The sequence below is a fragment of the Xenopus laevis genome, chromosome 5S, assembly GCF_017654675.1.
Source record: "Xenopus laevis strain J_2021 chromosome 5S, Xenopus_laevis_v10.1, whole genome shotgun sequence".
In the NCBI taxonomy this organism is placed as follows: domain Eukaryota; kingdom Metazoa; phylum Chordata; class Amphibia; order Anura; family Pipidae; genus Xenopus; species Xenopus laevis.
The window spans coordinates 30,351,194-30,417,453 of NC_054380.1; the positions used below are offsets into that span (position 1 = coordinate 30,351,194).

Below are 66,260 nucleotides of genomic sequence, written 5' to 3' on the forward strand. Positions count from 1 at the left end.
ATAAAAAAACTTGAAAATTCGAATTTTCACTTTGGTCCCTTGATAAATCTGCCCCCATGTGTGCTAAGGTTCCTACTGACTTATAGCCACAGGGTTGCAACCACACTGCTACCACATGCCCTTGTACCTGGTTACACAAATAATTAAATATTTTAATAAAGTTCCCAGCATTGTTATGGGAAAGGGCCGATACACAATCCCACATGCAGCAGATTTGGGTGGATATAGATGGTGAGATTAATAAACTATTGGAAAGTGGAGACATAAGTGTTTAAGATTAATGAGGAGGGAACAAAGGGGCCTTTAGCTATACCCCTGTTCCACTAACTATGATGCTAATGGATCTGCAACAGTTGCTTTGTGTTGTCACAAACAAAAATTTGCACAGTGTGAAACCCTGGCATTTTTCCCTTCTAAGAAGACTTCCACTTTTATTGCCCTATTAGGCAGGTCATGCTCCCAATGGCCCAGGTCCCCCTGCAAAATGTTTTATGGGCCCCCACATCTGACCTGTGTTCCCCTCTTCTGAGCCTCCTTCTAGAGGAAGCAGATCCAGGCCCTCCCATGACCACAGGGTCTGCTTCCTCTATAATTAGACCACACCTCCATGGTCTCCTAGGTCAAACTCTTTCTTAAAGGAAAAGCAGGAAGTAGTGTTCTGTTTTTTTATTTTGCACAGCCTATTTATTTACCCGTTTTTTTACACTGAACTGTTCCTTTAAATCTTTGTAGGAAGTCAAAACAATCAGGGCCAATATTAACAAGGAAAAAAATAGTATGGAAAATAAAAAAATTGTGGCATGGTGGCCCTTTCAAGAGGTGTGCTTCACAAAAAGATTTATGGATCTATGCAATGGAAGTCCCACATGCCGTTTAACTAGATGTAGATTTAACTAGAAAGAGGAAAATAAACCCTTGTCTTATGATTGTATTAAAAAAGCAATGATGTTAACTAGTAGAGGAATTACCAAGAAACCTTTTTGATGAATTTATAAATACAACTGAAATGTGATGTGCATGCCAACAAAAAATATATTACATTTCTCCATGTTATAAGCTCCAGGCACCATCACTCATCCGTTCCATTCTGTCACTGGTTTATTTCTAGCGTTTATTCATTTGAAATGGGCTTATCATCAGGGCAGAGGTTTGTGTGCAGCGCTAAAATGAGTAATGTGATTGTTCAAAGGAATGTTTGAATTTGAATACTTTTAGTACATTTGTAATTGGAACTGAATATTTGTTTGGTTCATATACAGAAAAGCTATAAGGATGATTCTCTTCAGTGCCATTGATTCATGCCAGAGCGTCTTTTAGTGATTTCATTTTAATGGTTTTAGTGTGCAGGGACCCATAGGTTTTTCCCTATGACTTTACCTAGGGGCAGATTTATCAAGGGACGAATTTCGAAGTACTAAAAACGTCGAAATTCGACCATCGAATTGAAAAACATCGAATTCGAATATCGAATTCAACGTTTTTTCACTGAATTTGGCAATCCTACGATCGAATAAAAATCGTTCGATCAAACTATTCAAACGGTTTTAGTGTACGATCGAAAGATTTTTATATATATAATATTCGAACGATTTTGACTTCGAATCGAAGTCGAAGTAAATTCGAAGTTGTAGTATCCTATTCGATGGTCGAAGTATCCAAAAATTTACTTTGAAATTCGAACTTTTTGTACTTCGAAAATTCACTCGAACCTTAGTAAATCTGCCCCTTACACTTCCTTATTTCCCTAGTTGCTGGGCAGATACCCATGTATCTAGTTACCTAATTAATGGCTGCCCCCATGGATTCACAGCAGCTTGTTTATATAAACTATAGTAGTCTTTCTGAAACAAACACAACCATTTTACCAGTTTTTTAACAGTAAATTATAAAGTCATTCACTTAAAACACTTTCATTATGAGATGTTACTGTTCCTTTAAAGGAGAATTCAACCCAAAAGTTAAAAAAAACCCTACCCCCCTACCCTACATAGACCCCCCTCCCGCCTCCCCCCAGCCTAGCTGCTATCCCGGGCAAATGCCCCTAACTTTTCACTTACCCCTCCGTGCAGATTCTGTCCAGCGGAGTTCACGGCAGCCTTAATTTCGGAATGAGACAGACGCATGTGCAGTTGGAGAAATTTTCTGTTTCACGACAACTGCGCATGCACTGAAACTCACGGAAATTGCTGAAGCGGCAGTCTCATTCCGAAGATTACCAAAACGCCAGAAGATGGCGCCTGTGAACTCCACTGGACAGAATCTGCATGGAGGGGTATGTGAAAAGTTAGGGGCATTTCCCTGGGTTAGCAGCTAGGCTGGGGGGGGGGAGGAGGGAGGGGGTCTATGTAGGGTAAGGGGTAGGGTTTTTTAACAATAGGGTTGAATTCTCCTTTAACCCAGCAGAGAAGTGACCATGCCGCCTCCCATTGACTTCAGTGGGAACCACTTGACTCTGCGAACACAGGTGGGTCTCAGCCAAGAATCTCTGCCATAAAGAACAACAGGCATGCTTATGTTTGCCAGAAAAGATACAGAATTCACCAGCCAATGGATTCCTCTATGCAAGCAACAAACAAATGACTACTCTGTACAGAACATTGTTTTCAGGTAAAAGTAAGACTTTTTATTCTGAAGGCATTCTCATTAAAAATTACATTAAAACTGACTTTGCTGTTCAAAGTTCTGCTTAAAAGTATTGTATGCATTGTCTTAGAATATGTCTGATATATTTGTATCTGGTATAATGAGGAATTCTTCAATAAACATTCAAACCACTCAATATAATGAATATAAACACTTAGGGGCAGATTTGTCAAGGGTCGAATTTCGAGGGTTAAAAAACCCTCGAAGTAAAATCCTTCGAACTCGAATATCGAATTCGAAGGATTTTATCGCAAAAGTTTCGATCGAACGATTCGAATGATTTATATTCGATCAAAAAAAACTTGCTCTGGAAGGTCCCCATAGGCTAACATTGCACTTTGGTAGGTTTAAAGTGGCGAAGTATGAAGTCGAAGTACTTAATTATTCAATTCGATGGAATTCGACCAATTCGATCGTCGAAGTACCCAAAAAAATACTTTGAAATTTGAATATTTTTGCATTCAAATTATTCACTCAAGCTTAGTAAATCTGCCCCCTAGTGCCTCAACACAGGTCATAGAATTCCTAAATGCCTTTTGATAGCTTAAAGGGATCCTGTCATCGGAAAACATGTTTTTTTTCAAAATGAATCAGTTAATAGTGTGTGACAACTAGACCTGTAGGGGTACCTGGGTCAGTGTCTTGGGGCCGCTTTCCACAGTCTTTTAGGGTAAAAACAGTCACAGCAGTCGCTCCTCTTAAAGGCAAGTGCCTGCAGTTTATTCTGTTACACAGTCTTTAGTAACAAGCAAAACAAAACAAGGAAAAATAAACCCTTGCACCAGAGCGCTGGCTAAACACAGTTGGCAGCCTAACTACAGTTGGGTGGGTGGCTTGCCCAACACCAACTTAAAACAAAAGAATCAAAATATAACACAAAAGTTTGGTGATCAGTACCTTCCTTGTGCAGTGCAGCTTCTGCTCTCACTCTCTCACTCTCAGGTGGGAGGGGTACCCCCTCCCAAGGTCAGTCAGGTACTTTAGCTGCAGCAATCACCTTGCAGCTTTGGTCTGTATTAATTAATCCATGTTCCAGGGTGTTGTATTATATAACACCCTGGGAGAAACATAACGCCCATCTATAACAAACCCAGCTGCTTTGTTACAAGTGCTACTCCAGCAGAATTCTGCACTGAAATCCATTTCTCAAAAGAGCAAACAGATTTTTTTATATTCAATTTTAAAATCTGACATGGGGCTAGACAATTTGTCAATTTCCCAGCTGCCCCTGGTCATGTTACTTGTGCCTGCACTTTAGGAGAGAAATGCTTTCTGGCAGGCTGCTGTTTTTCCTTCTCAATGTAACTGAATGTGTCTCAGTGGGACATGGGTTTTTACTATTGAGTGTTGTTCTTAGATCTACCAGGCAGCTGTTATCTTGTGTTAGGGAGCTGTTATCTGGTTACCTTCCCATTGTTCTATATTTGGCTGCTGGGAGGGGAAGGGAGGGGGTGATATCACTCCAACTTGCAGTACAGCAGTAAAGAGTGATTGAAGTTTATCAGAGCACAAGTCACATGACTTGGGGCAGCTGGGAAATGTGTCTAGCCCCATGTCAGATTTCAAAATTGAATATAAAAAAACTGTTTGCTCTTTTGAGAAATGGATTTCAGTGCAGAATTCTGCTGGAGTAGCACTATTAACTGATTCATTTTGAAAAAAAATTTTTTCCCATGACAGTATCCCTTTAATGACATTCCATGGAAAGCGGTACTTTTAGAAATGAGGAAAGATTTGAATGAATTCTTATAATGTAGCAAATATATTCAAAGATTATAAACCATAAATGAGTCTTCCAGTCTCTTATAGCCCTACCATTCACTGCCCTGTTTAAGCCCCAGCGCCGGCCACCAGTGGGTCTCTTCAATTCCCTTCCAATATTAGGTTGTTTCTTTTCAAATGTAAGTCATTTCAAACATGCCACATGTACAGGTATGAGATCCGTTATCCAGATATCCATTATCCAGAAAGCTCAGAAGTACAGAAAGGCCTTAAAAATTATTTCCTTTTTGTCTGTAATAATAAAACAGTACATTGTTGTTGATCCCAACTAAGATATAATGAATCCTTACCGGAAGCAAAACCAGCCTATTGGGTTTATTTAATGTTTATATGATTTTCTAGTAGTCTTAAAAATTACAGAAAGATCCATTATACAGAATTCCCCAGGTCCCGAGCATGCTGGATAACAGGTCCCATACCTGTACCATGTACTTGATCTAAACCAAGATATAGTTAACCCTTACTTGAAGCAGAACCAGACTATTGGGTTTATTTAATGCTTACATTATTTTCTAGTAGACTTAAGGTATGAAGATCCATTTTACAGAAAGATCTGTTTTTCAGAAAACCCCAGCTCCCAAACATTCTGGATAACAGGTCCCATACCTGTATCACGCTATACAACATTGTTTCATTTTTATGTAAGAAAAAAATCCTTGTTTTCTTATAGTAAGTGCTTTTACTTAAATGACATGATGACTCCATACTACTGGTATGAAACCCTGTTTTTTTGCAAGGTACAAACAAAAAACATAACTGACATAACTGTTCAGTGAGTTTGCAATTAATCCTCAGCATTCATGTTATGTTAGACATCCATTCACTCCAGTCTTTATACATTACATTTTTGGCTAACTATATGAGAAATATTTTTAATTTTGTACATCTATCTATTTACCCAGTTTTTATTGTTATACTGAACTGTTCCTTTAACAAAGTGTTTTTAATGGGGTCATTGACCCCATTTCAAAGCTGAAAAGGGAAACAAGGCAAATAATTCAAAAACTATAAAAAAAAGAATGAAATGATGGCCAACTGAAAAGTTTCTTAGAATGAGCCATTCTATAACATACTAAAAGTTAACTTCCTTTAAGTGAATTATTTTGGTGTATTTAATACCCACCATTTACATTAGAAAATTGTGCCCAAATGCTATGCTTACAAAAGATCACCTGTGTTAATATCACACATTGGGGCAAATTCACTAAAGGGGCGAATTTCCGCCACTTTTCACGCCACTTTGCCAGGGTAAATTCGTTACCACTACGCTAATTCACTAAAATGCGAAGTTTCGTCTCTGTAGCAGAACGCTGGTGAAGTTTCGCTAGCTTTAATTCATCAGAGCAAGCATTTCATAGCAATCTTTAGCTAGCGTTAATTTCTGGCTAGCGAAACTTCATTAATATACTTAGGGGCAGATTTATCGAGGTGAATTTTCAAATTCTAAAAATTTGAATTTCAAGATATTTTTTGTGTACTTCGTCTAGGGAATAGTTCAAATTCGATTCGAAATTGAAATGAATTCGAAAATTTGAATATCGAAATTTATCATTAAATTATTTATTATTATTATTATTATTTGGAGTCGATTGGTGGACTTTGAAAAATCTAAGGTTTTTTTGGGAAAAAACGTAGATTCGAATTGGATCAAATGCGCTATTACTTCTATTAATACGATTCGAATTCAGCCAAATACGGACCTATTCGATCGAAAACAGACCTATTCGGCCAACAAAAAAAAAAACTTTGATTTGATTTCGGTTTTTGAATTCGAATTTCAACGTTTTTCAAATTTAAAATTTGACCCTTGATAAATATGCCCCCAACACTTAGGTCAATTTGAAAAGGGTGGGTACATATAGGTCGTATAGACGTCTTTATTAGAGATGGTGCAAATGCTTGAAGTGGCCACTTATTATTACAAATGTCCAAGGAAGCAAAATAAAGACAAATGAGATCCTCTAATGCCCTAGACATGAGCCCACCCTAAAACAAATGTGGCATGACCTTCAAATGGTTAAAAGATGTTAACACAAACATTTTTAATAGTTAAAACTTTTGAAGGCAACCCAGCTTTAAAATATGAAATAACGCCAGCGTTTTTTTACAACTTTTAAGAGATTTCGGCATACAGGATATGTAACGTTCTGTAAAATTCGCACTTTAGTGAATATGTGGATTAACGAACATTTGTCTGAGCGAAAATTCGTCTGGCACGAAACTACGATAGCGACGGTCTCTTTCGTTAGTGAATTGTCCTCAACACCTGTTGGTAAATTGGCGATGTCCCTGCAGATGGGACTTCTGGCGCATTTTTGCTAGCGACGGCCACTTCGCCCTTTAGTAAATCTGCCCCATCGAGTCACCCGTGGTAGAGCAGATTTATTGTGGGTGACTAATCTCAGAGCATCACCTTAAAGACAACAGAGACAGAATCATTCACTTAAAAACAATTGATTACAATACATTGAGTCCTTCCTCCATCTGACTCCTGTTATCCAGCCTCCTGCGCCTGTCAGATGATGGCATGATACACTTGTATTATATAAATGGCATTAAACCGTTTCAGATGTTGAACCAAAGGAATTTTAAGCTTCAAATAAATATACAAAAAAAATATGGCAACAAGAGTTTTTTAATATAATCTTACTGAAAATTAATTTTTATATCTGTTAAGCGCATATTCTGAATTCCTGAATTCCTTCCTATCACAGCATGCATTTTCAGAATGACAGCCTGAATAGCTGGATATAAAATATGCAGAAGGAATATTTGTATGCAGTAAAGTTGCCATCAGGAAATGTATTATTTAGCACAATGCACAATACCTGGACAACACAATTTATCAAACTATTGTTATGCTAAAAAAATAATCAACATTTATGTAGGCTGCTTCCTGCTTTCTATGAGTTTGGCACTGGCTTTTAGGATTATATAACAGTCTGCATGAAACCTTCTGAGCATTGTTACTTGGATTTTTCTAGTTAGAGCTGACCATAGCAACCACAGGGAAAGCACAGTGATAATTAGTTATACATGTAATATTAAACGTATTTAGATATGGTGGGGTTCTTAGGGCCCATTTACCAAGTACAGGGTAGGATGCAAAGAGCAAAAAACTAGCGCAAACTGACTTTGTATCATGTCTTAGTGCAGGTCTTTGTTCTCCAGAATAGAACAGCCTACACACTACACTATGTGGTGCTGTAAGTGCAGGGCTCCATTACACCCATTGGTGCTCCCGAAATTGTGTTTCTGAATGATACATGCAAACTAGGGGTCGTTTAGTGGTGCTGGTGGTGCAATGGGGTCCACACAGGGCCTGCCATTATTAAAGAGATTTATTTGCACATCTCTAGAGTAAAGGGGGGCAGGTGCATGTCCTGCACCCAGGCCTGGCCAAGTATAGTTATGTTACTGGGGCAGTGTCGGACTGGGACACCAGGGGCCCACCCAAAAACCTTTGACTAGGGGCCCACCAATTAATCTTAGACCAGGGGCCCACTCTTAGGGGCACATTTACCTAGGGTCGAAGTAAAATCCTTCGACTTCGAATATCGAAGTCGAAGGATTTTGTGCTATTCCTACGATCGAACGATCAATTTTAATCCATCGATCTAAGGATATTCCTTCGATCAGGAAACTGTTAGGAAGCCTATGGGGACCTTCCCCATAGGCTAACATTGGCCTCGGTAGGTTTTAGGTGGCGAACTAGGGGGTCGAAGAAATTTTTAAAGAGACAGTACTTTGACTATCGAATGGTCGAATAGTCGACCGATTTTTAGATCGAATAGTTCGATTCGAAGTCAAAGGTCGTAGTCAAAGGTCGAAGTAGCCCATTCGATGGTCGAAGTAGCCATATTCGACCATTCGAAATTCAAACTTTTTTTCCTCTATTTCTTCACTCAAACTAAGTAAATGGGCCCCTTATTATTATTACTCTTCCTGTCCTGACTCAACCTCTATTCTCCTAATCTCTTTTCTTTACATACTATAATGTTATTTCATCTATTTAGCCTCTTTGTTCTCATAGAAATAGGGAATGACCATGAAATAGTGTAAATGTTTAGCAGCATGAGGGCCCACTGACACCTGGGCCCCCTGGGAGTTTTCTTGGTATCTCTGTGGGCCAGTCCGACACTGTACTGGGGTGTCCTTGCCGACAACAGCAGCGATGTATTTATGAAGAGTGGTACCTGGGTATCCCCTTGGACCCCCACTAGTTTGTGCATCATTCAGAAATATTAGCTAGAAAAAGCACCAATAGGTGCAAAGCACCTTTACATATAGCCTGCCTGTGGCAGGATTTTTAAAACGATAAAATTGGCAGAGCAAAGCCTGCTCCATTCTATAGAACAAAGACCTGCATGCAGGGCACATGAGCTATTGCACCAGGCGCAGCAAGTAAATGCATGGGTCCTGGGGGTGCATCTTTGGCAATGGCTAAATTAAGCCTTTGTATTTCAATATTTATTATATTTTCACGGGATAGCGCTCAATATGTTTGCACAGATTATTAAAGATTCCTCAGAGTAACATATTAAACCCAGTAACAGCTAATGTTAAGGGGATAAGGTGCTATTGAATCCATGCTTTTAAAACCATGTAATAATTAATCCACATATCAGTCTGTAAGCAGAGAACACTACACTTTTTTTAGTCGGGACGAGACAAAGAACTGGGGTGTTCATCAGGCATTTAAGCCAACTGAATTGAAAAAAGTGTTGGAAGGTGAGCAACCCCTTTAATCAGGGGTACCATATGCATTTATACTTATACCTTTTTAAAGGAGAACTAAACCCTAAAAATGAATAAAATATATTCATATATATATATATATATGAATAATTCGTATATATTCTGAACTTAATGCACCAGCCTAAAGTTTCAGTTTCTCAATCGCAGCAATGATCCAGGACTTCAAACTTGTCACAGGGGGTCACCATCTTGGAAAGTGTCTGCGACACGCACATGCTCAGTGGGCTCTGAGCAGCTGTTTAGAAGCTAAGCTTAGGGGTCAAATGATCAAGCAGAAAGAGATTGACCTTTAATATAAGCTGATGCTACAAGGCTGATAATTAAATTCTGATGCTAGTTGCACTGGTTTCTGTGCCGCCATGCAGTAATTATCTGTATTAATTATTAATCAGCCTTTTATTGTGGTATTTTTATTATAATGTGTTAAGAAAAAATAATTCAATTTATTATACAGGGAGAGTTGGTTCCACTATAAATTTTTTGATATATACTAAGGAGCACATTTACTAAGCTCGAGTGAAGGATTCGAACAAAAAAAACATTGAATATTTTTTGGGTACTTCGACCATCGAATAGACTACTTCGCGCTTCGACTACGACTTCGAACTAAAAATCATTCTGCCATTCGATAGTCGAAGTACTGTCTCTTTAAAAAAAACTTTGACTACATACTTCGTCACTTTAAACCTACGAGCTACAATGTTAGCCTACGGGGACCTTCCCCATAAGCTTTCTAAGCTTTTTCTGATCGAAGAAAAATCGTTCGATCAATCGATTAAAATCCTTCGAATCATTCGATTCGAAGGATTTAATTGTTCGATTGAACGATTTATACTTCGATCGATCGAGCAAAGTATTTGCGGTAAATCCTTCGACTCCAAAGTCGAATGATTTTACTTCGAGGGTCGAATTCAAGGGTTAATTATCCCTCGATATTCGACCCTTAGTAAATGTGCCTCCATATGTATTACTTTTGGCCCGAACTTCCGACTTTAGGATCTTAAGCATTATGGCAACATTCTCAAGATTACTTTTAAGCTAAGCAAGACCTATTTGGGGAATAGGCAGGAAATACCTAAACATTAGTATGTGTTCAATACAGACAGGCAAGTTGTCCTGATGTATTTCTGTTTTTACAGACTTGGTATTCTCACTGTATATATATATATATATATATATATATATATATATATATATACACTTTATAATCTAAGCATAACATCGGTAGTGTAATATGATGACAAAAATATCATTGCATTAGGAGGTTTTAAAGCTCAAACGGATAATACCAATAGTGCAAGGTGCTCCAAAGATGTGGATAAAAATACTATAACTTGTTATTAATGTTCTGGTTACTAGTTGAAAGCATATGCTGCAACCTATTTTTATCTACTACAAAATAACTGTGGTAAACAGTTTCCTAGTGAGGCTTTTAACCATAGATTGCACTGACTAATCATGCATTTCTCTGCAGTTTTCAGTGTTTCACTTAATACTTTATATTTCCATTATTTCATTTCCTTTCTTGTGAATTCGCCCATACAAGGCAATCCTTATTCTTTTCCTTCTGAAGTCTTTGGTGGTAAGAAGAAGAGAGTCTTCTTTAAGTTCCTTTTGCTTTAAAAGTCATAGGGTGAAACAAAAACTGTGATCTTTGACACGTGCTTGGCCTGGAACATACGGTCCAAGTATTCTGACATATCTACATCCACTTCAATTACCTGCGGACCTTTTAGGCTCTGAACAAGAATCAGTTCTCCAGTTTGTCTGTCTGATCTTTGCATGACAAAATTCCCTCTGCTGTTGCCACCAACAATGCCAAATCGTAAGCTGTCGGGACCTGGTCGTCCAGGAGCAGATGCGGTAGCCATCCGAAATAGGGTAACTGGAGTTTGAATATTTGAAGGCAGAGAAAGATAGTGGAAGGAGATGGTCTTTGGAGCATGGTGACATGACCTGCTGTCCATTGGACATGGATTACGTTCACATTGGCTGCACAAAATAATGTAAAAAAAAAAAAAAAAAATTGAAAATAAATATGTACAAAAGAACATATACAGATGAAGCACACTTTGGGGCACATTTACTAAGTTTCTAAGTGAATTTTCGAATTAAATAACTTCGAATTTCAAAGTAATTTTTGGGTACTTCGACCATCGAATTGCTATGTAAGCTTATGGGGACCTCCTACAACCTATAGTTTGTTTTTTTAAAAATCGTTCGATCGATCGATGAAATCGTTCAAATCGTTCACTCAAAAAAAAACTTAGACTGTCAAATTTCTACAATTCGATGGTCGAATTCCGAAGTTTTACCACTTCGAAATTCGACCCTTAGTAATTGTGCCCCTTAGTATTAAGATTACACAAGTCACATAGCACACATTAGAGTCCTGCATTGGGTCAGGTATCCCTGGAATACCCAGAGGTCGGTTCAGGTCAGAAAATGATTCTGTGAGAGTGCGGGTACTACACAGGTAACCCACCTGGATACCTGGCTAAGGTGCTAGATTTGGCCCTCCCACCCTCTCTAGCGTTCAAGGGAAATTTATAGTCTCTTTCCTGCCAAATATATATATTGTATTATAAAATTTAGGGGCCTTATTTATCAAAATCCATGTAATTTAATTTAAAAAGTCAGACCAAACTAGAATCCACAAGCTTATTTATTATAAAAAAAAAAAAAAACATGATCTAATCGGATCTGGGACAGACCTGAAAAAAATCGAGTTTTTTCCCGAATCACTCTGAAGTCCGAAATAGTCTGATTTTCGGGCTTATTCCAGAGCAGACCACAGAACATTCCAAATAGGTTAGGGTCCTCTTCCACTGACTTATATACAACCTTGAAAGGTGTAAACTATTTTTTTCACTAAAAATTTCTATTTTTTTTTTTTTTTAAATATTTATATTTTAAAATAATGGAATTTTTTTGAGTTTTTGCCATTCAGACTTTATATAATAATAAAATAACCCCCTAGGAGTTTATAAGAAAGGATTGTGCCCAGGGTGCAATGTTAAGGGGACCTGGGGTTTTATGGATAACAGATCTTTTCGTAATTTGGATCTTCATACCTTAAATCTACTAGAATATCATTTCAACATTAAATAAACCCAACAAGAATTAATTATATCTTAGTTGGGATCCAGTACAAGGTACTGTTTTATTATTAAAGAGAAAAAGGAAATCATTTTTAAAAATTTGACTTATTTGAATGAAATGGAGTCTATGGAAGACGGCAATGATGTAATTCAGAGCTTTCTGGATAACGGGTTTCCGGATAATGGATCCCATACCTGTACTTAAAATCACTATGCGATTTTCACTGGATTGTGTATTCCCTCGGCAGCCTCTTTGGTTTAAAAGCAGCAGTGGCCAAGTGTTATAAGTCCTTTTAGCAGGATTAAGGAGCCTAATGCATTTATGATCAGTTTGACTGCTGTTTTATGAAAGCTCTCTATATAATTCTTTAGCTAAGACAAGCAATAGAACAGCTAGTAAAGAAGGATATACAAAGGAGTGATGGTACATAGTTAAATCGGGTTGAAAAAAGACAAAGTCCATCAAGTTCAACCCCTCCAAATGAAAACCCAGCATCCATACACCCCTTCATACACACACATAAATTATATACTGTATGTGAAATATGGAGGGGTGTGTGTATGAATACTGGGTTTTCATTTGGGTTACTTGCAGGTAAAACTTAGTCCCTTTGTAAAATGTATAATGAAGCAATAGAATTCTTAATGAATCAGATAAAATTGAGTATAGGACTGGCCAGATATGGGATGACTTTGACGTAGTTGGCCAGCTTAAATATATTGCACTATATGGACAAACAATCCCTGTGTTGTTTAAAGGGTAAGGCATTTTTCATTAGCAGTATGCACAAAATGTCTCTGTCTTAAATATATAGATAATGGGTTAAGTGCAGAGGACTCTTGTATTTGTCTGTATGTATTTTGCGGTCACAGCCTCATTGCACCCCCACCTAATGGTTTTAAAAATGAGTGGTGAGCACAACTTTCCCTTGTTCCATATGAAGTCATCTTTACTCACATAGGGGATGTTTTCACATAGGTGATGTTTCCATTGGATTTTGGGCATTCTGGTGAGACGCACTGAAAGCCCCCTCCAGTATTGATGCACATTGAAGCCCTTGAGCAGTTGTGCTGTCCCGAACTGCATTCATCTATATCTGATGATAAAAAGAATACAAATACAGTACCTGTATCATCTTAAAGGAATTGTTCAGTATAAAAATAAAAACTGGGTAAATAGATAGACTGTGCAAAATAAAAAAACATTTTCAATATAGTTACCCAAAAATTTAATGTATAAAGGCTGGAGTGACTGGATGTCTAACATAATAGCCAAAACTCTATCATATTATTTTATGTTATATTAGACATCTGGTCACTCCAGCCTTTATACATTACATTTTTGACCAACTAACTATATTAGATTTTTTTTTTATTTTGCACAGCCTACCGATTTACCCAGTTTTTACTCTGAACTGTTCCTTTAAGATATTATATATATTATGGCTGCCAATCAGTTTGCAAAGAAGCTAGTACAGCCAGTCATTTTGTCCAAAACCAGACATTCGAATGTTCATAAATCTGTCCTTAAAAGTAAAATTCAGCAGAACAATATCCATATTGATTTATTTTAGGGGCTTTCTGCCATTACACACGGCAAGTGAGATAAAATGGAGATGTATCCAAGAAGTTGTTTCCATGCCTTACCTGGAGCACCATATCTGCATTCTTTTTCCCATCATACTTCCGAAAGCAACAAATCAGCAAAACGCTTTCACATTAATTTGTTGTTTCATCATCATCATCATCATCATCATCATCATCATCATCATTATTATTTAAAAATGTGGCTTTTTAAAAGTAAACTCAAATTAGAATTAGCTTGAAGTTTGAAAATATACCTGCCATATATTTCTTTAGAAGCTGACCAGGTTTTACTATTCTTAAAGTCACATTTTTTTGCAATTTTCTGAAATATGCTCAAATGCAAATTTTAATGCTTTTGCCCTCTACCCCGTACCATAGATAAAGAAGTCTCCTCATTCTCAGATGTGAAAACATGCTTTTTAAGGATGCTGCAGCTGAATTAGGGTAATATAATATTCTCACCTTCACAACTTTTTCCATCTCCAAGTGTTTTAAATCCAGTAGGGCAAACACAACGAAAAGATCCAGGAGTGTTGATGCAGGTATGCATACATATGCGACGTGCACCCTCCACCCTAAAAACTTCACACTCATTAACATCTGTGGAGAAAGAACAAATGTTGATCCTTACAGGAATTATTACAGGAACATAATTAATGTTTTCTTTATTTCAGCTCTGCCTTTCTCTGCAGCAGTTTCTTTGCTGCTGTTCAACTCCTTCACGTACTTTAGTCGCCTATACACACAGCAACATTGTTTTAATTCATGAGTCTACAAATTATTTCCCAGAGTTCAGGTTATTTCAGGCAAACTAATCTGTTTAACTCCCGAGGATCAAAAGCTGTACATTGTAGTTGTATACGTGAGGCTAATGGCACAAAACACTTTTTGTCACCTATGCAAAATCACTTTTTCAGCAAATGCTCAAAAACAACTTTGCATTGGAGATTATTGGAATTGCCACATGCTTGCAAATAGAATCAAATTATCAGATATTGCAGAAGGTAGCATTTACATGCATTTCTACTGGCACAAAGCCATAACCCTTAGTTTTATACATTTTCCATAGTATGTGTAATACAGTCACTTGGAAACATGTACTTAGGCTAGTGCCACGGGGAGCTGATTTTTTTGGCCGAAAAATCAGCTGATCCATTGGTCTCTGCCAGCTCCTATATCTGCACTCAGTGTCGAACTTGGGGAGGAAGGGCCCACCGGAAAACCCAAGCTAAGAGCCCACCGCCCCATCCTGACCACTTCAGCACACCCATGAATCCCCATGACCTATTCTGGTGCCCCCCCATGATTACTGCTGCCACAATCGCTGGTTATGATCGCTGATGCAATGTATGTTTATGGAGTGTTGGAGGAAACTAGAGCACCTGCAGGAAGCCAACACATCCATGGGTAGAATCAGCAATATGCCTGCAGATAATGCCCAATCAATTCCAGAACCCCAACACTACAAGGCAGAAGTGCTACATAAACTAACATGGTGGTTTAAGGAATGATATGCCACATTATGGAAGGAACAATAATTTGCATAACTACCACATAGGAAATCTGCTTCTGTCTGTTGTCTGAAAAAGGAAGTTCTGTTCTCCATTTTTTATAATTGGAGAAACAGAATTGTCAATACACCATACCTGAATTTACATTATGCAGAAAGTACCATGCATTCCAGATAAACAATCCCATTACAGGCCTGGATTGTGATTCAAAATATGCCCTAGAATTTCAAGTACACAGAGGCCGAAACAGGCCTCCACAGGCCCAATAAATAGTGACTGCCTATGGCATTTTACAGCAGCTCCTCTGATATTTGCCAGAATCTACATATTGCCAGTCCAGGTCACTCTGTATTCCATAGCTTATTTACAATATATGTTGCTTACAATAAAGAATATTGCTATATTAAAAAATAGTCTCCTACCTTGACAAATGCCATTGTCGGGTGTACCGCTCATTTGGAATCCAGCATCACAGCTACAGTGCTGGGTACGATCAATTCTGGCACATCTGGGCTTACGGTTAAAGGCTAAATCACTGGAAACAGTCCATTCTGGAAGTGCTTTGGAAGCAATTGGGAACCATTAAAGGACAAGGAAAGTTAAACTAAAGAAGTAGGTAGAAATGTTATACATATTATATGTTTTGGGCTTCTGTACCAGACAAGTCAATCATAGCCCTTTAGCAGTAAAGACCTGAGTCTCCAAAGATGCCCCAGTAGCTTCCCATCTTCTTTAGTTCTCCTTTAAATAACCACAAGACAGTTTCTGTTGTGGCATCTATCAAGAAAAAAAAGCAGTGCATTTTTTCTTTGTGTTCTATTACCTGTCTGTGTTTGGTGCTGGCAATTGGATCCAGACCACTCTTGTGGACAATTACATATGTATTGATTGGCTCCCTCCTCACAGGTTCCTCCATTTAGACATGGGTTACTGCTGCATACATTGGTATCTAAGAAACAAACCATTTTAGAAACATTCATTTGAAAGTAAAACAGAGATTCTAAAAGAATATATGGGGCTCTATGTATTATTGGGATACGTGTGAGTACACAAGCATGGCTGAAGAGCTATTTGCAGATTATTTTGTTTTGCATTATAGTAAATATCAAAACAACTGTGGATGTTGCTGGAATGTGCAGATTGATATGCTGTAGGCATAAATTTCATATGCTTATTAGAACAGTATGGAATGGGTTAATATTGGATGTGGGTTGTCGTAAAAAGAGAATGCTGCCAATGAGGGTATAATACAGATGATTAGAGATGGTCGAATCTGTGGCGTTTCGTTTCAGCAAAAAATTTGCAAATTTACTGAAAAATTCGCAAAATGGTGAAAAATTTGCAAAACACATTGAAGGCAATGGGCGTCAAAATAATTTTGACTCGCAACTATTTTGTCGAAATGCATTTAAGTCAATGTGGGTCCAAACAATTTTGACGTGCAGGAATTTTTATACGTGCGACTTTTGTGACGTGTGACATTTTTTTTTTTTTCATGGATATTTTGCCTCGTATCCATACCTGCCGAATTTATTCGCCCATCACTATAGATGATATAACATAAGCATAAAAGTAACGCAGGAGATGAACTAACGCGATAATGATGGAATCTAACACATTTCTATCAAAACGTATTCCTTATAATGAATGCCAATCGTGTATTGCCCTACTGAATGTATCTTAGGGTTAGTACACTAAAATGATCAAAACCTTTAGGGAACCACGTAAAAAAGGGGGTACTCCCTTAAAATAACATATGTAGCTTGATATGGCAATTGATGTCAAGGTACAGCACCACACTGCTTTTCAATCATTGTCCTAAAAACCCATCATGGTCTAAGCATGCTTGTATGTTGTCTTTGGTCCTCTTACCCCAAACAGCACTGTGAGACATCTGCTAAGCAATATTGTTTGGCAAAATCCTTTCCCTTTCTTAAATGAATGACACGTGAATTTGATTCTATATTTGCCTCTTTGACATGTTCCAACTAGCTTAAAGGAGAAGAAAAGCTACAGAGGCATGGTATTGCCAATAGATTAGCTGCAATAGTGCAAGGTAGAATGCTATATTTATTCTGTAGAATGCTTTACCATATCTGAGTAAAAAGCTCTAGAAGCTCTCTCTGTTTGTTTAAGATAGCAGCTGCAGTATTAGCGTGGTGTGACATCACTTCCTACCTGAGTCTCTCCCTGCTCACTCATAGCTCTGGGCTCAGATTACAGCAGGGAAGGAGGGGGGGGGAGAAGCAAACTGAGCATGCTCACGCCTGGTGCAAGGAGGTTTAAGCTGAAGGCAGGAAGTCTGATACAGAAGCCCATGTGTACACAATAGAAGGAAAGAAATGCAGTGTTTCTTTTGACAGGGGACTCAGCGCAGCATTACTTTGAGGGTTTATTGGTATATTTAGGTGGACCTTTCTGATAAGTCTTACTTAGTTTAAACCTTTCCTTCTCCGTTAAAGGGCATGTAAAGGCAAAAAAATAAAATCTCATTTTTAGTTTCTTTAATGAAAAAGAAACCTATCTCCAATACACTTTCATTAAAAAATGTGTACCGTTTTTATAAGAAACCTGACTATATGCAGTTAAATTCTCCCTTCATTTACTGCTGTGAATAGGAATTGTCAGAAGGTCCCTAACTGCTGAGCAGGGAAACAATCATACTTATGAACAGCAGGGGGAGCCCCCACCTTACTTCCCAGCCATGCAGAACGCAAGCAGCTTTGTTTGACTATCCCTAATCAGCCCAGACCATACTGAGCATGTGCACTTAGTCTTAGTCTTGCAAAGATGTTGATGATAAAGTTACAAGATGTTGACCCCCTGTAGCCAACTTTGAAAGCATAAATCATTTGTTTGATTAAGCTTGTGGTGCAGTAAGTTCATGTTTATATTTAGTATACAAAATACAGCATTTCTAGCCTTATTCTTTTTTAGACTTTACATGCCCTTTAAAAGAGGCTACATGTTCTTTTCAATATTTAAATATCCTAGCTGTGTTCTAGTGTCTGTTTGGAAAGGCAAAGGCATGTGGGCTTTAGTGGAAAGTCTTTCTTTCTACTTTCAGTTTTGGAAGGAAGCTTTCTAGGTATTGGGCCCAGAAGATAACATACTATAAGACAAGTATGAAACATGTAGTTTTGGATTTGTAGCTGCTTCACGCCTGATTTTACTCACAGCAGGTTGAGGCATTTTTCTCTGTTACAAGATACAAGACACTAACCAACATACACAGCATGTAAAATCCCCAGTTTGCTATTGGCAGGTCAGGTTTGGGAGGAAAAAATTCTATTTTGCATTTCAGATTTGGTACAGATGGAGCGTGGATTATTACAATATAACACGTGCAGCAATGCTGTCCCCATGGCATCATTTTCTTTCTGCGCAGGCCCCGAATCTATTATGAACAAGTTAGACAAAGAGATGGATTGCTTCATAAAACATATTTCTGAAACATCTGTAAACGTTCTCTCACTGGCACAGTAGCTGCGTGCATCCTTTTTATATGAGTGCATTCAGGTTTCTGTGCTTAAAGGAAAACAAAAGTCCTGTCCCCCTAAATAATGTGCTTTTTGCATAGACCTGGGGTACACTTTTACTCATACCCCAGCTCTCTGCAAAACCGAGAACAAAGGCAAACATTCCAAAGGGGGTAGAAAGGCATCATCAAATTATGAAGGAGATTTAATACTCCAGAAAAATGCTTTTGAAGATATATATCCATATGAAATGTATATTATTACATGCCATTTATTTGGTGAGACTGCTTGCTTGCGTTGTGATTTTGCATCAGGACAGACTTATGGGGTATATTTATCAAAGAATGAAGTTAGAGATAACAAGGTATGTGATCTGTTTTCCAGAATCCCATTATCCAGAATGCTCTGAATTACAGAAAGTCATTCTCCCATAGACTTCATTTTAGGGATGAACCGAATCCAGGATTCGGTTCGAGATTCGGCCAGGATTCAGCCTTTTTCAGCAGTATTCGGATTCAGCTGAATCCTTTTGCCTGGCTGAACCGAATCCGAATCCTAATTTGGGGGTTCGGCCGAATCCAAAATAGTGAAATTGGTGCATCCCTACTTCATTTTAATCCAAATTTAAAAAAAAATGATTTCCTTTTTCTCTGTATTAATAAAATAGTACCTTATACTTGATCCAAACTAAGATAATAATCCTTATTGGAAGTGGAACCAGCCTATTGGATTTAGTTAATGTTTACATGGTTTTCTAGTAGACTTAAGGTATGAAGATCCAAATTACGAAAAGATCCCTTATCCCGTTAGGGTGCTGGCAAAGTACCTGTTCTGTCTTCATTTCCACAGGTTTGGACCTTCTCTAAGGCTCTTTCACTGAATTTTCCCACTCACAGATGAGCTGCTGTCTTGTAACAGGGGGATTTGATGAGTGAGTTGTACAAGGATGAGGAACCCAAAGTATTGTGCAGAGTGGGGAAGAATTAGAGCAATCATGGGAGTGGGTACCCTCATATGTAGGCCAGGCACTCTCACATGCCTAAATGATGGATAGTCTAGTGATGCACTATTATGCCAGAAGTTATAGATAGGACATAGAAAGGGTCAGTTTTAGGTTACAGCAGAGCGAGCTGAACTAAACCATCAAAATGGGTAAAAAGGCCATATTTTATATAGTGAACTTATTGAATCAGCCTAAAGGTTTTGCATCGCTATAGTGATAATGATCCTGGCCTTCACAGGATTTTCCCCTCTTGAATTTTGTTAGAAGTGTCTGCAACATGCACATAGTGCTGTTGAGAAGCAAAGCTTAAGGGTTGCTGCAAATCATCAAGCAGAAAATGAGGTTTGACTGTCATATAAACTGAAGCTCAGGGGTGCTGCGCCAATGAAGCGAGATGAGAAACTTGTCTCAGATTGTAGCTCCCTACAAGTTTTCAAACTTTAAATTCAGCTCTTCTAGTGCACACAGCTCAGTTGTGCTCTCTGTGCTATAGACATGGACCCCCTCAGATGCTGGAAAGGTGAGCCCGGAAGGGAAGGGGACGACAGAACGAAAGTCGCCTCACAGCAGCAATGGCGTCAGGATTAACCCTGCTGATACTACAGAGCTGATTATTACATTTTGATCTAACTGTGCTGGTTTCTAAGCAGCCATGTTTTAATAATCTGAATTATTTACTAATTAGCCTTATAGTGTGACATTATATATATTCAGTATATTGTGCATCGGTCCCTAAGCTCAGTAAGTGACAGCAGGACAATGCGTGCGCGGTTATTTATAAATCGGCATTTTAGGAGGCGCAGGAAATTTTCATTGCTAAAGGGCTGTTGTTACCTTGGGCTGGTTTACAAGCTCAAAACATAATGAACAACAATTCTACCCTAATTCTATATTAAAGCTTTGGTTCTCCTTAAAGATAACTCAGCAATGCTTTAGGCATTGCTACTAGGCATTCTCTTCTCTTAACCTTTAACCTTTTACTACTTCCCTTTCCTTCATTCTGTACCATTCCTGGATGGGGGGGGGGTGTAAATGAGGATCAGGTTTGGGTTTTACCATTTTTAACTTATTCGTGACTTCTTGCCTGGTAGCATTTTGTTTTCACCTTAAAGGGATACTGTCATGGGAAAACTGGTTTTTTTTCAAAACGCATCAGTAAATACTGCTGCTTCAGCAGAATTCTGCGCTGAAATCTATTTTTCAAAAGAGCAAAGGTTTTTTTTATATTTATTCTTGAAATCTGACATGGAGCTAGACATATTGTCAGTTTCTCAGCTGCCTCCAGTCATGTGACTTGTGCTCTGATAAACTTCAGTCACTCTTTACTGCTTTACTGCAAGTTGGAGTGATATCACCCCTACCCCCCAGCAGCCTAACAACAGAACAGTGGGAAGGTAACCAGATAGCAGCTCCCTAACACAAGATAACAGCTGCCTGGTAGATCTAAGAACAGCACTCAATAGTAAAATCCAGGTCCCACTGCGACACGTTCAGTTACATTGAGTAGTAGAAACAACAGCCTGCCAGAAAGCACTTCCATCCTAAAGTGCTGGCTCTTTCTGAAAGCACATGATCAGGCAAAATGACCTGAGATGGCTGCCTACACATTAATATTACTAAAAAAAATATACTCGCTGGTTCAGGAATGAAATTTTATATTGCAGAGTGAATTTAAACAGTGTAATTTAGAAAAAAAACGACATCATAAAAATGATGACAGAATCCCTTTAAGTTCGTAACATATATAACATATCTGCGGAATGCATCATTTTTGCATCTTTTCTCTTGAAACCCAACATGCTATTTATAACATTTCACAGAATATCATATTCCATCAGACGGCGGAGTGTGCACACAGAGGCAGCCAATGAATGCCACATGACAAACCATTCCCCGTGTCCTGCCAAGAGACTCATTCCTAATGCCATTAATCACAGATTCCAAATAGCTGAACTCCACTAGACCAGAAACTTACTCCATGTAAAGTCAAATGCAATAAGTGGAGCTTCTATGAAATGACTTCTTAGCATAGTCTGATCTTTGTTTCTTGTGTAGGCAAGACTGGGCACAGATGGGCTGGCATCACTGACTCATCCCAGAGATTTAATCAGATAGCTGATACAAAAGGGACCACGAGTAGGGAAATAAACAGGTGGAATTAACCTCTGGAATGTGCAGCACAGGACCGCCATCAGAAATCGCAGGGCCCCGTAAAACAACATTTCCTGGGCCCCCTGGGCTGTGCCCACTGCAAGCCCCACCTACAGGTCCGCCCTCCCCACCACACAGTAAAAAATATTGGTGGCTAGGGTTCCCACATGTTAATAAAAAACAAAACAAAAAGTTATTGGTGGTCAGGGTCCCCCATTGTGGCCAGGGCCCCCCCATTAAGAAATATTGGTGGCTAGGACCCCACATGAGAAAAAAACAAATTGGTGGCCAAAATTGGTGGCCAGGGCCCCTTAAACGTCCATGCCTTCCCAAAGTCAGATGGGGGGCCTGGCTAATCAAATAAGTGTGGCGTAGCCGGGGCCCCCTACAACTCTCCCCCCTGTCCCCCCCTGATGGCTGCCCTGGTGCAGCATGTCAAGTATTTTTATGGAAATCCTCATAAAGGTCTCTTTATTTCTTATCTGTATTAAACTAAAGCTGGCCATAGATGTAAAGATTTTTTAAAAGATCCGATCGTCATTGTGAGACCACGATTATCTCGAAATGATCGTCCATCTACTAAATAGACCATTTCAGGCGATATTGCCAGGAAAACAAAGGGGAGCTGCCTGCTTGGCCCTGCAAACATAGATAGATTGCACTGGGACCGATAATGATTTTTTAACCTGGCCGATCAATTTTCTGACAGATGTCGGCCGAAAAATCGTAAGATGTACGATTGTTCCAATCCCACTAACTGCAAGATAATTTTCGAAGGATTGGTCGGACTTTGCTAAAATCGATCGCTCTGCAAGAAAAATCTTTGCGTCTATGGGGAGCTTAAGCAGGATAAAATCTGCCTCTGTCTCGCTGTTCTATTTCCTCCTCCCCAATGAATTTAAAGAAATAACTGCTGGACTGACACAATTTTATACTGGATAGTTCGCATATGGGGCTCTTGTAATAACTAATACCTAACCTCCAGGCTTTGTAGTCACTGCACAGCTATGCCAATTATTTAGTGGTTTGTTAGAAATAAAGTAGCCAGTGGGATTAGAAATATGCTCTAATTCTAGGGAAACATAACACTTGTTTATAATTATGCTCTCAGCCTATTGGCGTTGGATTACGTTATCCTTTAGGTTGTCTGCTGTAACGAGAGACAAGACGCAAACTGGCAATAAATCTTTTTATTATATTGCTTTCCTTCCACTGGTTTACATAATGCATCCATTAGAATGCGAATGATTTATGACATGGCAGCATGAAAGCTCAGCCATACAGCTGAAGTCAGTAATACGATTTTAACTCTCGGAAGCTTAAAGGCAATGGGGTTTTATATACTGTATCAATGCTTCTCTACAGACTTTCCTTACATCACACAGAAAAGCTGGTAAGGCTTTTTTTTCTTTTACAAAGTCATACATATGCAACGCTGATACTATACATGCTATACAACTTTCAGGGGATTATTTATTAAAGTCTGAATGCCAAAAAACGTGGGAAAAAAAGTTTTTTTTACTATGAAATCTGAATTTTTAGTGGAAAAAATCCCAGAGGATGTAAAAAAGTCAGAATCCAAAAATACTCCATCTTCAACCTGTCCAGGTCCTGTAGAAGTCAATGGCAGAGGTCCTATTTGCAATTTGAAGTTATTATGGTCTGCACTGGATTTCGTACCGTAATCCGAACATTTCAGGCTTTTCCGGCGATTCCTCCAAGTTCATGAAAAATTTGGACTCTTTGGGGATCAAATCTGAAAAATTCGGATTTTTTTTTGCGTGACAATCCGAAAACGTTACATTTTTCATTTTAGGTTACTCTTTGTGCAGTCCATGAGGAACATAACGGTGGTGTACCAAAGTTAAAGGTGTGACTTTTGCCCACTGACAGAAGAGCATGTGGCCACACAGCCTGAGACAGTCGCATCTAAAGGTGGCCATACACGGGCCGATAAAAGCTGCCGACAGACCGTGTTGGCAGCTTATTGGCCCGTGTATGGGGGCCCCCGACGGGCTTCCCCGATCGAGATCTGGCCGAAATCTGATCGCGGCCGCATCTGTTCATTGATGCGGTCCCGCGATCCGACCGCCCGTTTGGCGAACGCTAGGATCCGATCGTTGGGCCCTAGGGCCCACGATCGGATCAGCCCGATATTGCCCACCTCAAGGTGGGCATATCGGAGGGAGATCCGCTCGTTTGGCGACATCTATCTATCCGTGTATGGCCACCTTTAGGCTAGATTAAACTGGAAGTCAAGTAAATAACTCCTCTACAGAAGTTAAAGGAGTTGCTCACCTTCAAACTAGTTGTTTTCAGATAGATCACCAGAAATAACGACTTTTTCCAATTACTTTCTATTTTCTATGTGTCACAGTTTTTCTAAGGGCTCTTTCATTACAGGCAGCTGTTAGAATTGATACATTGCTAATTCTCCAGAGATGCTGCTGAGAAATGTATCAACTAAATGTTGCAAAATTCTAACAGTTCAGAGTCTGCACCCGAATTACTGAGCTGTCAGACTCAAACACCAGAGACAGGAACGTTTCACTTTAAACTTAGATTTTGGAAAAACAGTAAAAAATAAATAATGGAAAGTCAATGAAAAAAGTCTTTATTTCTGGGGAACAATCTGAAAACAACTGAACTGAAAAAAAAAAAGTGTTTGGAAGGTGAACAACCCGTTTAAGGGAATAAGGAAAAGTAAACTGTTAATTAGCAGTGAAACACGTTTGGTCACTTGCACATACATACAAATGAAGAAGGTATGATTTATTGAAGGTTTGCTGGCAACTACATGCTATCCGTCCTAACAGATGGCACCACAATCATCTGCTTTGAAAAGTGGTATGTAAGTAGCCAAAATTAAGAGAAAATAAGGTTAGCAAGGTATAGAATAAATTATATAGTGGCTCTGTGGCTAGAAATGTTACATGTTGACATGTTTTTGTCCTCCTTAGCAGTAGGGTCTGTGTCGCAGTAGATTATCCCATTATATTCCCCTATTCTTTTCTGCTGAATCACAATGCTTCACTGTTGACACTTAAGGTGGCCATACACGGGCAGATATTGGTCCTTTAGACCGATTTGGCAGCTTATCTGCCCATGCATGGGGGCTCCCGACGGGTCCTCCTGATCGATATCAGGCCAAAATTCGGCCAGATATTGATCAGTCAGGTTTTTTTCACCGCACCGCACCGGCTAGTTGATGCAGTCCTGCGACCCATCGGCGCCCATTCCCAGCACTGTAATCCAATCGATTGGCCCCAAGACCGAACGTTTGGCTTCACCTGATATCGCTCAGCCGCTAATGACCATATAGGGTTAAGATCCGCTCGTTTGGCGAGGTCGCCAAACTAGCAGATCTAATAGTGTATGGCCACCATTAGAACATAAGGGTTCTAACTGTAGGGTCTGCCTATGGAGGGCTACTTATGAAAGGTCAAATTTTAGTGATTTTAGAGGTTTTTGAAAGCACGATTAAACTCTTTTTCTAAAAAACGCTAAACAATGCACGGTTAGGGTTACAAAACCATCTAAATTTCCAAAATGTAATAATCAACACTGTACCATCAGCTTCTATAACAAATGAATCTGATTTTCGCAACCCCAGTATTTACACCACTGACTTACCGACTCTCAATAAATGGCCTAGCAAGATCTAAGATGAGGATCTCCTGTGGACAGATTTGAAGGCTGAACATTTCTGCTGCTACAGTAAGTTGAGTATATATAATACATTTATTTTATACATTCTATTACTTAGAAAGCATGCCAGTCATAGATTTACCAGGCATAGAGAGGTGACATGAATGCAACAAAAATCTGAAGTTACCTTTGCAGTGAGGAGCTTCTCCGGTCCAGCTTCCATTTTGCTGACACAGTCTGCTGCTGGGACCAATAATCTGGTAACCAGTGTCACAGGTGTAATGGACTTCATGGTCTGCTAGGTACTTGGAACCAAACTTTTTGCCATTTTGAGGAGCTTCCAGTGCTGTGCAGACCACTGTAGGCAGAAGTTAGATGTACATAAAATGTATTTTTGTTATAGGTCATTTTAATTAAGCTTCTTGACTCCAGTCATTCAACACAACCCCACCCTCAAGACTTCTTCACATATAGGCTGGTGGCTCCACCTGCACTCGTATAAAGAGAACCACTTAGTGCTGGCTCAGAAATAACGTATTCTACAGTCTATGGAACTTTAAAATAAATTTAAACAAAACAAGATAATAGAGAACTTTTTCCACGAACAGCAAAATAAAAATCACAAATATTATGGAATTCAATAAAGTAGTTTAATATTTTTGCGGATGCTTTTTATATGTGTTAACAATAAGCAGAGATAAAAAAAATGTAGAAAGAGAGGTACGCCAGCCAAAATAGAACATAAAGCCAGAAAAATGATACGTTTTATAACTGACAGTTATATTAAGAATAATTTCTGCAGGGAGTCCCAGTGCACACTTGTTACACCACTGATGCTGAAAAACTTTTTCAGAGAGTGGGGCAGCAAACTACAACTTTGGTAGAAATAACAAAAATATGTGTAACTGTGTAACTCTAGGCAGAGTCACTTAGTGGCTACTGAAGCAAATATTATACTATATCTTGCATAAAAATGGGCTTTAACTTGAGGTATGAAAATATCAAGTTGTCACTAACAATGAGAATGACTTCCTTGCTTCCCACTGAATGTGAAGTAATTAAACATTTCCTGGGACAGAGAGTCAAAAACAAAAGACACTAAAGCCTGTAAAGCAGGGATAGTTGGTAACTATAAAATTATATGGATATTTCCAGCAATAATGAGAACACTGTGAAAATAACTTTGAAAAAAATAATTTTACAAATACAACTCTCTGTGGTTCTCCAAGATCATTCACACCTAAACTAATCTGATATTTTTTATAAAAACTGTCACTATGAGGAGAATTTAATTAAAAGGGTTTTAAGATAATCTTTCTAAGATTAAATATTAGTCATGCACCAAAACATTTTGTTACTATTTCTTGCTATTTTCCATTATTTTTATTATGTTAGTAAAATACATTGGAAGTTACTGAGGAATTCAGTGACCATATAAAGGCATAAAACCGTAGCCAAGTACTTATATACAGATCACGGAACTCAAAGGTGACTTCTAATATCCTTATATTTTAAAACATGGGGGCAGGTTCACTAAAGGGCGAATTGTCGCCAGTGAACGCTTCGCACACATCGCACCACTTTGCTAGGTACAAATTCTGGGCGCCTAACGCTGGCGACTTTTCGCTAGCGTTACTTCGGCAGTGCGAGCATTTCATAGCGAAGATGCGTTAGTGTTCATTTGTGCCTATTGAAAATTCGCTATTGATCTTGAGCTTAGGTCAATTTGCATACGGCGTGTAATTTAAAGTTGTATGGACGTCTTTATTATTAATGTTGGCGCAAATTTTTATAGCGAAGATGCACTAGCATTCGTTTTTGCCTAGCGAAAATTCGCTATTGATCTTGCGCTTAGGTCAATTTGCATACGGAGGGTAATTTAAAGTTGTATAGACTTCTTTATTATAAATGTTGGTGCAAATGCTTGAAGTTACCACTTTTTATTACAAATGTCGAGGGGAACCTTAAGACAAGAACGTTAATATAATGCCCTACACATGAGCCCACTGTAAAATTAATGTTCCATATGTTATGAAATGTCTGGAGAAAACCAGTTACCAAAAAAAGTTTAAGTCAGGACTTTTGCAGGCAATTCCGCTTCTGAGAAGGGATAGTTGCCAACGTTGATGGAACTTTAATGCATTTTCGGCACACAAGATATGATGTTACTGACAGAAGACTGAGGAAGATCTAGCTTCTTTTTAGCACTTCGCCTGGTCTGAAGTCAAATCTGGCAAACTTTACTTTACTGAATTTGCAGAGTAACAACCATTTGCCAGAGCGAAAATTTGCCTGCCAATAGAGTGTGAATGAACACTAGCGACGGTCTCTTTCCTTAGCAAATTGGCGCCTGCGCCTGTTAGTGAATTGGCGATGTCCCTGCATATATGGCTTCTTCCTGCCGTGACCTCCCTTTGTCGGGTGGTCTTGGCAGAAGCATTGCATGCGCGTACACACGTGTCACAGTGCACCGGCGCACCAATGCAGCAGTGGGGGTCCGGAGGGGGGCCCTGGGACAACAGCCTCGGTGGGCCCCGGGCCCCCCTTTCCGACTCTGATTTTAAGCATATAAGTCACTGAAGTTCCCCTCTCTCTCTCTCTCTCTCTCTCTCTCTCTCCAGATAGAGTATTCAGCTTTAAGCATTCTGTAACTTCCAAAGGGCCCTCTTAAAAGAGCAGTAATATCAAACAATTAAGGGGCAAATTTACTTATGGTCGAATATCGAGGGTTAATTAACCCTCGATATTCAACTGCCGAATGTAAATCCTTCAACTTCGAATATCGAAGTCGTAGGATTTACCTCAAATAGTTCGATCGATAAAAGGATTTTAATTCATCGATCGAACGATTTTTCATCAAAAAAAAAAAATCAGAAAGCCTATGGGGACCTAGCACTTTGGTAGGTTTTAGGTGGCGAAGTAGGGGGTCGAAGTTTTTTTAAAAGAGACAGTACGACTATCCAATGGTCGATTAGTCGAACGATTTTTAGTTCGAATCGTTCCATTCGAAGTTGTAGTCGAAGGTCAAAGTAGCCAATTCGATGGTCGAAGTAGCCAAAAAAAACATTCGAAATTCGAAGGTTTTTTTATTCGATACCTTCACTCAAGCTAAGTAAATGGACCCCTTAGTGTTTTAAAGTACTATATATATAGTATATAAGTACTATATATATATATATATATATATATATATATATATATATATATATATATATATATATATATATATAGTATATAATATACTGCTGCCTTGCATTGGTAAAAGTGTCGTCTTTCCTTCAGAAAGAATACGATAGTAGTAGTGCTATAGTTTACATAAACAAACTGCTGTGTAGCCATGGGGGCAGCCATTCAAGCTGTAAAAGAAGAAACTGCACAGGTTACAAAATTCTGTCATACAATACAGTAGCATTCAATAGATCAAATCTATCTGCTATGTAACCCGTGCATTGAATGGCTGCCCCTATGGTTACACAGCAGCTTGTTTATATAACTATAGTAGTGTTTCTGAAGCAAACACACAACTTATACAAGGGCAGGACAAAAGTACATTGTATATTTATTTCTTTAAAATGGTTTATTTTTTTGTGTGTGTTTTACTGTTCGTAACCCCCATCAAGACTAGGCTAGACCTTGTCTGGCACCGGTTACATTTGACCCTCTTTCCACAGGATGGGCCTTTGCTACTTGAAATGATGGATTGATGTTTTACAACTACATCTCACTTGTGACTAAATAACAGAACTGGACGCCAGAAAGTTCTTGAACAAAACAAACAGCAACAGGTTTTATACTCTTAAAGGGGAACTATCGCGAAAATTTAAATTTTCTATAAGCTCCATCATACTGAAATAACTTTCTAAATACAATCAATTAAAAATTCTGCATTGCTTCTGAAATAAGCAAGTTTATGCTCACTATTCCTCTCTCAGCATCTCTTCATTCAGGTCCTTTAGTTGGGTGTCAGATGAATGATCCCATTTATTTTATAGGGGGGCTTCCTTTCCTAGCAGATGAATTAGAGCTCACTCAAATAACTGATTCCAGTACAAACAAAATCTAACAAAATAATTGCCTTTTGCACAAATCCTGCATGTAGAGAGACATGATGTCTGGTAATTTTAATAGAGTAAGCTCTGATACATCTTCTAGGCAAACGAAGCCCCCCCCCTGTAAGATACATAGGAGATCTGACTACTCCTCATTCACAGGGTCCCTGTATCCCCTTCACCTAGGGCCTTCCCTTTACTGGGGCCTAAGCTCCAGGCTCCGATTACCATCCATTCCCTCCTGGAATGGAAGGGGAAAATTGAAGCTCTACCCTCTGCCCAGCACTATAGTAAAGTGTGACAGGAACTTGTCATCAGCCTCTGGGCCAATGATACACTGTACACATTATGCTGATAAGCAAAAGTAGATACATGGGCTTTTGTCCAGCAGCCAGAGAACATGAAAGTGTAGGAATTTAGCATTAACCCTATGGGTCACTACAGTTAATTTAAGTGAAAGTCTAGTCTCTAGCACATCCAATATAAGGTTTGGGTGGACAGTGCTTAAAAGTCTATTTACCTTTCTCATTTCTGTCAATATCTGATGTGTGAATTAGTCATGCATCAATACTGATTGACTGGAGCATTACTGCGGCATATACAGTCTTTGCTCCAACTTGCATTTCCTCCATGCTCCCTCCACACTGCTTGCATCTTTATTTACAAATAAAAGGCAGCTAAAGCCTAGCTATAAATAGGGTCGTTTCTCTTTAAATGATTCAGTGATAACTGGAAACAGCTCTCTCTTTTCTTGCATCTCCAGTATCTTCATGGTTTTCAGTACATCTTTCAGACGAAGTGCCAGGTCACGATACAAATGCTTTTGAAGAAGATCAATGATGCTAAAAAAATAGACTTGGTATTCCAAAATGTGCCACTTTCCAGATTTCAGGTTTCCAATGCCATATATAAATTTGGTTATGGCTAAGGCTGCAATTCATGATTAAACAAAACTATCTCACATATACATATACTGAATGCTACTTTACAGATTTGCCTCACACGGATCAGAACGTCTCGGCTACAGCCTCGCTTTACAGCTTTGTGACACTGTGAATGCATACTGCTGAAACCTTTAAAGGTTAAATTAACGAAATGTAAAAAATTAAATGCCTTTTAAATGGAAAGTCAACCCTAAAATGTGTCTAATAAAAGAAGACATAATTATAAGCAACTTTCCAAAAAAAAGATTTGCCTCACTTCGGGCCACTTTGGAAATCGAAATGCGAGTGCACTGGCGTTGGCGTTTTGTCATTATAGCAGGCAGCAGGCAGGAGGAAGGCAGTTCAGGGAGATTGCCAGGCGACTCAATCTCCCCGAATTAGCCCGTGTGCTTGAAGAGGATAGAAAGGGACAAAATCTGCTTTCAATAGCAATACATTTACAAATAACTTAAAAACCATAGAAAATTGTTATGAATGTATATTGCAAAGTTGCTTCGAATAATGTTGTCTTGGGTTGACATTCCTTTTAAAAAACACTGCTTAGAAGGCATGCACTGAATGTATTTAATTTTAAGGACAATTAGCTCGGCAACACCAGTGATTCCGGTTTAAGATAGAACAGTATAAAACGCTTGGTTCTTTGTGAATGAATTTGCTTGAAATACTATAAGTTTCTCTTTATGACATATTCAAATATAAATTTGCATTCACGCTTACTTTAGTTGTCACTAAAGATACTCTGTTGTCTTATACATATATCTATTGTGGTTTGGTCTGTGCAATACATACTCCATGTAAAAGGTACTTTAACTGGATTTCTGGAATTTAAGGGGAGAAGGAACATTTGACTATAGAGAATATGAGTGAGAATTACTTCTTTGGGGGTACTGGAAAAAGCAAGGTGAACTAAGTGAAAACACTTGGGAATCAGAGAATGTGTGAGCAATGAGTTATTTTCAGATCCTCTCCTCCCTTTATTTTGCAATAAAAGAGGTAGTAGCATGATTAGGAAGTCTTGTTTTCTAGGGAAACTACAATTGGAACATTTCTGTGTCTAGGATTTAACCGCCACTCCTCCAAGGTTCAATCAAAGGGTCAAGACTCAGTCATCCTACTAAGGGTTATGCAATTGGCTTTAAATTGTATGCCTTCTACAGTTCTTACTATATTGTGTATTTGTTGGTTTAGGTGGTATGTTTTGAGGGAAGCAACTGCAGATAGGAGAAGAGACAATAACAGAAAAAGAATCTTAGAAATAGAAGGTAAATGAATCAAAAGACTTCACACTTTAAAACCACAACAATGCTTGGAGTCTGAAACCTTAACTATGATACTGATGCTTTAGCCTTTGCCGTTGCCGTTTTTCAATATAAAATGTGCCAGAAGCATAGACATGTAAAGATAAGAGAATCCCATTGGTCTAGCTGTAATGATGTATGTATAAATATAATCAATGGGTATATTACTCCTGGAAGGGCATAAATCATGCAGTATAGGTATGGGATCTGTTATCCAGAAACCTATTATCCAGAATGCTCCGAATTATGGAAAGGACGTTGCCCATAGACTCTATTATAAAAAAATAATCAGATTTTTTTTTAATTACTCCCCTTTTCTCTGTAATGATAACAAAACAGTAGCTTGTACTTGATCCAAGCTAAGATACAATTAATCCTTATTGGAAGCAAAACCAGCCTATTGGGTTTATGTATTGTTATTGATTTTCTTGTAGAGTTGTGGTATGAAACCCAGGTCCTGGGCATTCTGGATAACAGGTCCCACACCTGTGCCAAGTACTTTATCAATTATTCCTCATTCATAGGTTGATCCAGTGCTTACCTTACTATTGAAATTTAGAGCTGAAGCCTTGTTCTAAAGAGATAGTGGCTGTAAAGGGCCAGAGTTACCAAAACCTATATCCCTCTCTGTACACATAATCTTAACATGACATTAGGCTGAGCATAGGCAAAATATGGCACTACGACACAGCTAGTGTGAGTAAGTAAGATGGCACCAATTGCCCATTCCAGCTTCTTGACTCTTGAATGTAAGTAGTAAAACCTAGCAAAAATTATTACCTGGTGGAAGGTCTGGGTTTGCTTTGTTTACTGTGTTCTGTAAGTTAGTCAGTCTGCTTTTCATGATGCGAATTCCTTCTGCAAAACGAGTCTCTTGGCCCTTTAAGAACTGCTGCATCTGGCGTATGGCATTCAGGAACTGCTGCTTGCTGAGACAGTCCTGTGATCAGCAAAACATCTGTTTTAGTATGACAAAGCTCTGATTTCTTTTTATACAACAAATGTTATTCCTTATAGTCTTAAACTAGACCAGAGCTGTCACCAAAATGTTTTCCTTCATCCCAGCTGGGTTCTCAAAAAAACATGCTGAAAAAAATGCTGAAGTAAGCATGTAATAAAATGTATCTCGTTAGACCACAACTGGGACATGGCAGTATAGCACAATATAACAACTCTTTGCAATGATATGTAGCTCAGTAAATGTAGTTTCTTGCACATAAATGGCAACATTCAATTCAGAGAGGAAAAGATTTATCAATTGAAAACTCACAGATGAGATTTAATTTGAGATGCAATTCAATTCAGAAAGAACTTATCTCATGGCAACTAGGGCCCACATTTAACATGCATTCTAATATACCACTTAGTAGACTGATGCACATTTCACATCTCCTTGTTCCCCATCCTTCCTATAGACGTTATGGTTCCCTTGTCTGCCCAGAAATACCTTGGTCCTCTCACTTTAAGACCTCTCACTTTAAGTTATATATCACTCAAAACATGCCCTTCATGTATCCCCATGTTCGGGCATCCTCGGTCTTGCACTCTTTGTTCTTAATGACAGCCAGCACTAGTCAGCATCTGTTTCTCTGACATACAGTAAGTGCCTTAAAGCCCAGCCAACCAAGATCGAATATTGATGTATAATAGTATGCAGTTAGTGTTACAGTTATGCTGTAAAAAAAATAAAACTGCTCCTCTTCACGCTTCACCTAAACTTCTCTAAACCTACCACCATAGTCTTGAACTGCCTTTTTAATATCAATATTCCTTCCATAACAGTATGCCCATGTGCATTTCTGTTCTGCTATAAATAAACAATGGAAAAGTAGAGACCATGGTGTACTAGAGTCATCAATATGGCTTTTTCATTATCACCATCACTTAATGGCATCTGGAGATATGCCTTTTCCTTTACAAGTTCTTATTGTGCATATGAGGGACATATGAGGATCCTTTTACTTGGGCAATGCCTCAACGGGTCGCTTCTTGATCTATGGTAAACATTAAAAGACTGGATTCAAGTGATTGGATATGCTGCCTGTGTATTGTGGCCACAAATCAACAATGCTACAATTTGGGATTTGCAGCAAAATATACAGTAGGTGAAGTAGGAAGTACTTCTGGTCACATTGCACTTCTTTGTAAATAAGCCCATTTAAGGATATGATTGGTCATTTATATAGTGGCGTAACTACCAGGGGTGCAGGGGGTGCGATTGCACCCGGGTCCACACCCTGTTGGGGCCCACAGAGCCATAATAATTTTTATAGGACGGCCCGACAGGGGGGCCCCGGTGCCCATCCTGTACCAGGGCCTGCCGGCGAGTAGTTACGCCACTGCATTTATATATACATAAAGATGGTGCAGTGTTCTTGGTAGAGCATCAAGGCTTTTGTAGCTGCTGACTAGCACTGTGCACTCATCTTTTTCAACACTTGTTTTACATATCTGCTCCAATAAAGTTCTTCTGGCTGGGTTTTCATTTGGAGGGGTTGAACTTGATGGACTTTGTCTTTTTTCAACCCAATTTAACTATGTAACTATGTAACTATATTGTTGATTCCCAGCTGCCGTCAGCTTTATAGGTCATATACATCCCAGGGGTTCCAGGGCCCCCAAAAAGAAACAATACAGCAATTATGATTATTATCAGTTTATAATTCAGTCATTTCAAAGTAAATATAAATCGAAGTTACTAGCACCACTGGGTTTAAACAATGATGGGGTTATGTACAGCATTGGACTGGGGGGAGTCTGGATCCACCAGAGCCACTGCATCAAAGGCCCCACAAACACCCTCAGGCCCCCTCCATCCCGTCACCTCGACAGGCCCCATGCACCTGTGTCAGTGCATACCTGGGAGGTTAGGGAGCGCTAAAGGTCAGGAGGCCTCAGGGAGCAGGTTTGTGCAACCAACATCTAGGGGCAGATTTATCAAGGGTCGAATTTTGAGTTCATGCAAGTTTTTTAAAACTCCCTAGAAAATTTGACCGATCGAAATTTATTATAAAGATCGAATTTTTAAAACTATTTAAAGGTAAATAGGATCGACCCGAAAACTTTTAAAAACTTGATTGGAGTTTTTCTCTTTTTTACCTTGAATGTCAGGAAGGCTGCAAACAACTCCAAATTGATCCATGGACATCTCCCATTAACTAAACAGAAATTCGGCAGGTTCTAAGTGGCGAATAGTTGAGTCCAGGCCAGAGTATAATAAATCCTGAAAATCTTAAAAAAACTGAAATAGATTTGAGTAACTCCCTAGTCGAATTTGACAGTTTTGACCATAAAAATTTTCAAAAATTCGAATAGCGAATTTTCAATTTGACCCTTGATAAATCTGCCCCCTAGAGTAGGAAAGGCAAAGCTAATCAGATTGTCAGACTTATACTAAGTTTATACTTGAATGGTATTATTTAACCCTACAATGTAAGGCTAGAAAAACTTATAGGAGTGGTTCACCTTTAAGTTAACTTTTACTATGTAATAGAATGGCAAATTCTAAACAACTTTTCAACTGGCCTTCATTTTTTTAATAGTTTTTGCTTTTTATTTCCTTTCTCTTCTGACTCTTTCCAGCATTCAAATGTGGGTCACTGACCCCACCTAAAACACATGCTCTGCAAGGGTACATAGTGTCTTATTCGAATCAACGCATGGTTGCTAGGGTAATTTGGCACCTACCAACAGATCACAGATATTTCTGCAGAATAAAAAGATAAATTATAAAAAAAATTAAAAATGAGAACAGATTATCTCAGAATATCACTCTCTAAATCCTACTAAAAGTTAATTTAAAGGTGAACAACTCTTTTAACTGCAGTCTGATGTTTCAGCAGGCATCTTGTTTTCTTGACTGCATGGTTTACGCTTACAACTATCAGTCCTGTGATGTTTAGTAAGTAGCCGGCAGTTATCCAAAATTGTGATCCAAGGTTCTCATGCAATATTAATGTGTGAAGCAATATTTACAGAGTCCTGCCATGCGTCCCTTGGCGAAACTTTACAGCCAATTTCGCTGAATGATTTGAAAGTGTCATAATGGTCAGTAAGAGAGGAATAACACCACATAGTGAAGAAGGGATTTGAGCTTCATGGAGTGAATAAGCAAACATATTTTATTTTTTTATTACTAAGAGAAAGTTCCAAGAACTTTAAACTTCCCCAAGGTCACATAAAACTCACAGCCTTAATGTGACTTTTTAAGAAAATCAAGTTCCGCTGCAGAAGAGCTTGTAAAACCCTCAGGCTCACAGGAAAAAGAGCCTCAATCAACAGAACCAACAGAAAAGCTTAATTTACTGAACAAGACTGGCTGCCATTTTTAAATGACTGCCAATGTATTGGAGAGTGTTGGGTGATACAAATGAAAAAGAGAATGATGTCAAATTAAGGATATTGTTTCAGACTTTAAAGGGAAAATTTACTTTTACAATGTCAACGTTACAAAGTCTTTATTATTTATTTTTTTTTTACAGTTTTTGAATGATTTGCCTTATTATTCTGACTCTTTCAGGCTTTCAAATGGGGGTCGCTGACCAAATCTAAAAAACACATGCTCTGTAAGGCTACAAATGTATTGTTATTGCAATTTTTTGTTACTCGTGTTTCTATTCAGACACCCTCGATTTATATTCCAGTCTATTCAAATCAATGCATGAAATTGCTGAAATTGCAAACTGGAGAGCCGCTAAATAAAAAGATATATAACTAAAAAAAAATCACAAATAATAAAAAATGAAAACCAATTGCAAATTGTGTCGGAATATCACTCTCTACATCATACTAACATTAACTCCAAGGGGAACACCCCCTTTAAAACAATCATGGTGGTAAATGATATGTGTACCATTAGCTGTATTTTCCTAAACCACAAGGTCAAATAAGCCACTAATCCTTGTCATATTTATCATGCTATGTGCCACTCCTCACTGGATACATTTTTAGTACATTTTTGGCTCTGTTACAAATGACCCAAGCAAGTAGATGGCTGAATGCTATCTGAAGAGAGTTTTGGGATGGCTGAACTTGATGGGCTTGCAGCTTCATGCTGAATAAGATGTATGAAAGTGTAGACAGATTTAATATGAAAGAAGTGGCAGATATTTATTTATGGATCATTATATTAGTTAAGGATTTACTACAATTAGCCCAATCAGCCTTCCAGGTAGGTGCTGCTGCCACACTGCTTACTTGTAAAGTGATTGAACATTGACCAGCTCTTCCAAGGACATGTCCTTCATTCTGCACAAATCACAGATGACTGAAGAGGGTCGTCCAGATTAACAGAAGGCAGGTTGTGGGATAATACATATGGGACGGCACACATCAGCCCTAGGGAATTTTACTTACCGGTAAGTTTTAACATTAAGGGGCAGATTTATCAAGGGTTGAATTTCAAAGTGTAAAATACTTTGAAATTCGACCATCGAATTGAATCCTACGAAATTCGAATTCGTAGGATTTTTAGCATCGTACGATCATACTTTGAATCATACGATTCGAAAAATTTCATCGTATTTTCCTTCGAATGCTCTGGAAGGTCCCCATAGGCTAACATAGCACTTCGGCAGGTTTAAGTTGGCAAAGTATTGAAGTCGAAGTTTTTTTAAAGAGACAGTACTTCGATTATCGAATGGTCAAATAGTCGAACGATTTTTACTTCGGATCGAAGTCGAAGTAAATTTGAAGTCGTAGTACCCTATTCGATGGTCAAAGTATTCAAAAAATTACTTCGAAATTCGAACTTTTTGTACTTGCACCTTAGTAAATCTGCCCCTAAGGGGCATATTTATACTTTTCTGAGTATTTTAATAAAAAAAAGTCTGCCCAAACTAAAATCCAAGATTAGAATTTATTTGTAATTTAAAAGGCACAATTTAATCCGATCAAGGACATACCTGTTTTCCCAACAATCAAAATAAGATAGGGACCTCTCCCATTGTCTTATATACAACCTTGGTTGGTCTGAGATGCCGGATTTTTGTATGTTGACTTTTTTCCATCCTTGGGGTATAATAAATCTCGAGTTTTCTTTACCACTAAAAATTCCGATTTTATAGTAAAAAAAAACCTAGATTTTTTCAAGTTTAACCCCCTAAATGATGGGTCTCCCATTGGTTGAGCTCCACACCTTCACAATATTTTCCTCTACAGTCTTTGTCATGTGTTTCATTTTGTTGGATACAAGTTGCATACTGTAAAGTTAGGTATGCACCAAATCAACTATTTTAGGATTAGGCAGAATCCCAAATCTTTCAAAATCTGATATATACTTTCCTCCCCCACTGGTTGCTGAGGCTTTCACGGCTGTAGATTGATATACAGGTAGGGGACCTGTTATCCAGAATGCTTGGGACCTTGACTTTCTGGATAAGTTATCTTTCCATAGTCCGCTAAAAAACATTAATTTATCTTAATAGGATTGATTTGTCTCCAATAAGGATCGATTATGTCTTAGTTGGGATCAAGTATAAGGTACAGTTTTATTATTACAGAGAAAAAGGAAATCATTTTTAAAAACTTTGATTATTTAGATAAAATGGAGTCTATGGGAGATGGCCATCCTGTACTTCGGAGCTTTCTGTCTAATGGGTTACTGGATTACAGATCCTATACCTGTATAGCAAACATATCTTTTGCTAAAATCCCTTTATAAATAGTTAAAGGAGAAGGAAAGGTTAAAACTAAGTAAGCCTTATCAGAAAGGTCCATCTAAATATACCAGTAAACCCCCAAAGTAATGTTGCTCTGAGTCCCCTGTCAAAAGAAATACTGCATTTCTTTCCTTCTATTGTGTACACATGGGCTTCTGTATCAGACTTCCTGCCTTCAGCTTAAACCTCATTGCCCTGGGCAAGTGCATGCTCAGTTTGCTCCTCTCTCCCCCACCCCTCCCTTCTCTACTGTAATCTGAGCCCAGAGCAGGGAGAGACTCAGGCAGGAAGTGATGTCACACCAAATTAATACTGCAGCTCCTATTCTAAACAAACAGAGAGTTTCTAGAGCTTTTACTCAGGTATGGTAAAACATTCTACAGAATAAATATAGCATTCTAGCTTGAACTATTGCAGCTAATCTATTGGCAATAAAATGCCTCCGTAGCTTTCCTTCTCCTTTAATACAGTAGGAGTAAAATTCCATGTCCATGTCATGCAATTCCAATACTATTTTACATTAGGCTTCTAAAGATCTGCATCATGGGGACTAGTGTAACTCTTTTTCTAGTAATTTACAGAATAGAGACTGATATAACAATGTTCCTAGTATGGAACAGGCAATGGTATAACTATTTTCTTCGTATTGTACAGAGAAAAGCAGGTCAATTCTGTAGCATAGGGACTGGCATAACTAGGTTTCTAGTACAGAACAGAGAATAGTAGGATCAGATCTAGAGCATGGAGAATGGTATGCCTAATAGCCATAGACGCACCGATAATATTGTACAAAAACATTTTGTGCAATATTCAGTGCATGTATGGTGGGAGACGAACCAACCAATATCAGCAGAAGACTTGGATATAGGTTGGCTGGAAGGAAAATTTTGATTGGTCGCCTTTGAAGGCACCTGAACATCAGCCATTGTTAGTGCTGAATCGTCAGATACAGGTAGAATTCTTTTTTTCTATTTGTATACTGTATCTGCCGATTCCACTCTACACGTGTATTGAAACAAACGATCTTTCTTGGAAAGATCTTTTCCAGGAAAGATCGTAAATGTTACGTCTATGGCCACCTTGAGACAGAGAAGAGTAAGGAGGTTAGTGGCAAAACCAGTAACATTAACCATTAGGTCAAGTGTAATACTGATGACTGCGTCAGTTATGATTATGACTGCATCTTGTACTCAAGGTAAATGGGCCTCAGGAAGGAGGAATAGTGGCTGAAAGTCAAAGTTCACTAATAAATACAGGTATGTAACAGAATAGTGCAAAACGAAAGCCCTAAAAGCAAAATGGCCTAATGCACAGAGGTGCAGTTCTTATGCAGTTCCAGACATATGTATGGCTAATCAGGCAAATTGCCCATAAGGAGCTAGACACCCAGTGTCCAACTGGGCCGGCGAGAAACCGGGAAACCTCTTGGGCCCCCACCAGCCCAGACCCGGTACTAGATTTTCCCCTATTTAAGCATTGAAAATGAAGCATCTAGAATATGTTGCTCGCTACCCATGGAGCACACTGCTTGCTGTTCATCTGAATCACTTCATTAACAGGCTTCTGAATGCAGATTAGTGTTGAGGGCAGAGTTTACCGCACAAGAAGCATGTAACAGATTCATGTTGTTGGCAGAAGGGAAAGCGGAAATAATTTACATTTTTTGCTCTGTATTATTAAGAAAAAATATTGCAAAATAGGTGAGAACATGTGCATGCTGTACAACATTTTTTATTTATAATCTGAAAATAGAATTACTGACTACAAACAACTCCGCCATTTTCACTTCCCACGATTGCCAAGTAAAGAAGTCCGAAAGTGTGCAATGTTTTTGTACATTATTCTGGTACAATAACGGATATTAGAATTTGCCATATAGATTCCGTAGAACCCTCATTTTTTTTGTTTTTCAAGGGATTAGAAAAAAATTGTGTAAAATCCAGGAAAAACTATTATTATATTATTATATTATTATATTGGTGGTACAGGTATGAGACCTGTTATCCAGAATGCTCCAGATAACAGATATTTGCGTTATTTGGATCTTCCTACCTTAAGTCCACTGAATAATCATTTAAACTTTAAATAAATCCAACAGTAAATCCAACTTTAAATAAATCCAACAGTTTTATTATTTTAGAGAAAAAGGAAAAACATTTTTAAAACCTGAAGTATTTGGTTAAAATGGAGTCTATGGGAGATGGCCTTCCCTTAATTCAGAGCTTTCTGGATAACGGGTTTCCAGATAATAGATCCCATACCTGTACCACAAAAGAACAAGAGTAAAATAAGGGACAATGTAAAATCATTTTATGTAAAATTGAGGTTTGGCTTTAGAAGATTAGTGCTTAGTGTAGTCACCAACTACCAAACAGAACCAGAATAGAACAGAAATTTGCAATTTGGGGGGCTAAGTGGTAGATGAGAATCAATGTTGATAAATGTAAAGTCATGCACCTGGGATGTAAAGATATCCAAGCCACTTATATCCTTAATGGGACTGCACTAGGCAAATTCATTATGGAAAAGGACCTTGGAGTCCTTGTAGATGATAAACTTGGCTGTAGCAAGCAATGGCAGTCAGCAGCATCAAGGGCAAATAAGGGGAGGGGGTCGTTCTTCCACGGTACAGAGCACGGGTAAGGCCCCATCTAGAATATTCTGTATAGTTTTGGTCTCCGGTGTTCAAATGGGACAATGGGATTGAAATAGAGAGGGTGTAGAGAAGGCCAACTAAGCTGCTAAAAGTTATGAAAAATCTTATTATGAGGAAAGAATGGCCAGGTAAGGGGTGATATGATAATAAATATATAAGGGGATCATATAATAATCTCTCTAATGCTTTATTTACCAGTAGGTCTTTCCAGCTAACACAAGGGCACCCATTCCGATTATAAGAAAGGAGGTTCTGTCCAAATATTCGGAATGGGTTTCTCTGAGGTGTTACCTCTGCGGCAAATTGCAAAGGCTTGTTTAGTAAAGTATTTCTACAGTTTTACCATTTGTTTCAAAATGTTTTACATTTTTTCAGTCTAGCCCAGGTTCCTTCAGATCCTGGTGGGTTTTGGTCATTTTGTTCCACCACAGCCATTACTCCTTTTTAACCAGGAACAGGGCCGGAACTAGGGTTAGGCAGAAGAGGCAGCTGCCTATGGTGCAATGCAGGGCCGGAACTAGGGGTAGGCAGAGTAGGCGCCTGCCTAGGGCGCAATCATAGGGGGCGCACTTTTAAGGGGAACATTTTTGTTTTTTTACAACTTTTACAACTTAATTTTTTATCTAATTGTTAGTATTTATTACACCCCCTGGCGGTATGCGATCCCTCTAGTAAAGCGGTAGTGGCAGCGCTCCCGAGTCCCCACCTCCCTCTTACTTCCTGACAACGGCGTCTCCTGCTGGCTGCTGCGCTTCTTCTTCCTAATGCGCTGTGTTGCCAATGCTGCAGGAAGCGGCGCGCAAACATCCGCGTCACACCACATTGGGCCCCAGAAAGAGCCAGAAAGCTGGGCTGATGCGGTGCGCTGTGTGTCGCCTGGCCTGGATTAAAGAGAGCTAGGTCTAGATGACTGCGGGGCTTATTTTCTGCTGACTCCTGGCACAGGTACAGATCGTCTGGGGCAATAATCTGCTGCTGGCTTCTGGCCTGGCACATATTTGAGGGGCAAATTTTTTGCTGGCTGGCACAGATACTAATTTGGGTCAATATTTAGCTGTTGGCTGGCACAGGTACAGACTTGGATGGCAATATTTTGGCTGCTGCTGTTGGCACAGGTACAGACTGGGGTGGCAATATTTTGGTTGCTGTTGGCACAGGTACAGATTTGGGGGCAATATTTTGACTGCTGCTGGCACAGGTACAGATTGGGGGCAATGTTTTGGCTGCTGCACTGGCACATAGATTTGGGGGCAATATTTTGTCTGCTAGTTGTCACAGATTTGGGGGCAATATTTTGACTACTGCTGGCACAGGCATAGATTTGGGGGCAATATTTTGGCTGCTGTTGGCACAGCTTTAGGGGCAATATTTTGGCTGTTGGCTGTTGGCTGGCACAGAGACTCATTTGTTGGCCAATATTTTGGCTGCGGGCTGGCACAAGTACAGATTTGGGGGCAATATTTTGGCTGTTGTTGGCACAGATTTGCGGGGCACAGGTACAAATTTGGGACCTATATCCACTTGTTTAGTGTACCTTATTTTTGTTTGTTAACATTACATATTTATATAAAGGGCAAGTTTCAATCATGAATGTGTTGTACGCCTTCTTTATTAAAAAGAGCATAATTGTAAGGCGGGAAAAGGTAATCCGGGGGGGGGCACTGATTTGAAGCCCTTGCCTAGGGTGCCAAACTACCTTGGCCCGGCCCTGGTGCAATGATTGGGGGCGCTGGGTAGTTACCTCTTCTGCTTACTCCAATACTGGATCTGGCACTAGACTTGCGGCCGACAATGCCCCTGCCGCGCATGCGTGCATGAAAGCTGTTGCCGCGCAAGCGTGAGGAATGATGTGCACATGAGCCCCGCTGCCCCGCATATGCGTGAGACGGAGATGGGGGGCGAGCTGGCCGGCTGGGCTGCCTAGGGCGACCGGCCGGCCAGGCCCGCCTCTGACCAGGAAATGCCCCATTCCACCCAGGGCTTTCCCCCTGTTAATTGCAGGGGTACGTTTGGATGAAAATTACTACAGTAAGTGAATAGGTGAAAGAGGGTTAAATTAGGGAGACTTATAAAATATGTGGGTAAGTTGACATGACCACGATAATGCACGTCACCAGCTGCTAACCCCCCCCCCTCATTCTGCTTGTCACTACCATTGCACCGATTCCCCAGCAGTCAGCTGGCTGGAGTTGCTGCAAAAGCCAAAATAGTGGCAGGAAGATGAGGAATGTGTTTAGCACCCCCCTCAGTTTTACCCTAGGCACGTGCTTCTTCTGCCCAACCCTAGTTTGACTATATTGGTGGCTGGTGACAAGGCCATCTGGTAAAGGCTATATTACATTATTACACACACACACATTGGGTTAACAAGGAGTTAAGAAAGTTATTGCAAATGCATTCTTACTATAACAAGTATGGGGCAGTCTTTATTTAATATTATCATTTTTTACACATATACAATAAGAAAGAATAGTCTGTATTGACTGGCCATTTCCGCTGCCCTTGTATATTTATATCTGCTTTAAATGTACATTATTTATTAATATAACAATACTTGTAGACACAGTGCTGTACAATTAAAGAATATATAGGTACAAAAATTATTAGTTTCAAGATTGTTACTTTTAAAGAGACCAAAGGAACTTTTTGCAAAAAAAAATGGTATTTCAAAGGAAAAGAAAGTCTTTCTCCAAAATTTTTATAATGGCCAAGAAGCATTTTTCCACAAATTAAAATTCTGCCAGACAAACAATTGAGCCTTTGTCAATTTGACTTGTTCTCTCTCTTTAACCGTGCCCTTATCATAAGGAGTAGAGAAGATGCCGATAGACATGATAATTGAGGGTTAGCCTATGATTAAGGGATCCACTCCTGAAACTGCATTTTTCAGCAGCCTGCCAATAAAGCTTTGTCCAGAAGTGCCGTCCATTTGTTGAGTTTGTTATATAGACATGATAATGTACAAACTAAAAAAGCAACACAAACTAGTGTAGGAACAAAGGACACAATGGGAGATTTATTTTAATGGCGTCAAATCTTGACTGGAGTCTTTAAAGTCGTTTCACTGCTGTGAAAGGAAAGATTCAGGCAAGACAGCCAAATAATGACTTGTGCAGGCTCAGAGGAAAGTGTGGTCTTGTATTTATCCCCAAAATATATTTCTAGACATAATTATACATGCTACAGACTCAAATTTTTACTTTTCAGTCACCCACATTTTTTCTGTTAATGTGGTGTCTGTTAGGTAAGTCAGTATTTAAATAATAAGATCAGTTAGTTAGAATTCCCAAAGTACAACGTGGAATTGATGGGCTATCACATTGATTTTGATATTGCTAAATACTAGTTCCATTGTTCTTACTATAGTTAGTAGCATTAAGAAATGTAACCAGAGAAGAGCAGAACATTAAAGGGCAAGCAAATGGGTGCATATATGTTAGGCAACCTTCAATCACTTTTTTTATTTATGAACTCATTCCATTGTTGGTTTCCAGTCAATTTTACCTGGATCTAGAGTCCTGCGTTGGTCCATTTTTTGGAACCCGTACCCGACCCGTATCCACAACCTGCAATCTGCAACCTGGACCCGCATTCTTACCCGCTTGGACCCACTACCCCACCCACAAGTACCTTATCCGCAACCCGGACCCGCGACCCGCTGACCATCAAGAATCAGGAAGTGCTGTCATTGTAAACCGGAAGTGACAACATTGGAAGTAGGCTTGATCAGGAAAAAAAGTAGTAAAACAGCAAGTGCTGTCATTGTAAACCGGAAGTGACATCATCGTAAGTAGACGTCATGAGAAAAAAGGAGTAAAAATCGATATTGAGAAGACCCGCGGCCCGACCCGCGACCCGCATCTATACCCGCACCCGGAACTTCTACCTGCAACCTGCAGGGTACCACAGGTTTTTGCGGTTAACCCTCTAGGGGTCTTTGTAGATAACACGTTGTCTAATTCTGGGCAGTGTCATTCTGTGGCTACTAAAGCAAATAAAGTTCTGTCTTGCATAAAAAAGGGCATTAACTCAAGGGATGAAAACATAATTATGCCTCTTTATAGGTCCCTGGTAAGGCCTCATCTGGAGTATGCAGTGCAGTTTTGGACTCCAGTCCTTAAGAGGGATATACATGAGCTGGAGAGAGTGCAGAGACGTGCAACTAAACTGGTTAGAGGGACGGAAGACTTAAATTATGAGGGTAGACTGTCAAGGTTGGGGTTGTTTTCTCTGGAAAAAAGGCGCTTGCGAGGGGACATGATTACACTTTAGAAGTACATTAGAGGACATTATAGACAAATAGCAGGGGACCTTTTTACCCATAAAGTGGATCACCGTACCAGAGGCCACCCCTTTAGACTAGAAGAAAAGAACTTTCATTTGAAGCAACGTAGGGGGTTCTTCACAGTCAGGACAGTGAGGTTGTGGAATGCACTGCCGGGTGATGTTGTGATGCTGATTCAGTTAATGCCTTTAAGAATGGCTTGGATGATTTTTTGGACAGACATAATATTAAAGGCTATTGTGATACTAAACTCTATAGTTAATATAGGTATGGGTATATAGAATTTTAATTAAAAGTAGGGAGGGGTGTGTGTATGGATGCTGGGTTTTCATTTGGAGGAGTTGAACTTGATGGACTTTGTCTTTTTTCAACCCAATTTAACTATGTAACTCTGTAACTATGTAACCTGCAGGTACCAGACCCACTGCAGGACTCTACCTGGATCCATTGCTAAGAACTCCACAAATAATACTTATGTTTTTTACTGTTTATAGTTATAAAATAATTAGGATTATGTTTACTCTTTAACCCACTACCCTTTTCATGTTTGTTTCCTTGCCTGGTTACTTTTTGCATGCTCCATTGGCCTCCTCATATATAATAAAAGTTTCTGCTGACCGCTCCTCAAATGTGTTGCACATATGAAAATGAATTCAGAGTGCGAGGGTAGGGTAAGAGAGAAGTAATTCCATTTATTGCAGGGAGCTGAAAGACAATAGGAACATTCTCTTAGTCCTGCACATGGGAACTGGTGCATCAAGTAAAAGTTCCTAAACTAAATAACATATATACTTCTATAAAAGCAATTCAGTATACAGGTCATATAACATTATGCTGTTTTAACAATACTGTTCTGGAAACACAAATAGCATAGCAATTCTATACATATCATAGTGTGGCTTTTATGAAACAGTATTCTTTATATGAGACAACATAAAGGATCTGTAATCAGCATAAACCACTGTGCAACATGTGCACTGATTCTGCAGGTGTAACTGTCTGTCTGCTTTAGTTCACTGCAGGCTGTGTGTGCTGTAGACAGTATTAAACTACTTTGCAGTGGCATATAAATGGTTTTCAACAAGTTTGTAAAACATTAAACTAAGGATTACTACCTGAAAGACAATAGGAACATTCTCTTAGTCCTGCACATGGGAACTGGTGCATCAAGTAAAAGTTCCTACCTTGGCTGTGCACATTAGTTCCCTCTGCAGTAGCAGGGCAGGAAGTGTTCCTGGAAAATGCAGTCTTACAGGAAACAAATATAAGTAAGTGCTGAACTTGTTTTATTGCACAAATTTTATTAGGGGGGTGCTTAACTTTATACCTCTTACAAATGCACATTGTGAATTCCTCAAATGCACATTTTTTCTTACTAGTCTTAATGCTAGCTTTTCTTTGCTGTGCTTATGTTTTTAAAGGACAACGAAACCCTAAAAATATACATGGCTAAAAAGGCAATATTTTATATACTGAACGTATTGCACTAGATTAAAGTTTCAGCTTGTCAATAGCAGCAAATGATCCAGGACTTCAAACTTGTCACAGGGGGCCACCATCTTTTAAAGTGTCTGAAACACTCACATGCTCAGTGGGCTCTGAGCAACTGGTAGCTTAAGCTTAGGGGTTGATGCAAATTTTCAAGCAGACAATGCAGTTTATCTGTAATATAAGATGATGCTACAGGGCTGATTATTAAATTCTGATGCTAATTGCACTGGTTTCTGTGCTGTAATGTAATGCGATGTAGTAATTATCTGTATTAATTACTAATCAGCCTTATATTGTGACATTTCTGTTCTATGTGTACTGTATATTGTGAGTAGGTCCCTAAGCTCAGTAAGTGACAGCAGCACAGAGCATGTGCAGTGAATCAGCAGAAAAGCCATGGGGAGCTACTGGGACATCTTTGGAGACACAGATATTTACTGCTAAAGGGTTGTCGTTGCCTTGGGCTGGTACAGAAGCCCAAAACATAATGTACAACATTTCTGGTCTACAATGGCGTAATTAGACAGTACTGGGCCCCACAGCAAATCATTTTTCAGGCCCCCAAAATGTCTAGAGGTTGACCTGTTTTATCAATATTTATTGAAATTGCATATGAATTAGGGCCTCATGGGGCCCCTATACATCCTGGGCCCCCCTGCAGCCGCAGGGTCTGCTTCCTCTATAGTTACGCCCCTGCTAGTCTATTTTGTTAGTTAAGCTTTAGTTCTCCTTTAAGAACCTTAGTCCCACCCCAGCATTCTACTGAAGTTGTGCTACATGTGTGTTGACAGTTGAAGCAGTGTGACAGCAACCACAAATTGTACAGATATACACATATTAAGTACAGGGCTCCAGATGCATCATGCATTCACAGACTCTCCTTTAAGCACCTTGTGAATGACATACAGATAAGAGGAATCAAAGGGGACACCATTATGCCACCCCTTACATGGCCGGTGCATCTTGCATGAAGTTTCTATATAAAGCCATGTGATTTTAAAACTTTTAAGGCTTTGCTCAAAGCACTTATCCTGGACGGCAGAGGAACAAAACACAATTATATTATAAATTGAGGAGGCTGAAGACCTCTAGGGATGTCAGTGCAACATTTGGAAGATGTAAAGGAAACTGGAATTATGTATTATTCTTGGAATGAATTAAGGAAAGAGCTGAAGCACAGCCCCAACGTAATTCTTTGCATGCACAATTTAACATTTTTATGTGCATATGACCTGCTCTCATATAATTACTCCTTCCCTTTGTACTTTCTCTGTTTGCTCTGCCTACACTACTCACCTTCCTGTACTGGGATTTAAATATCCCTGCGCTGTGCTGTTCATACCTTCTTGAGTTATTACCCCATGCAGGGATTGACTCAGCCAAGTTTCAGAACCATTAGAGCAAAACAGGGGTAATCAGAGAAACCTTTCAGTAACCTAAGGCAAGTCCTTTTATCTCTCTCCACCGACCTCTCTTCAATTTGTAACAGACATGGACAAAGGCCTAAAGTTGTAAAGGAATAAAAAAAAACTATGCTCTCCTTACCATTTAATATAGTATAGTCTACTTTGTTTTTGAGATTAGTTTTAACCTCTTAGGGGCAAATTCATCAAGAGTCGAATATCGAGGGTTAATTAACCCTCGATATTCGACTGGGAATGAAAATCCTTCAAATATCGAAGTCGAAGGATTTTGCGCAAATACTTCGATCGAACGATCGAAGGAATAATCGTTCGATCGAACGATTAAATCCTTCGAAACGAACGATTAGAAGGATTTTAATCCAACGATCGAAGGATTATCCTTCGACCAAAAAAAACTTAGCCAAGCCTATGGGGACCTTCCCCATAGTCTAACATTGGGTTCCGTAGCTTTTAGGTGGCGAACTAGGGGGTTGAAGTTTTTTCTTAAAGAGACAGTACTTCGACTATCGAATGATCGAATAGTTGAACGATTTTTAGTTCGAATCCTTCAATTCGAAGTCGCAGTCGAAGGTCGAAGTAGCCCATTCGATGGTCGAAGTAGCCAAAAAAACACTTCGAAATTCGAAGTATTTTTTCTTCTATTCCTTCACTCGAAGTTAATGAATTGGCCCCTTAATGTTAAAGCACAAGGGTTGTATCCCCCATATCATCCGACAGAGAAGTGCAAAAAATATAAAAAAAATATTTTGCAGAGCTCTGTAATATTTTTAAAATAAGTTTACTTCCCAAGTGAATTCCCAAATGTTTCCATATGACTGCTCTAGCAGAGGAACAAGGGCTCTTCTGTACAGATGATAATACACTGAAACTGAACATAGAAGATCTTTTTCATTAATGGCAGAACCCTCATTTTATGCAGTTGGAAGTCCTCTAGTACATATAAATGTTCTTTTAGAAATGATAAAATCCCTTTAACAGCCACACAAAGAATAAGAGACACCCTTAAAACTCAAAGGAACAGATGGTGAAATAAAGACTCTTTCAAAGGGTGCCAAAGCTTTGAATTAAGGAAAGGCTGTCTCCCATAGACTCCATTATAATCTAATAATCCAAATTTTTAAAAGTTATTTCCTTTTTCTCTGTGATAATCCAAAGTAATATATAATTAGTCCTTACTGGAGGCAAAACCAGCGTATTGTGTTTATTTAATGTTTACATGATTTTAGACTTAAAGTATGAAGATTTAAATTATGTAAAGATCCATTATCCCCAGGACCCAAACATTTTGGATAACAGGTCCCATACCTGTATTACTTTTTATTCATATACTATGTACTCATTCAGACCATTAGGCAATTTGATCCCTAGCAAATTCCACCTGGAGAGTTGCTGAACAAAAAGTGAAATAATTAAAAAATCACAAATAATAAAAAAGGAAGCCTGAGAATATCACACTCATACTAAAAGTTAACTCAAAGATGAACAACCCCTTTAAGATTTTCTGTTATGTTCTCAGGATCCACCAGATAACAGGTCAATAATTTCCAAGTATCGTTTTCTTAATACTTATAGAAAATTGCACAGATCTGCAATAAGCAACACATTAGCCTCTTTATGCCAAGAGTTGTTAGATATGCTTATAGAAATGTATGTTATTATACACAAGGGCAGGGCTCATGCACACCATTCATTAAAGGTACTTGACCCATAGTGGCTCCATGCAATTTCACATAGTTGCGTTTGGCACTGTCCCGCAAATACAACTATAGTGTAATCACTGGTCGAATAAACCCTTTAAATAAGGTTAATACCACTGTTACATACAGAGAGGACTTGTAGATTCACACTTAGAGGTACACATGGTCTTGCAGCTGAAAAGAAGAACAACTTTATTTACGTCACAAGTCCCCTGGTTATCATCAGTAAAACATGCCACTCGTCATGCCCCTTGCCAACCTCCCCACCGCTCTTCTAGCCAGGGGCTCTGTCCTATGTGGACTCCAGAGACAGGGGTCAACCTGGAGATACTAGGCTCTACATAACCTAGTTCCCTCTTTCTCTAGAGCCCTGTCTGACTAGGTACCACCAAGGCACTGGCCCCTTCCTTACTCATTAGAGCCTCATCTGCTCAGCTAACTGGCCTCTCACTATCTTTCACCAATTACAGTGAGCATTGTGAATTTTTATGGTGTAGTTTTTATTTATAAATTACACTATTTACACTGCAAATAATTCACTCTACCATGTAGAATTTCATTCCTGAACCAGCAAGTGTATTTTTTTCTTTTTTTTCTTTCATTTATAATATTGATGTGTAGGAAGCCATCTCAGGTCATGTGGTTTCAGAGCCAGCACTTTAGGATGGAACTACTTTCTGGCAGACTGTTGTTTATCCTACTCAATGTAACTGAATGTGTCGCAGTGGGACTTGGCTTTTTACTATTGCGTGCTGTTCTACCTAGCAGGTACAAAAAAGAGGGTTGTGGGTGCACTCCTAAGGCCATTTAAAAACATATTTAAATATAATAATCCCCTGTCTAAAAAAAGAAAAACAGGGTTTTTTGTTACAAGGTTATGATCATAAAATTGGTAAGCTGCCATACCACGTCAAGGTAAACCCCATACCCCTAACTTGTTTACCTGTGATCAAAATATAAAAGCTTGGTTTCACCTAGCAGCTGTTATCTTGTATCAGGAAGCTTTATCTGGTTACCAGCCCATTGTTCTTTTGTTAAGCTGCTGGGAGGGGGGAGGGAGGGGGTAATATCACTCCAACTTGCAGTACAGCAGTAAAGAGTGATTGAAGTTTATCAGAGCACAAGTCACACAACTGGGGGCAGCTGGGAAACTGACAATATGTCTAGCCCCATGTCAGATTTCAAAATTAAAAAAAATCAGTTTGCTCATTTGAGAAACAGATTTCAGTGCAGAATTCTGCTGGAGCAGCACTATTAACTGATGCATTTTGAAAAAAACTTGTTTTCCCATGACAATATCCCTTTAACCTATCACTATCTACCCTAACTCTTGACTGCCTATGGTACCTTATAGAGGTAACAAGTTTCAGGTTTCCTGTCATCATTCGCTCTTCTTCTTACACCATCCAAAGAGGAGGTGATACTTTTTTCTTTCCCTTATATAACTTCTCTCTAGAGATAACCCTCCAAGTGCCACCAAGGAGAACCAGAGTGACCATGTTTCATAGCAAACCAATCATGTATGTTTTTCATAAGTGTTTTCTTCACATTATGTCTAAATCCAAGTCGCAGATTATCTCATTTTATGTCTAGTACTGTTTGTCTTGTCATTTTTGGGTATGACAATATAAAAGAATATAAGCCTGAATAATTAGAATTATTTGTAGAATATGATTTCTTTTCTGTCGGAAAAAGATGCACTGTAGATTTTGTAATGATTTTGTGGGTTATTTGGGCGGTGGAATTCTTGGTGCATTTCAGACACGTGTTGCCTGCCAAACTTTTTTGTTTGTTTTTCTTAGTGAAAAATGTTGATATTTTAATGGCTGCTTTTCAGGAGCAGGAGGTGAGAAGGTTATATGCTACTGACAATAAACTTTGTATTTAAGTGCACGTTGCTCCTCAGCCAAGAAACGGCACTTATTAGTTCAGAGCAAGTAACACCAATCAATTGCCTGGCGGTATTGTCATTGCCAAAATAATAATAGGTTTTCTGCTTAGAATATCAAAGCAGTATTTTTGGCTATAGACCACTCTGTCGTATCAAACTCATGGCCCGCAAGCTCTTTCTCCAAGCACACTTAGTAACTGGTGGGCCACAAAGTTGACATCCCTGTTTGGCAGGCAATTCTCTGAATAGACATGAAAAGTTATTTATTATATTATATAACAGTTATTTAACCCAGTGGGTCGGTCGGACCTGCTGATCCAGACCCTCTTTTAATGCTGCTCACTGAACTCCCTCCCGAGCAGGAAAAAAATGTAGGTGGGCCGGAGGGGGGTTGACGCATAGGGGGGCCTGAGGTGTCTTCTGCGCTTCTTCTCCCCCATCCTGCCTTCAACTGCCTTCCTAACAATTAATATTATATAAAAAGGTGCCCAACAACTTTGAAACATTATACTCATATTTTTTCTTTTAAGAGTTACAGGTAATGGATCTATTATCAGTAATGCTTGGGTCCGGGGGGGTTCTCTGCTAAAAATCCCTTAAACATTAAATAAATCCGATATGATTGATTTGCCACCAATGTGGATGTGTGCAGCTTAGCTACAATCATGTACAAGGTACTGTTTTATTATTACAGAAAAAAAGGGGAATCATCGATAAAAATGTTAATTATTTGCTTAAAATAAAGTGTGTGGGTGATGGCCTTCCCATAACCTGGAGCTTTCTGGATAACAGGTTTCCGGATAAGGGATTCCATACATGCAATACCATGGAAACAATGTAAATGCATTCATAGGACTTTAATGGTTCCAAGTCATTTAGTCCACATTAGAGCATGCGGTTGAAGTTATTGCTCTACTAAGGGGCTATGAATGATTTAGCAAAAAAGGGAAAATAACCTCTTATATAGTCAGGGTCGGACTGGAGAATAGGGGGTCCATTGGGTTACAAACTTCGGGGGCCCACGCTTCTGCTGGAGTGCACCATGCATGCGTGCAGTGCACAACTTTGTGTTGTTATGGGGGCCGGAAGATTTGGGGAGCGGGTCTGGGCCAGCGGGGGCCCATGAGGGGTGTCCCTCCGGCCTAGTCTGACCATATATATATATCACTAGATACCAATTGGATCTATAATAAATTGCACCTACAGTGAACATGCAAGTGGATTCAACATAATAAATAGTAGATAAAAAATTGTATTTTGAATGGCTTCTAATTCCATGTCTACATCATGTGTCATGTATCATGTGTAAGCAATAGCACAGCATTAACCTTAAAGGGATACTGTCATGGGAAAAAAAAATGAGTGCTGCTCCAGCAGAATTCTGCACTGAAATCCATTTCTCAAAAGAGCAAACAGATTTTTTTATCTTCAATTTTGAAATCTGACATGGGGCTAGTCATTTTGTCAATTTCCCAGCTGCCCCTGGTCATGTGACTTGTGGCTGCACTTTAGGAGAGAAATGCTTTCTGGCAGGCTGCTGTTTTTCCTTCTCAATGTAACTGAATGTGTCTCAGTGGGACATGGGTTTTTACTACTGAGTGTTGTTCTTAGATCTACCAGGCAGCTGTTATCTTGTGTTAGGGAGCTGCTATCTGGTTACCTTCCCATTGTTCTTTTGTTTGGCTGCTGGGGGGGAAAAGGGAGGGGGTGATATCACTCCAACTTGCAGTACAGCAGTAAAGAGTGATTGAAGTTTATCAGAGCACAAGTCACATGACTTGGGGCAGCTGGGAAATTGACAATATGGGGCCGATTCACTAACTTCGAGTGAAGGATTCGAAGTAAAAAAACTTCGAATTTGGAAGTTTTTTTTGGGCTACTTCGACCATCGAATGGGCTACATCGACCTTCGACTACGACTACGACTTCGAATCGAAGGATTTGAAGTAAAAATCGTGTGACTATTCGACCATTCGATAGTCGAAGTACTGTCTCTTTAAAAAAAACTTCCACACAAAATTGGATGGAAAACAAGCTTGAGAAAGGTCCTGCGAGGCCCGAAACGTTACCACATGTCTGCTCGTATTTGAGCCAAATAAAGTACACCTTCAAATTTTACACAAGTCACAGTGTGCTGCAGTATATTGGATTTCTACAATTTAAAAAAAACTTCGACCCCCTAGTTCGGCATCTAAAAGCTACCGAAGTCAATGTTAGCCTATGGGGAAGGTCCCCATAGGCTTGGCTAACTTTTTTTGATCGAAGGATATTCCTTCGATCGTTGGATTTAAATCCTTCGAATCATTCGATTCGAAGGATTTAATCGTTCGATCGAAGGAATAATCCTTCGATCGTTCGATCGTACTATCTGCGCTAAATCCTTCGACTTCGATATTCGAAGTCGAAGGATTTTAGTTCCTAGTCGAATATCGAGGGTAAATTAACCCTCGATATTCGACCCTTAGTGAATCGGCCCCTATGTCTAGCCCCATGCCAGATTTCAAAATTGAATATAAAAAAATCTGTTTGCTCTTTTGAGAAATGGATTTCAGTGCAGAATTCTGCTTGAGCAGCATTATTAACGGATTCATTTTGAAAAAAATGTTTTTCCCATGACAGTATCCCTTTAATGAGATGGCTAGAATAATACACTGACCAGTGGAAAGAATATGCATCATATGATCATTTTTAGACTACCCATGTGTATCTGTTTAATATGGATTAGTTTCAGCTGTAGCCCAGCATATTCAGATACACATCTCTACTCTACATGGTCTCTTTTCTACAAAACACTCTCTGCTGGCTTCTATGAAACTTGTAAGGAAAAACAGGAAACTGCGAGATAATGTTCTAAAGTGGAGGTTGAATTGGAACACATGTTGGATCTCACAGATTTATGTTATATAAAGATCCCACATCCTTCCACCCAAAGCATAAGTAACATTACACAATACTGTTCTAGCCTAAAACATCATGGATAATGTTGAATGAAACATTACTGTCCTGAATTTATGCTCCTGTGGTAGAAATGATTTGTATAAGATATTCCATGTCTTTAACATTTTGGACTTTTCCAACCACTGCACCACAAGGTCACATGATGCAGCCTCTGCTGACTCGCTTGCCCGCACAGACCGAATAATGGACATAGACTGCCAGAGTTCCCTGGCCATTAATGATATATGGTACTAAAAGGGGAATGCACATTTGGATTGATAATATAAACAAATTTTGCACTCAACAGTCTTGTTGGTAATCCAAATTCCCCTAGCAACCATGCACTAATTTGAATGAGAGACTGGAATGTGAATTGGAGAGGCCTGAATAGAAAGATGAAAAATAAAAAGTAGCAATAACAATAAAATTGTAGCCTTACAGAGCATTTGTTTTTTAGATGGGGTCAGTGCCCCCGATTTGAAAGCTGGAATGAGTCAGAAGAAGAAGACAAATAATTTAAAGGGATCCTGTCATCGGAAAACATGTGTTTTTCAAAACGCATAGGTTAATAGTGCTACTCCAGCAGAATTCTGCATTGAAATCCATTTCTTAAAAGAGCAAACAGATTTTTTTATATTCAATTTTGAAATCTGACATGGGGCTAGACATTTTGTCAATTTCCCCCAGTCATGTGACAAATCAGCAGCCACAACTATATCCAAGTGTAACTGCGAATCAATTTTGGTGAAATGCTTTATCTGTAAATGTCTACGGTTTGGTCATGTATCTCTTTACTGTAACGCTCCACGGGAAACTATGACACTATATAAATAATGATAATAACTAAAAACTGTAGAACATGTATGATTCAGTAACAGGGAAAGACTGCAACCTTTAATGTCTTGACTCTTTGTTCATCTTATGAAATAGCATGTGGCTACAGCTATAAGTAGAATATGAAATAAATACAGGTGTTGTCGCTTTAATTACCATCTAAATGTATGCTGTTGGTGTTGGGTTAAGACCACACTGTGTGGGACACTGTGTAAGGAAAAGATCATGGATAGCATGTGGCTGCAACTACAGTTCTGTAGCGTGCACAAGCAGCCCCATGATACATTACCTTAATAGATTAATAGAAGGGGGCAGGTTCCCAGTTAAGTGTTTAGAACATATTCTAAATAAAAGATGTAAAATTTTGATGATTTCTAAAAAAAAGTAACAGATGCCTAGGTTTCTCCAATACACACCAAATGTTCCATCCGCTGTTCTGCACTCGACAAAGATTATCATCTGGAATAAAGCCCAAATATTTAGTGGTAAATTACTAAAGTGTTTGGAATGGAAACCTGGAGCCTCGACAAACAACAAAAACAGCTCTAACTGCATCAAATAAGCCTAATTGTCTTAAACATTGATTAACATACCCCAATTAATAGCAATCAGAATGCACAGCAGAGCAGAACGGCACGTATTGGTAGTACAGGTATGGGACCTGTTATCCAGAATGCTCGGGGCTTGGGGTTTTCCGGATAAGAGATCTTTCCGTGATTTGGATCTTCATATCTTAAGTCAACTAGAAAATGATGTAAACATTAAATAAACCCAATAACCTGCTTTTGCTTCCAATAAGGATTAATTATATCTTAGTTTGGATCAAGTACAAGGTACTGTTTTATTATTAAAAATTTGGATTATTTGATAATAATGGAGTATATAAGAGATGGCCTTTCTGTAATTCTGAGCTTTCTGGATAATTGGTTTCTGGATAATGGATCCCATACCTGTATTGAAGCCACAACTGATGCACTGATACAGGTATACTGGTTACAGGAATAAAAACATATGTGGAATAAAAAATGGCTCTGCCGTTTCTTAGAGATAATATGCAGTTAGTACTGCTAAATTTGTCATGAGTCAGTGCTTCTTCATTTGCTTTCTATGTGGGTATTTGCCTTTTCCCTCTACATGCAGACCCAAAAATCAGAAAAAAACTATTTTGTGGGTTTCTTTTCTGGCTGATACATTACAAACCTTCCAAAGACTGCCCCCAAACTACATAAGATATTTCTACAGGACGACTCCTAATGGCTAACCACATACTGTAAATACTCTGCTCTGCAATGTGCATTTCTGCACATTCATATTGGCATGTTTGTGGGTGGGGAAAATTAAGATGGAGACCCAGGAACCCTGAGATATAATTCCATTAACTCCCCTTTCCCTCAACCTATACCAGAAGGAATGTATTAATTAGTCAACACAAATTCCCTGGATTACCTCTTAAAATCAGGCTCTTAACACCCTTATCCTGAGTACAGTGGGGTTATGGGATGCTCATCTAGAGTGTCATAAGGGGTCACATGGAATACATAAGCAGTGGTCTTGGTCATTACTTACTAATTCATCCCACATTCCCTATAACCCTATTATATTCTACTACATATTAAATTCCTTGTTTGGATTTTTCATCTTTAAATACGAATGCCCTTAAGGCTGGTTCTCATTATATTTTTTAATAGCCCTTTGTTTGTGGGTTGCATCAGTGGCTTCTTCTCTGGAGCTTCTACCTCTGATTTGACCAACCATGGCCTATAAGACTCTCCTAACCTGTGATCCTCACGAGGAAACTTCAGGCAACTTCAGAAAACTAAGTGATCCGAGTGCCAAACTGCCGGCGATTTCGATTCAAGCCGGCAGGGAGGCTGTTCGGGGAGATTAGTCGCCCGTAGAAGAACCGATTTGTCGCCAGGCAACTAATCTCCCCGAATCTCCACATGTGTCTCTGTCCTTAGACTGTAAGTTCCTGCGAGCAGAGACATACATAGTTTTATCTATTATTATTATTCTGTAACCCTTGCTTGCTAATTTATTGCACAACCTTGTTTCTTCCAGTGAACACACAGCTTAGTTATAGAGAGTGAGGTAATCATTTCTTTAGATTCTTTATGAGAGCTACCAGCATATTAATAAGCTTTAGATCCCTCACAGCAGCCAGCACTCTCTCCAAATACAATCCCCAATGCACTATATGTCGTCAACATGATGTGACCGCACTGCTGCTGCTTTCATTAACTGGGATCCCTCGCACGCGCTCGTGTGGTTTCCATTCCCAGAGACAACATCCTGCCAAACAACATTCTGCAATTGTTGCACGTGAGACTCAAACAATGATGTAGTTGTGATGGTAACTTAACTACATCCGTCAGCGGGCCGATGGGAACCGGACTCTATCAATAACTGGATCTGGGTCTCGGATTCCTATGCACAATTAATAGCTACTTGGGTTATTAGAAGGGATCCCCAAAATCACATAGTCTTAATTTACTTTCTTATGCCCATTTTGGTGCTGTTTGCTCGGATGCTGCCTGCTGCTTCCAGGCGCTAATGAGTAACAAAACATGTACTAAGCACAGCTGCACAGTGATCTCCACAATTCTCACTTTGCAACTATGTGTAGCACGAAGCAGTCTCAGTCATTATATTGACTGTACCGTCCCCTTCTTCCTCTCCATAATGCAGTTGTAACCTCCTCCTGCTCATTACCCAGTTCCTTGTTACAACTGCAACCTCTCCCGTCATGTAGGCTTAAAGCCATAAGCATGGACAGCATTGCGTCACACAAGCACCATTAAAAACACAGTAACACGAAAATATTTAAGTGTTTTAAAGTTATAAAAATATAATTTGCTGTTGCCCTGCTATGGTTAAAAAAAACTTGTCTTCATAAACAGTTTATAAATAGTTTATATAAACAAGCTGCTGTGTAGCCATGGGGGCAGACATTTAAAGCTGAAAAAGGAGAAAAGGCGCAGGTTACATAGCAGATAACAGATAAGCTCTGTAGTATACAATGGGATTGTACAGAATTTATCCTTTATCTAGGATCAAAAACACCAATAGGTAAAAATTGTTAGTCTTATTCAGTCTCAAAGTGAAAAACTCACCAGTCTAAGGAAGAGGTCCAGGTGCACTGCCTGGCGTCCGCTTCCTTATCCTTTATCTAATGTGTATCCTGTGCTTGAATGGCTGCCCCCATGGCTACACATCAGCAACTATAGTTGTTTTTCTATAGCAAACATACCAGTTTTACCAGTGCAGGGCAACACTACATTATATTTCATTACTTTAAAACACTTTCAGTTTTTGATGTTACTGTTTCTTTAAAGGGGTTGTTCATCTTTAAAGGAACTTTTAGTATGACGTAGAGCGTGATATTCTGAAACGATTTGCAATTGGTTTTCATTTGGTTATTTGGCTTTTTATTCATCAGCTCTCCAGTTTGCAATGTCAGTAGTCTGGTTGCTAGGATCCAAATGATCCTAGCAACCATGCACTTGACTGGAATATGAAAAGGAGAGGCCTGACTAGAAAGATGAGTAATAGAAAGTAGCAATAACTATACATTTGTAGCCTTACAGAGCATTTGTTTTAAGATGGAGTCAGTGACCCCCATTTGAAAGCTGAGAAGAGCCAGAAGAAGGCAAATCTTTAAAAAAAACTATAAAAACTTTTTTTCTAGCAATTTCTTTAATTAGGCTTTAGTTCTCCTTTAAGCATTTCTGCCGGTGTAACCAAGATTTCATATATGTCATTGATGTTGGTTACAACAGAAGCTGCCACAATCCTGGATTTTTGTAGTAATACTTTCCCTTAAAGAGATGCCAGCCCTACTGATTAAAAGGAATTCTTATCCTGACTAGCCCCAGTTCTGCTTTGCTATGGACTACAGCTCCCAGAATCCCCTAACTGAGAATTATGTGAATTGTAGTTCCAAACAACCACGTGTTACTCATTCCTACTTTATGTGAGTCATGAACATGAGAATCAATGAAAGGTGTCAGTAGAGAAGCCAATCGGGTCTTTTTACCTGAGCTGCCTGCGACTCCGACAATGTAGTAGTGCAGAGCAACAGGAGGAGGCTGAACTGTAATGTGGGGATCATAGTGGCAGGTAACCAGAAGTCGGAGAAATCAGAAGCACAAAACCAAGGGGAAAAGTTGACTATCTTCTATCGCTTCTATCCCCTCTTTTCCTCCAGTAGATGTGTTACATGTAGGAGCCAACTGTCACACACCATTCCTGCTGCTGCTGCTGTTCAGGATGGGACCTGAGCGTTACTCATGTTGATGTCACAATTGAATCCCACTGAGGCTGCTGCTGCTGCCGTCCCACTGCTGCTGATACTCCAAGCGATCTGCAGCTCCTGTTAACACCTATACAGCTGCCTGCCGTACCCAGCCTGACTATATCCCTCCCACTGATTTTTTTTTTCCTCCATTGCAGGATTCATAGGGGACTGTTAAAATTCAGGAGAACAGGCGAGTGTGAGTTGGCAGTGTCTGTTTGTATAGTGGGGAAAAAGAGGGACTTTATTTGTGTTTTCAGGCTGCACACTGCCCCTGTACTGCCATCCAGTGTGAACCCACAGCAGTTCGGAAAAAAAGGTTAAAGGGCTTTTACACCTTTAAATTAACTCTTACTATGATGCAGGGAGTGATATTCTGAGACAATTTGCAATGGGTTTTCATTTTTTTTTATTTGAGGTTTTTGACGCTTTTTATTCAACAGCTCTCGAGTTTGCCATTTCAGCAATCTGGTTACTCCTGTCCAAATGACCCTAGCAACCATGCGTCGATTTGAAAAAGAGACTGGAATATGAATAGGAGAAGGCTTGAATAGAAAGATGAGAAATAAAAAGTAGCAATAACAATATATTGGTAGGTTTGCAGAGGATTTTTTTAACATGGGGTCAGTGACCCCCCCTATTTAAAGGCTGGAAAGGGTCAGAAGCAGTGGCGTAACTAGATATTACTGGGCGTCACAGCAAATTATTTTTTTTCCATCAATATTTTTATTGCTTTTTAAACACTTGCAATATATGCAGAAACAAGAGTTTGACATGTTATCAAAGACATTACAGACAATTTGAAATGAACATAGGTAACTTACCAGCTCACATTGATACAATTTATAATGTCAACAGTGAATGTGCAAAATAAAATCATTACAAATTATCATAAGCCAATGTGAACCTGATATATTGCATTAGGTATCGAACTTTTATCCTTTTATAACTATTAATCGGTAAAATCAAATGAGCCACCTCTATAGTCGGGACACAACTGCATCCCAGAATGCTAATTAAGGACTGAAGAATAACAGAATGGATCACAGAAGGTTGGCATACCTCAAAAGTTAAATAATATGGCATAGGATGAGAATCAGATAGAAAGGAGCTGACAAGCAATGGGATCACAGCGCCTATACTCCAACCAGGGTTGCCAAATTCTTAGGTATTTGTCATGGGTGTTGTTGAGAAAATTTGCTAATTTTCGTTCACCATAATCCAGTCCATTTTACATTTGAAGGCAAGTATAGGAATAGATCCGGCTTTCCACACCTTAGCAATGGTTTGTTTCGCGGCCATAAAATAAACGTTAAACTAGTTTATGTTGTATCTTGAAGCACTGCGTATCTTGACAGCGCTATATAAATAAATGATGATGATGATGATGATCTTGGAGAAACCTTCACATTTTCCATTCAGAAGAGCTATTATTGGATCTCTTCTCACATTAATATTGAAAACAGAAAATATAACAGTGTGTATCCTAATCCAAAATCTAACCACCCTAGGGCACGTCCACCATATATGGTGCATGGAACCAATTTGTTGGCAGCCTCTGAAACAATTGGGGTCTGCCGTTGGGATACCTTTTGCTATCTTATCAGGTGTCAAGTACCATCTAAATAGAACTTTGTACAAGGCCTCCAACAGAACGGTATTCATGGAGCTGGATTTAGTGATTTTCCAACATTTTCCCCAATGTTCCATATCATAAGAGAACGATATATTCTTTTCCCAGGCCAGGACATAAATGTGATCCCTTGGATTTGGCAGGTTATTTAAGGCTGAGTATAATAACGAAATCGTACCCGTACAGTGGGAAGGGTGGAGACACCACCGTTCAAAAAACGACACACTGTGCTCCGACCTTGAGTTTTCAACAAGGATATATAATGTATCACCTGTAGCGCTCTAAAGAATTCTGAGTTTGGGAGGTCATGCTGACTCTGCAGATTAGCTATAGTGACTGGACCCCTAACTGTATAACAATTATAAATTCTAAGAATGTTACTGGAACGCCACCACTGGAAAAGGGCTACAGAGTCTGGATTTTGGAACAAAGGTGTAACCGGCGAGCAAATAATTTTTTATAGGCTCCCAAAATGTTTCGAGGTTGACTTGTTTTACCAATATTTATTGAATCTGTACATGAATTTGGGCCTCATGGGGCCCCTGTACTTCCTGGGCCCCCCAGGAATATAGTTACGCCCCTGGTCAGAAGAATCATTCAAAAACTATAAAAAAAAAGTAATGAAGATCAATTGAAAAGTTGCTTAGAATGAGCCATTCTATAACATACCGCCCCTTTAAGAGAGAGACTCTAAGGGGACCCCTAGTACACTCAGACTCCAGATTTCCTAAGCAAGCAGACCCTTATGTATATTATGCAGAATTGGAATTTGTAACTGAAACTGGGAGACATGTACAGGGTGTAATGTGGCATCACTGATAGTACTGGAAAATATTCTTGAAAAAAAGAGTTATTGGTGTCACTGGGGCTAGTGATGTACGGGCCGGCCCAAAACCCACATTCATTATTCTGTTATATTTGCACTTGCAAAAGTGTTAATACCACATAATGAAATGGTTACAGAGAGTGGGCCAATATTGTTTTAGAAGCTACAGAGAAAGAAGCATAAGAGCCATCAGTATATTAATGAGGTTCAAAATCCCTTGAAGGAACCTTAGATTGTAAGCTCCAATGGGGAAGGCATTCGTGTGAATAATGATGTTTCACAGAGAAATCAGTGTGCTGCAGACTTTGCTTCTCAGAACCTGACACCTTAGAGCAGTGATCCCCAACCAGTAGCTCGTGAGCAGAATGTTGCTCCCCAAACCCTTGGATGTTGCTCTCAGTGGCCTCAAAGTAGGTGCTTATTTTTTTAATTTCTGTTTTGGAGGCAAGTTTTGATTGCATAAAAAACAGATGTACTACTAAACAGAACCTCCTGTAGGCTGCCAGTCCACATAGGGGCTACCAGTAGCCAATCACATCTATTTTTTGGCTCCATACAGGAACATTTTTCATGCTTGTGTTGCTCCCCAACTCTTTTTACATCTGATTGTTGCTCACAGGTGAAAAAGGTTGGGGATCCCTGCCTTAGAGTCTAAATATTTGAAGCACCACATTCTCCATTAATCTGCTCAGAATTATCTCAAGCGTGGGCGCTCCTCTATCACAGAGCGTACAATCTAAGCTGTGTCTTGTGGGGTTGCAAAGACATGAAGCCCAGTTACAGCCATTAAAAAAAAATTACCCATTAGTCCATTTAGGAGGGACGTTGTATCAGGCAGATCATATGAAGGGCAATCTGTGGCCTATCAACACCTAGTAAATCAGTCAGGAAGGGAAGCTTTTCAGGTCAATACATGGACCACTAGCAATTGGCAGCCAATATCTACCCATATGTACTGTATGTTAGTATGTTATATGCAAAGAAGAAAGTTGGTGTGTTCTTTATACATTTAGACATCATGAGGAGCACTCACTTAGAGAGCATTCTGCTTCTGCAAGATGTTGGTTGAGCTTGGTTATATGTAAGGATGCACTTTTTGGGATTCATCCCAAACCTTTTCTGAAAGATTAACCAAACCCCGAATGGAAACTCTAACTTGCATATCAAATTAGGGCGATTCATACGATTTTCGGATTGTGTGTGGAGAGTCCCGACATCTGTCGTGCCATCCCGATCGGTCGTTCAGTCAGACAGTTTAGAACATTTCTGTCGGCTGCCGATAATATCTCTGCGTGTATTGTATTCAGTGGGAGACTGCCGCAGAAGCGGAGAGCTGTATTTGAAGTGCAGTGAATGAGTTGAGGGCTGGATTAGGTGCAAGTCTCTAGGGGGCGGCACACTTGCATCCCCGTGGGATCCCCCGTCTCTCCCCGTACCCTATTGTTTCCCCCGACCCTACCTGCAGCCACGTTTGGTAGTTAGAAATAAAAAATGTAGAATACCAGGACTGCGCTTGTGCTCATTTTATAGAAGGGATGGTGGCAGGCTCCCCTCTAGGAGATCCTCCATCCTGCCCTCTAACAAACTCTCTCACTAAGCCTCCTGTAGAAGACACGCGTCCCAGTATGTGGAGAAAGTCTTCCCGGCGCCAGTCAGATGAGAAACCGTCAGCAGGGAGATGGAGCGGCCGGGAACTTGTCATGTTCATGATCTGTTCTTTTTTTAACTGAAGGTTAGTGGTAGGTCGGGAGATGGGGACATTCAATGATTCGAACGATCGGATCTTTCTGTCTATGACTAGCTTTAGAGTCTGCCGAATCCTGAGCTGAACCCTGGTGGGTTGTAGTCTATTTGGCTGCGAACCTCATTTGTTTTACTTATCTGACTAAGGATCACTGTTGAAATTCTCAGCAGTGCCACATTATCTCAATGATCATCACAAGGGGGAACCTCTCAACTATTACATAGAAGGTCTGGTTTGGACTGGCCCACCGGAAGAAATCCCTGGATTGCTGTTGCCCAGTAATCAGCAGCGGGTGGTAGTGAGGCATCCGGAGGGGTGTAGAAAGTATTATGGACATAATACAAGTACACCAGTACAACATTGTAGAGGGTATTCATTACCTGAATTATACAAATAGGGTTTGTATAATTTTCAGGGCCAGTTTAAGGCCAGAAATACAATAAAGTAATTGTTCTTGGATATTTTCATTATATCCATCATGGATGTCCAGTTTGTGGCCCATTGGCTGTTGTTGATTCAGGTTATTTTGTCCCCCAATAGGGAAGCAGCCTTACTGCATTGTCAGGGCCCCCCCCCCCTACTAACTCTGACCCTGAAAACTATTTTTTTAAGTTTAAATCACTTCCAATAAGTTGCAGTTGGTTAATTTAGAGGAATTCCTATAAATAATCAGCAGGACATTTCTGTCATTCTGCTTCACCATAAAGCTTTGGCTTTCTAATATTCTTCAGACTGGGGGCAACATTCCACAGCCTCTTTGTGCATTTCAGTGCAAAATGAGGAGAATTCTTCTGAAGGAATTTCTGATTTGTTGCTTAGGGATGATTTGAACTAGTAGGATGAAAGGTTTACTATTGGTCTCTTTGATGAAAAAAGAATATGTCTCTTATGCATACTGTATTGAAGCTACAAGGTATAGTCCAAAAAATAAAGCAGGGATGTTTTCAGTAATATAAATCAGTTCCAGAACCCTCACCCATCCATCTCCTTTCCTAAATGGAACAACGAAGTGTCCCTCCTTAGTTATGGGGGTTGAAGGCACCCTTCTGCTTTTATACCTCTTTTAACCATATCCTGCCTGTATCACAATGGACTCCAGCCCACACCATAGGACCACTGTGTAGGGGGAGCAGCCTAAGCTCACCCACTATTGTGGGTGGTTGACCTCTAGTTTCTAAAGCACAAATTTGATGGGCACCTTCTTCTATGGATGTAATTTTACTACAGGTTTACACATTCAAAAGTTACATTTAAAGTTCACTTTAAAGGGCGTGTAAAGTCTAAAATAGAATAAAGCTAGAAATGCTGTATTTTGTATACTAAACATAAACATGAACTTAGTGCACCACAAGCCTAATCAAACAAATGATTTATGCTTTCAAAGTTGGCCACAGGGGGTCACCATCTTGTAACTTTGTTATACATCTTTGCAAGACTAAGACTGTGCACATGCTCAGTGTGGTCTGGGCTGCTTAGGGATCATCATAAAAGTATGATTGTTTCCCTGCTCAGCAGTTAGGGACCATCTGACAATTCCCATCCACAGCAGTAAATGAAGGGAGAATTTCACTGCATACAGTCAGGTTTCTTATAAAAATGGTACACATTGTTTAATTAAAGTATATTGGAGATAAGTTTCTTTTTCATTAAAGAAAGTAAAAATGGGATTTTATTTTTATGCCCTTTAATTATGTTATAGAATGGCCAATTCTAAACAACAGTTGGCCTTCATTATTTATTTTTGAAGCTTTTGAATTATTTGCTTTGTTCTTATTATTCTTTCAGCTTTCAAATCACCACGTCAATCACAGGAAATCCTGCCCGGTTTTCCTAATTTGGAGGTTTGGTAAAGCGGGTATTCAGTTTTGACCCGGGCAGCCCTTCAAAAAACCTGTCTGTCCGGTTCAAAACTGGACAGGTGGCAACCCTAGTTGC

The 66,260-nt window shown here is 39.3% G+C and overlaps 1 protein-coding gene across 1 annotated transcript; it reads right to left on the minus strand.

Annotated features, from left to right (window-relative positions):
* Positions 1–10,061: 10,061 nt before the first annotated feature.
* fbln7.S (fibulin 7 S homeolog) lies at positions 10,062–60,302 on the minus strand. Its single transcript, XM_018265126.2, has 8 exons — positions 59,865–60,302; positions 32,735–32,894; positions 25,851–26,021; positions 16,206–16,331; positions 15,805–15,942; positions 14,334–14,471; positions 13,243–13,381; positions 10,062–11,175 (listed from the first exon to the last, which is right to left on the minus strand). The coding sequence occupies exons 1-8, from the start codon at positions 59,937–59,939 to the stop codon at positions 10,803–10,805; spliced, it is 1,320 nt and encodes a 439-aa protein (XP_018120615.1). The 5' UTR covers positions 59,940–60,302; the 3' UTR covers positions 10,062–10,802.
* Positions 60,303–66,260: the final 5,958 nt, after the last annotated feature.

Excerpts from the sequence above, each read along its gene's own strand:
- fbln7.S (XM_018265126.2), bottom strand. The coding sequence starts at position 59,939 with ATGATCCCCACATTACAGTTCAGCCTCCTCCTGTTGCTCTGCACTACT. Across the intron at positions 32,895-59,864 it reads CGGAGTCGCAGGCAGCTCAG|GACTGTCTCAGCAAGCAGCA; the intron begins GTAAAAAGACCC and ends TGCTGATCACAG. Across the intron at positions 15,943-16,205 it reads CCAGCACCAAACACAGACAG|CACTTCCAGAATGGACTGTT; the intron begins GTAATAGAACAC and ends TTGCTTCCAAAG.